At 34.9% G+C, this 72,089-nt stretch overlaps 1 protein-coding gene and 3 long non-coding RNA genes across 7 annotated transcripts in view; 1 reads left to right on the top strand and 3 right to left on the bottom strand.

The window, feature by feature from the left end:
* The window catches only part of NOVA1 (NOVA alternative splicing regulator 1), a 122,878-nt gene extending 104,136 nt beyond the window's left edge, over positions 1 to 18,742 (bottom strand). The window contains exons 1-2 of one of the 3 annotated variants that reach the window (XM_015864914.2): positions 18,257 to 18,742; positions 16,263 to 16,406 (exon numbers count right to left, since the gene is read on the bottom strand). In XM_015864914.2, coding sequence (XP_015720400.1) covers positions 16,263 to 16,406; positions 18,257 to 18,392 — 280 coding nt within the window. In that variant the 5' untranslated portion in view covers positions 18,393 to 18,742. Of the gene's footprint in view, positions 1 to 16,262; positions 16,407 to 18,256 lie in introns of those variants that run through there. The other 2 variants (XM_015864913.2, XM_032445172.1) reach the window with 2 other exon arrangements.
* A 10,330-nt stretch (positions 18,743 to 29,072) lies between these two features.
* On the bottom strand, positions 29,073 to 55,710 carry LOC107314999. Of its 2 annotated transcripts, none has more exons than XR_001555712.2 (3): positions 55,617 to 55,710; positions 33,535 to 33,640; positions 29,073 to 31,513 (listed from the first exon to the last, which is right to left on the bottom strand). It is a non-coding gene; the product is annotated as an uncharacterized LOC107314999 (long non-coding RNA). The 2 variants fall into 2 exon arrangements; XR_001555713.2 differs by lacking the exon at positions 55,617 to 55,710 and adding an exon at positions 41,343 to 42,004.
* Positions 31,366 to 40,084, top strand: LOC107315001. The gene is made up of 2 exons (XR_004307604.1): positions 31,366 to 31,473; positions 34,907 to 40,084. It is a non-coding gene; the product is annotated as an uncharacterized LOC107315001 (long non-coding RNA).
* A 3,914-nt stretch (positions 55,711 to 59,624) lies between the features above and the next one.
* Positions 59,625 to 69,792, bottom strand: LOC107314997. The gene is made up of 2 exons (XR_001555711.2): positions 69,691 to 69,792; positions 59,625 to 60,806 (listed from the first exon to the last, which is right to left on the bottom strand). It is a non-coding gene; the product is annotated as an uncharacterized LOC107314997 (long non-coding RNA).
* Between the last annotated feature and the right edge of the window lie 2,297 nt (positions 69,793 to 72,089).

Below are 72,089 nucleotides of genomic sequence, written 5' to 3'. Positions count from 1 at the left end.
ACAAGAAAAAAGACTGGAGAGAAGGATAAAAGATAACATTGGTAACACTTAAAGAAAAATTATCGAACATACAAAAAAAAAATTCCATTTCAATAAAATTATTTAAAGGTACTGTTCATCCATAAAATGTGCTTGGGGTTTTCTCTGGTGAAGCTGTAAACTTCAGGTCTGAAATATTTAAAATACTTTCTATCACAGCTAAAAAGCTTTTAAATTCAAGGAAGATAAAGCAACAGTCATAAACCAACTACACTGCCTTAATTCCTTCCACCAATTGTTGACTAAAAATTGAAAATGAACATCAAGTGCAGAGTAACTGGAAAGTTTTAACAATTCTTTCAAACAGATAAACAACTGCTAACTTTCGATTTTTTAAATTCGGTCTCAAAGAGAAATCTTCATGATAAAATTTTTCAGTCTAACTCCATGAGCTTTAAGTTAAGAATAACAGACCTACAGCATCTTAATTCAATGTTCATTACTTTTATCTGTGTCATACAAACACATATACATATTCACATCACACTTCTAATTATGTAGTACATTAATTCCAAAGCTGTTCTCATCTATTAAGTAGTAACCAGGACAGTAAACTGCTGAAGATAATGGACAGATTTTTCTTTTTCATTTGTATGGGAGAACACTGGGATTCCAGGGACGGCTAGGATTCCTGTGCTCAGCCAAGACAATCTCAAGGAAAGACAGGAAGGAATCAGCCCTCCCAGTAAGAAATCTGAAGCGTACTACACTTCACTTTGCACAGGTTGTGAAAGAACCTGAACCTCAAGTGCATTAATGGTTCTTTCACACCACTTATTACACAAATCTGTATGGACTTAAAACTGTCAAGCTTATACAGACTTAAGAATATAAACATAATACCATCTAAGTAGTAGTGGAATTACACAGCACAACCTGAAAATTGATATTATCCATATTTTAAATTCCTCTATTGCCAGGACAGTAATTGTAAGTATTTACAAGGTGTTTTTTTCCTTAACTACACAGAAATTTATCCTGCAAAACAAGCAAACAAACAAAAAAAAAAAACCAAAACACCTAAAGTTACTCTTAAATCTGTGAAAATGTATTATTATCAAAAGTTAATTTTAAAATCAAAAAAGTCTTTTCTTTCCTACAAAATACATTCTTGTTCATATTTAAGATATTGAACGTCAGAAAAGGACCCACAGTCCTGACTTTAGATTAAATACTCATCATGGGCCCAGAAAAAGTAATCTAGAAACTTCTCTATAACCTATTCTTAAAAAAATCCCTGAAGTTACAGTGGATTTCTTGAGACTCCCCCAATATTTAGCCAGTGAATCCAAATAGCAATAAGCAGTGCACAGAAATTTCTAATACTTCAAACAAGCATATTCCTTCTCTTCCATTCTTTCCTCTCTTTTCTAGAAATCATCACCTTTATATAAATCAAGCTAACTTGGTGAATTTCTAAGTGGACCATGCTGAACATAAAACTGTGGATACTAAAAATGATGTGAACAAAAATCCATACATACGTGGGCATATGTGATACAGAAAATTGAATGTGAATCAACTGCTCATTTTGAACAGAAGTGCAAAAGCCATCCCATAATGTAAGTTTTGTTCCTGTTACTGGAGAATACACTTGATAAGACTGAAAGCTACAGAAAAAATTACTGAAAGCTTATTTAAATGAAGCAGAATTTTTAGATGTTAAAAACTGCTGCTTTTTTTTTTTTTTTTTTCCCCCCTTCCTGCTTTTCCAGTGTACTAAAAAGTATAGCAACAAATCCTTAATCCTTATAGCAACACTATGGTTTAAGAGCATCCACTGAATGGCTCTGGAATAGCACAGTCAGTGATCACAAAAGTAGTAAACAAGGTAATGCACTTGGAATCAAAGCATGATTCAACACTATATTCCTTCTGAACACAAAACACAGAAGCCCCCCAAGAATAGCTTATGTATAGGAACAGGGATGAGGACCTAACCTTCACACACAAATGTAAATTATGATAATTTTGACAACCTTAACAGTGTCTGCCAGTGCACGGAGACAAAGCTGAATCAAGTTTCACTTCCCACCCCCTGCCCACAGTCAGGAAGTCAAAGGCTTTCCACAACACTCAAGTGCTAATAGTCCCATTGGCTGGTGAGTGGGACATGAGACAAGACCTTGGTGCTATATCCCATTCAGCAATGAGGTACAGGTAAAAGTCATTATCAACACATTTGACAAATCGAAAACACAGCACTATAAAAGCTAATATGAAGAAAAATAACTCCACACCAGCTAGACCTTATAAATCTTATAGGAGTAACTTCCCTCAGCAAATTTGTATTTACAAGTCTTACTTTTCTCCTTTGGGTTTTTTCAGATGTGGTGGGTAATTTTTATCTAACTAGTGTGAAAAGGGCAAGTTTTTAACAACTGTTCACAATGCTTAGAGATTATGATTCAAGTCTTAGGAAAAAAAAGTAAAGCAAGTTCTGCCCTCTTTCCCCATTATAGTCTTCTTACAGTAAGATTTCTGACTGTCCCTCAACACTGCCTATACAATTACTTTAAGAAGTGTTGTAATTCCAAACTAAATAGAAAATGATAAAATATTTTGGGTAACATATACTACTCAAAGGTTCCACTAAAAATGCAGAAACTTACAGCTATCTTTTAAGCTATCAAAAATACAGTGGTTTGTGGGGTTTTTTTGGTGAAGAAACAGGTCTGCCATCATTATCTACAGGTTCAAGGAAAGCAATCAATGTAACAGACTTAACAGCCTTCAGTTGTAAAATTAATAATTTTTAGTAATACACAACATTAAACATGCCATTTGAGATATATGACGATTTAAACTACCACATATGGCATATCTATCTAATTATCACAGTTTGTGTTTTCATATGCAGAGCTTTTCTGGTTTTTAAACAATGTGTCAAAATGCACCGTTTTATCTGAAAACAGAAAACACTATATTTTACAATACCACTCAGTTATTATTGTACTTTTAATGTGCAGCATACTACAGGTTAAAAAGCATCACAACAAGGCTTTCTAATGTTTCAGTACTGCTTTTAGCTTTTTTTGTTTTAAATTGGTAAAAATTTAAGGATATTCTAATAGAAACAATATGTTTCTCAAAATCATATTTTCAATTTTTATTTTTCAAGTCTTAAATGACAATGGACAAATAAAACAATCAAGTTAGTCACTCTCCCTGTTTTGCATACGATTAAGAAAATACTGCGAAGTAGCACATGTGCAAACATCAGTTGCAGTACAGAGACTTAGCTTGTGTTCATTATTCATGTGCAATTTGACCTCACTAAAAACAATCGTTACTGCAAAAACATACATTGTAATTATACTTCAATACAAATATAAATGCCCTTATATTTTATTGCAGGCTCTAAAGCTTGGTGTCACTTCAGCTGTACACGGGGATTTATTAATTTATTTATTTTACTGTTTCTTCACATAAATACACAAAGAACTTGCACACAGTTATCATGAAACATTACATAATCCTAATTTCTCTTTTCACAGCTCATAAAAAGTATTACATATTTTCATACTATATATCAAAATGTGCATGGGAAAAAAAAAAAATTACAACAGCCAAAGAGAACATAAGAACCGTTCTCTGTGCTTTTTTACCATTTGTTTTTAAATAAACATTCAGTTCTTGAATCTACAATTACATTTGTAAAAGTACCAAAGGTTTCTATTTAACTCAAAATTAAACAAGAACAAAATTATTACAAAAAATTACATTAATTTCTTATTAAAATAAAAGTACTTTATATGCATTCATTATTGCTGAAATAATTTGAAAGACATTAGATTTTGGACAATGAATCTGAAACACTTCATTTTCAATTAATTTTCATAAGAATCAACTATTGTTTATACAATGGAGAATGAGGGGGGAAAAAAAAGAGTCAAAGCACTTTAATTAATCAAAGGAAAATAAGATAACTGACCTTTGGGTTAATTATTTCAAGTCAAAATTCCAATATTTGTTGAGAATTTATTTTCAGTTTACAAGTCCCTTTAATGTTTCAGATCAGAACTTTATTTAATAAAGACCTTCCCACAAACCCTTCTGGTAATTTTTGTTAACTTTCTCAGCTCCATACTTCATGAATTTTCATTTACACCTTTCAAAACTAACAATAAGTATGCCAGAACAAAACAAGTGTAATATATCTAATACAATAAATTATTTGCAAATGGAAACAAATCCTGGAAGACGTTTAGTTTGAAAAGAATCTGCAAGTCAATCTGGATTTGATCTAAGACTTAACTTCTAAAATAAATTTATCTGCAAGGGTAGCACACTTTATGTTGAAGTCAGTTTTTTCCTACACAATTACTAAAATTACTGAACAGATCTACGAGTATATTAAAAAGCAGGCATTATATAAAAACACAACCAGTCTTTCAAGATGAAAACATCCAACTGCCTGCAGTAAGCAAAGCCAAAGAATATGACAATGACAAGAACATTATTAATTATAGTATATTTGTATTATTTGTCCTGCTTTTGACATTAAAAGGTTGCATTGTTCAGTTAAAGTCATTTACAAGGCTAAAAAATGGTGAGACCATTTCTCTTCAGAGAAAAAGGGAGCAGTAACATTAACTTCTGTAGACTAGCATCAGAAAAAAAAGAAAACAAAAAAAAAACACCTTTATTAAAAAAGGGAAAAAAATAGAAATAAAGAAGTATTTCACAAAACAATCTAAATTGCCTTGATTTTTTTCTAAAGAACCATTTATTTTATTACTGTTATTTTTCACATACACTATCATGTATCCCCAAATAAGAACACATCAAAAGCAGGCAATAAAGACTGGATACACATTCTGCCTTGTGTAATTGCAGCACTTACCTGAATTAGATGTTTGTATAGAGAAACTGCCTTTGTGTCACCACTCACTTTCCTAGAAACTTGTGAAAATCACGAGAAATTGTTTCCTCACATTTGAGAGACAAAAATATATATACATAATACAACATCAGCAGTAGAAAGATGTGAGAACTGTACCTCATTCATTGGCATAAAGGTGTTGGACAACTTTAAGAAATACAGAAGTTGAGATCTTAAGAAACAGAGTTGAAAAAAACTCAGATTTTAATTCCTTCCAAAATGTCCTCATCCTAACTAAAAATAACTACTCTTACTTACCACAAAATCAGAATTAACTGGATTGAGAGTGGTGGATACATTTTACTGGCAGAACTTCCACACAGAACATCAAGTAGATAAATAGATGTTTAAAAAAAAAAAAAAAGGAAATCCACATTAAACTGTGTAGGAAACAAACTAGAAGTTTTCCAGTGCTTAGGGCATGCTACATTACAACATCATAACTCAAAATTTTATGGTTTCTAAAGAGAAAACCTTAAGTTCTAAGGAGTAACTTGTAGATTAAAAATTAAAATTAAATACTTGATGAGACTGCACCACTTAAAGCCTTGTAAATATAGCAGCATACAGCCTTTTCTGATGAATTATACATCTTTCTAAGCATATTCAGTTTTTGTAAAATGGGCCATCCTACATGATTATTCAGTTTTCCCCATGGAAGGGGCTTGGAGGGGCATCCCACACCATTAAGTTGATGACACCAGTATATTATATCTAGCCCGAAGAAACACCTACTTCAAAATTTAAGATAAAAATTATCTTTTCCTTATGAGCAAGAGAAGAGAAACAGAAATTTGGAAAGCAATAAATCCCTTCGAACACAGCATTTGAATGCTGCAGGAAGAACCGTTACACTCTGAAGGGATTCACAAAATAGAACCTACTTGAAGCAAGTGAAATTTCAAAAATGAAAAGTCTACTCAAACATCCTAAACTATCTTAGTCTTTCCCTCTACATACAGACATGAGGATTCAGGAATACCTACTGACCAGGATTCACACTAGTTCAAGTACATGATCTCAGTTCACGTGAAATACACCATAATTCTCTTTTGGTTTGCTAGTAAACAGCCATAAAATTCAGTAAATAACAACAGAATTTTTCCCTCTCAATTGGCATTAGAGCATCACATTCCTTTCTAGACAAACTGATATAGGTCATGCTACAAATACGAAGTCTACATTAGTACCTGAAATACTTTTGAGCACACCAGTGTGGACTTCATATCAAGCAGTCATCTTCAGCTTCTCTCTCCCTCCCAAATAAGCATACTTAACATAATCAAAACCTCATCATACAAAATCAGTGCTACTATGTACTAAAAGACTTCCCTTCATCTCCATGCTGTTGGTTGTTTTTTTGTTTGGTTGGTTTTGAATTTTGTCTTCACAGAATCTTTGATGGAGAAAAAAAAAAAACAAAACAACAAATTAAGACACTATCGTGCTTATAACTACAGAAAGCCTTATAATCACCTATCCTGATTTCCTATGCAACACCTCTCAGAAGAAACCCCTGCTCTATCATAGGTGCCCATTTGCTAAAATACATATTTTTAGGGAAAGGTCTTTGCATTTTAATCATGGTCTAATACTATAACCCTTAATAAACTACTGTTATTACTTCTGAACATTTGTATTGGAGAAAGAAGGCACCCAAATCATAGCTGGTCATTCTAAAAGCACCAGCTACTTAAAAAAAAATACAAAATTGCTGACTTTCAGACAACTAATATGAAGCTGCCAAAATTCACAAGCAGAGACTTCTTTACAAAATTAAATCTACAAAACGAATTTTGCACAAGAGGAAGCTCACCAGGTTCCTGGTCTAGTCAACACTGAAAGCACCATAGCCATTTGTGCACAATAGCAACCTAATCCCTTAAACAAACAAACAAAACCATGTAGATTTATTTTACTACTGTTGAGCATATGCATGCGTTGGTGAAAGAAAAAAAATCAAACAGGTACTGATTTTATAATTCTAGATGACTACATTTTGTGCCCTTTCCATGTCTGTACTCCCAAAATCACATGGTGCAAAGTGCAAAGGAAAAGCACTAATTCTCAACCAGACCAACACCTTTTTAATTACCATGAAAATGAGCCACTGTAAAAAAAAATAAAAAATAAATTATACAGAAAGAAGAAAATGATTAGTTACTGACTAAAAAGTACCACTTTACCCAAATTAAAAATCGAAATTACCTAGCTTTAAAGTATACTGTTTAATTCAGACACTGTTCTTGCAACCACCATCCAACCTATGTGCCTTTCAGACAAAAAGTTCATAAAACACTTGCATGAACTGAGATTCTTGTATGTGAATAGTATGGGAAACATAAGCAAGGACAAATGCATCTTCCCATTTCATTGACTTTCTTATCAAGAACATGCCATTAGTACAGCTCTAAGAATAGTAATTACATGTAGATTTCTACAGTCTTAAACACTGATTTCAACAACTTGATTTAAAATCTGACTGAGAAACCGCTTGTTTACTTCTTCCAAATACTAGTTGTTCAGAAAAGGAATATGTGATGTACTCATGTTAAAATAAGTAAATGAGCTGGGGGCCATGTAAGATTATTATTCTTGAGGCTTTCCTTTCAAATCTTAAATCGCACGTTCATCATATAAAACTCTCCTTTAACTGATTACTTAGAATCAATTCATCATAAAATACTTTTCAGTTTAATGCATTGTGCTGATACTTATTAGAACAGCTAGCCACTTATATAGATCCACACAGAACTAGAATACAGCTTATTGAGTTACAGAGTATTTATTTTATTATTGTTAATAGCAGTGTAAATACTAGATGAGCACTTGGTGTTATTACCAACCTAAAAAATAAATCTCGTATTGCTGAAAAATAATCTTTGTGAAATTAACACTTCCTTTTTTATTGATCATTTCATTATGCTACAAGTTATATGCTTAAAAAGAGTAATCTCAAAAAAACTAGCAGATTCACATCACACAGTAAAAAACTCAGAAGTTAGGAAGAGATGTAATTACATGGAGTCCTGGGAATTTGATTTTTAGTTTAGATTGACAGAGTTGCCAAGTGTCCATCTAATACGGAAAGTAGAAGACATACAATGAAATGTGTGCACACATGCAAGACAGAAAACATAAATGTTCTCTCTCTAACAGTTCTCATTGAAATAATTCATTTGTATAAAATTCTAGGGAATCCAGTAGCAGCATTTAGTTGCAGACCTACATTTAGTTGAAGCTCTACAGGATGCCAGATGAGCCTCTTCTATTCCACAGAAATTTTCTTCCAAACCAGGTCAATATATTGCTAAGAAGCCATCCATTTCCCTTTTTTTGCCATCCTCAGGAAAACTGTTGGTAAACTACCAGATTATAAATAAACATTCTGTAACTCCTGCTCAATACTGCTGGCAAGACAATATCCACTAGAGCACCTAAACTGCTGCTTCTACTATACACTCTCTTATCAAGATGCAGGCAGGAAGCACCAGATCACAGATGGGTACAAAACCTCAATTAGATCAAGCTTCAACATTCTATGGCATGTGGCTCACACGGTCTTTTCTCCCCCTTCAACGTCGCGTTACTTCACTGTCCAACTCTTCAGGAACACAATAGGATATGTTTTATCTCCATGTTCTTACTTGATGCTCAATGAAGCCAAATAAACAGCTGTGCGCCACTTCTTCCTACATTATTTTATATAAACATTTTCAATAATTTGTTTTAAAGATACTTCATAGTTGCATATCCAGTTAAACACATGATTTTTCACATACAATTTGAAAAATGAAAGCTTTGAATACATTAGGAAAATGATAAATTGCTGCTGTCTCTGATTGCCTGGTTCTCTACAGTGAACTTTTTCCCTGTACTACCAATGAAGAATTTTTTAAAAGAATTGAACTCACTACTTCAAAATAAAATAAAAACACATGTACATACAAGTCTTCTGAGAGCTTTGGAGGTGTTCTTGATTCAAGCAAACAGGTGTCACTCTATGAAGTGGGGAAAATAGTACAAAGGTGTGAAGCTCTTCACGTGGAAATTACAAGAGTTAAACAGCACTGAGCAAGGCACAAAAAGTGCTTTTAAACTGAAACACAGGAACATGCATAGAACCTCAGTATCTGATTTAATTAATGATTGAGAATGCAAAGGCTCCAACTGGTGAAACATTAGCAGCAGCCATGAATTTCACTGTAGTTCTGTATAAGTAATCTTACCTGAATGATTCTCAAAAAAATGTCAACACATCGACTGTATTTTTCATCTGATCCTGTCAATGCTGAGATGACAGGCCCTGCAGGATGCAGTGAAAGATCAATGATGAAGAACAGGTGCTTAGTCTTTTCACAATCAAAACCTACAAGTCGAGGCAAATATGAAATTTCATCTGGGGTGCTTCTGTATATCTAACATGCTAATTTTACATAATCACTTTCACCTATGTAGACAGACAACTACACTGCTTCCTCATTTGGAAGTAACTAAACCCTAACCTGACCCCAAGGTCACTCAAATTACCACAGTATAACTTCAAACTGGGACCCTAATTCACTACTCCTAATCTTATTCACATCAAGTACTTTATACAACAACTCATGTTTTCTGTGGCCTTTCAGAAAGGAGGCTTAATTATTCCCCATCAATTACAGAGAATTCTTAAACCTTACCTAAACTTATAGCAATTCACATGTCGAGACAAGCAACACACAAAAATACTGCTCATACCTAGCTTAAGCGAAGCCTCACAAGTTCACATTCAAAAGTTACAAAGTCATCCTAGCATCGTTCAGCTTGGAGCTGACTTCAGCGGATATGTTTCTGAATACTGCCTAAATCTGAAGTTTCAATCACACCAGTTAAGTGCCTTCAAATGAATTTTAATGCTTGGCTATAATCAACAACAACAGAATGTTTAATATTAAGTCAATACAAATCAGATGCTACCATAATCAAGTATCTAATATGATAGAGTGAACACAAGTTAACATGAGGATTGCATGAATTTAGATATTTTAAATACATAATAAAAAGTCAACTATTTAATGTTTCTATTAAACATAAAGGAAATTCAAAACAAGAAAGTACCCTGATGATCATTTCTCATTCAACTACAAGCAACATAATTAATCCTTACAATGCTACAAATAATCCTGAACTGGGATGAAGATACCTCCAAAATCGAAAGAAAAGAGGTTGAAATAGAGTCTTACAGTCTGCAGTACAACATTTAAAGATTGACAGTTGAAGCTCTGGTTTGATATTTCCTCTGGGGTTGGAAAGACAGAATTGGCCCTCAAAAATCAGGAAGAATATAAGGAACCTGACAGTTTCCTAAAGTCATGCCACACTGTCAAAACAGTAGCATCTCTACAGTAAATTAGCAGACTCATGCATGTACAACACATTAATTTATTCTGACTGCCAAATACCAAATTCCAATTATATATTTCCACATTACTATAAAGCCTCAGAAGAACCGCAAGACTGAGCTGGCCAACAGAAGCACCTAGCACATCCCAATACAGTGTTCTACAGTACGCAAGAAATACACACCAGACACAGACACAAATGCTTGTTCAAAGTAAAAGAGAAGTAAAATAAAATGCTCAGTGGAAACACACCTGTATTTATCCTCCTCCCATCCCATTTGCTTAAACAATATAGCTATTTTCACCAATAGACATATCTTTTGTCAGAACAAACACAAATATTTTTGCCATGCCCATTAAAATAGTGACATTTCAATATCACATTTATCAGCTTCATTATTCCACAAACATTTGAGACAGTGAAAGAACTTTACAGTTCCAATTCAAAGCACATTAAGAATTGTAGAAAACCTCAAATCCTACCCAGAAACATGCCATCAATAATATTCCAAAAAGCAGTGCTTCCATTCATAGTACATATTGTGCTTTACACCATGACACTGCAGCCCAGCCTCACCAGCCCAACCCAATTACCTGGAGCATTCCAATACTGCCACTGACAACTACCACACTCCTTACCAGGTCATTAACTCCCGTAGGTTGTCTGATAAACGATTAAAAAAAAAAAAAAACAAAAAAAAAAAACTAACCTCTTTAGAAGACTGCAAAGCTGACTGTACCAGCTGCAGGATGCAATGATAAATCCCAGTGAGATGACTGTCAGTCAAATCACTCCAGATGTTGTTTAACTTTACACTAGAACAGTATCCAAAGATGGAATGAGATAACAATCAGGCAAAAGCCCTTCTCCCAAATCCCTCTATCCTCTATTTCTAATAGCAAGTCTAACAAATTCCCTAAATTCAAGGTCTCATTTCCTGTCCAAAAAGCTACTAGCCACCAATGGAACAAATTACAGTTAACTACAGAGGATAGTCAATCAATATATTTATAATATCACTGTTTTCAAGAAAGATACTGACTGATACAAGATAAAATAACAAAGAAAAAAAGAACAAAAAGACACATCAGCTTTTGCATCTATAGCAAATCATATAGTTTTCAACAAAAATGAAAAAAGTGAGCAAAACAATCCCAATAGAAAATGTGAACATCACTAAACACAGCATTTCTTTGTGTCGACCCCAGCCGTCCTTATTTTGTTCTTTATTTTGCAAAAACAAGTGAACTGATAACTTTTAGAAAAGATGGATTACTTGAATCTACCAAGTTGTTTTACACTTCTTATGTAAGAGAAAGGCACAGCACTTTCTCACAAACCATGAAGCCATTTACCATGTAAAAGTTTATTCACTTATTAACATAAACAAGCCCCTATATACAGAATAAATCAGCACAAATCTTCTACTCAGAATTTTTCTGAATCTGTCGCATGAGAAAATACTACATTTACACTGAGCAAATTAGATATAGAATAACTTTAAGATTATATGCAGTTACATATTCAGTTTCATCTTCTTTTAAAATGTAAAATGTACCAAAGATCTGCAGTGTAACAAGCTAACTTATTTTTTAATTCTCTTCCAGTAACTAGGCAACTGACAACTGTCCAACTGAGAATTATCTCTCTGAACAGCTGGCAATCAACACTAGAGTGGTTTTGTTGTTGTTGTTTTTCAGTTGTGGTTTTTTGTCCCCTCTTAGTAGACGGAACAGTAATGACAGCTTCTTTACAAAACTACACAGCTCTGAATAATCCACCTCTGAAACCTCCACCTTTTAGTGACCTCCCCATTTCCATTATCCCAGAAGTTGAACTTTTAATTAAATGCTTACAACAGAATCTGAAAAAATCTTAGATTCATATGTATGAAGTTCCTATTTAGTGAATGTCAGAGCTTAAAAAAAAAAAAAAGTATCAAGAATAAAAGTGGAATGGCCACGACAACAGACAGCTGAACTACCTCCAATTTAACTTTTAACTGCGATATCTCCCTTTTATTTTTAATATTCATCCATAGCTGAAAAATACTATTTCACTAATATTATTCCATGAGTAGCTTTTAAAAACACTTACTCCTTTTGCTAATTTAGCTATCTTTTGTAAGTGGTAATTAACTTGGTAATTCCTTAATGGTATAAAGGAAACAATGGTGAACCACACTTGATATTACACCTTCCCCCTTCCTATAAGTTTAATGAAACTCAAAAGTGAACTTTTCATTAATAAGTCTCTATAATTACTTGTACATGCAATGCATTTGAAAAGTTTTTCAGAGTCACAATGAGATAATTTCCAAAAGGGAACATGAACTAAGTACAGCTAGATGATCTCACATAATTCATGGATGTTTAAAAAAAGACATTCAAACAAAACATCTCTAACAATTCACTTCATAAAAACATCACAGAAACATAACTTCATGTATTCTACATGAGGAAGAGGAAGGAAACTCCTCCTTTCATATTCTCCAAATATTTAGAATACTACTGATCAGAAATCTGTTATAAAAACAACACAGCTCCTCTATTGTTAAAAGCAGTAAAACCTTATCTCCATTTAATTATGTTTTTATTAAGCTCTGCTCTTAATATGATCTGATTTAAGTACACATATGACTTCATATTGCAATAAATTAAAAAACAGTGACCGAGCTCAAATTCACTCAAGCATCAAGTTCAGATCAGGCAAGATCCTGTTGCAAGATAAACAACGTGATGCAATGTAACATAATTTTGTGCGTGTGTGCAAGTGAGAGACTTGAAAGGGGCGGGGGTGAGTGCTGAGAGAAAGCAAGAGAAAGCAAGCACGCGTCAGCATTCACACTGGAAAAAAAACACATGTCCACAGGAGTTCTCAGTCCAGCACTTGCTATAATTTAGAATGGAGAAACAGGAAAAATAATAATAATAATAATAGCATAAAGCAACAAAAATACTGTTGCTGCTTTGTATTGTTCGAAATGCAACCATAAATCAAAGCAGATCAGCTGCTTTCTTTATGAAGTTTCCTTTATCAATATTCATGCAGAATGGCTACATCAGTATTTAGATTCTGGACCAAAACTTAGTAGTCAATACATACACTATACTTCTCTACAAAAGTTATCAGCATTATTTTAAAAGTAGGGCCTATTTTTTTCCAGTCTAATTTTGTTTCTACTAATCCAGTGGGACAAGAGTGAAAGAATCAGGGATAAGCACAAACTTAAACTACAGAAGCTCAGACAATGAGAAAGTCAGCTGGTAACCTGAAAAGAGAAGAATAAATTTTGTACTCAAAAAAAAAAAAATAAGACTCTGGTCAAAATGGATTTATGTATTGCTTCCTATTTTGTGATCCAAGATGTTTAGCTAAAAGCTGCCTTTTTTTTTTTTTTCCTTCAATGCCTTGTAATTAGAGCTGCCATATAATTCTTCAGTAATTATGTCACTTTTTTGATGCACAAAAATAATTCCAACTGAAATCATTCTGCATACTGAAGTCCTATATCACAGAAATAAGAAAGAACACTGTTAGATCATAGAAACTACTCACGACTTCCGTATTACAACCAACTTCCTCCTTTCCAAACAGCTACTTAGTCAGACTGTGCTAACACTTTTTGGAAAAATAAGAAGTCTCACAGAAACTTCAGTGAGCAAACATTTCATACTGAAAAGCACAGTGAACGCGATTCAAGTCACACACAGAGTACTACCAGCTATAATACAACCAGAATAATCGCTTTAGAAACATTGCACAAAAAAATAAATTGTATCTTTATATTAGCTATTTCATAAGGTCCCTTTTCCCTAATGCTATATGAGCCTGAGGGTCTGGAAGAAACCCAAAAGTTATCAGCTTACGGAATGCCAGGACCTCTGAAAATTCCGCAGGCTTGTGGTCAAGAGCAAACAGAAAGACCAACAAGAGCTAGCTCCCATTGGAGTCCATTTCCCAGATCCATTCCACACCTTAGCAGCTATCAGTCGACAGCTTCCTTAAAACACTCACTTTCTACAAAATGTGGCTGCAAATCCAAAGCAGAAATTATGAAGTCAAACTGGAACTTTATTTGCACCTGTTACAGTTAAACAGTTTGAGCCTCTCTTCCCTTTTAGAAGAGAAATGTTTGTCCCAAACATTTACTGTTGTCTAGCCCGCTACTTAGTGTTCAAAGGTTTCTCTGCTACTCCTGATACATCTTAACAATTTGCAACACAAAATAATATGTAATTCTGATTTAATCAGAAAACAGTAGAACTCTGCTGGAGTACTAAACAAAAGATCTAATCTTTGGAGCGTCCTTTCCAACTGAGTGTAAATAAACTGTAGTAAAATGAAAAGGCTTGTAATTTGGCATTTTAAATATACTTCATAAACACCAATTTTCTGTAACGTCCTTGCATATCTCATACTACCTCATGTATAATGCAGAAAATCTATTTCATTTTCATCTATTGACAGCGAATTTAATTTACTATTGCGGCTCTTTACGCAGATTATGTTATTAATTCTGCAATCAAGCTCTTTTGAATGCTTTTATTTCTTACTAGAATTTTCACAATTCTACATTGATTTTCTCCCCCACTCTATCATACCTTTCAAAACAGTCATATTTCTAATCTTCCTGAAAGGGGAATGAAAAATTTAAAAAAGGAAAAAAGAAAAAACATATGAGAACAACGAGCATCAGCTTATAAACTGAACACTTCAAAAAATAAAAAATAACTACATGCATTACTTTAACCTTGGACTTGTAGGAATTACAAATCTCATTCATCAAGGAGATATACAACAGGTGCATTAAAATGTCCATAACAAAAATCACCAACATAAGACCACAATATCTCCACAAATAACAAGTTATCCATTTTTGCTTCACACTGAAGTTAGAAGACAAAGATAAACGCTAACACGTCGGTGTCCTATTTACACCCATACCAATTGCCTTCATTGTTTTAGACAATTAATCTTGTTAAACTAGACCAAATGAAAAAGTAGCTCTTATTTTTCCACAGAAAAGACGGTAACATGTATTCAATTCTAAACCATCAGATTATCATCAAAACAGAATCAAAACAACAAAACCAGTATCACTTATGATATTATTTGCATCAATTTACAACAACTCCTCCAGATCCCATTCAAATACAGAATGCTAATGTGTTAATCTTAAGGAAAAAAAAACATATTATCCAATTGCAGAAATCAAAACGTTTTAGACTGTAATGCAAGACCCCCGCTTCAGAACTTTTAAAGAAGAAATATTAAATCGGGTATTTAATCCTTATCATACTGTAATATTAAAAACATGTTTCTTGTGTACAATTTATGAAAAATACTTGCTCTTTAATCATTCAAAGTGTTTCCCTTTTATAATAGAGTTTTCTTCCACCACCATGGTAAACATAATATAAAGAATATCTAAAGAGCAGCGCCTGCCCTCTTTACTTCACTCCAGAGCCAGTGAACAAAGCAATGAGGCATAAAGAAGGTACATAATGGATTTAAAGCAAATGGCCCATTCTTTAAGAGGAGGCCTCTCAATTTTACTCATGCTAGCTTAATTGTCATTTCAATGTCTAAAAACTTCAAACAAACAATTATTTTTACACCAGCTGTCAGGTTGGTTCCTTAAAGCTAGTTTTACGTTTTTTGTTTTTCTTTTTTAACTAACAAACAAAGCAAACAAAATTTTTTCTCAGCAACACAGAAAACATTCTTAGACATACATCAAGCAGTTAGATTACTAGATGATAATCTTCCCACTTAATTCCATACATCAAGTAAGATGGAACATTATATTCACTGTTGCACTTTGTAGCAGGTTTTTCAGATAAACGTTTTGCAATGCACTAGATGCTTATACGCGAATGCATGAAACATACTGACATGTTTCGTACAACCTATGGGACTCAAACATAAATAATCAGCTAATGTTTGCACCTACCTGGGTAAAAATCTTTGGATTTAGACAGCTTGATGGTGGCCCCAGTCTCTTTCTGTAACTGAACAATTGTCTGTCCTCCCTTCCCAATTATAGATCCAGCAGCATAACTAGGTATGAGGACCTTTAGAAAATATTGGCCATCCTCTGGAAAAAAAAAAAAAAAAAATCGAGATATGCATGGTTAATATGACTTACAAACTTTGATCTCGCCCTCCCAGACCCACAAGTAATGTTACATCTTTAGCCACATTCAGTATTGCATACATTTACATCTAACCAGTTGCGTCATTTGCAAGACACATTTGGACTATGTCTTTGACATTTCAAAATATGTACATTTATTTTAAGCAAAATAAAGGATCCAGATACATTCCTTAATTCCACGAAAGAATAAAAATTTAATTTTATTTCAAAGGTGGAATTTTTTCAGCTTTTCTTCTGGTAACCACAGCATACAGAAATGACTAGACCTCTTTAAAAAAAAAAAAAAAAGAACCTCTGCACAAAAACGTGCCTTGTTACAACTACAACCTTGCTTGAAAATACTGCAAAAGAAATGCCAAAACTAAGGAGGAATGAATTGCAAATTCTGATGGGCTATTTGTTTGTCATTAGCAAACACATGAGAATAGCAATTAGCTGTTTCATGCATTCTTCTTAAGTGAGAAAAACGACTACTCTGCTACCAAATAACCCACCCAAAATGTGGGGTTTTATTCCAAGCATCTCAGCCACTGCCAAGAAAACAACTCAACATGGTGTGGATGGAATCACTTGCCTAAGTAATCCTGGTGTATTCCTTTAGCACTTCTTAAGCAACAATGATCTCTTTTAAGCTCATTATTTAAAAGACATTAAGAAGAATTTTTCCCAGTTAATCAAAAGCCTAAGTCACATATTGTAAATACACTTAAAAGGTGATGAGATAGACAATGAGAGTCCTCTACTCACTACTAGCATTAAAGCCTACAACCAGAACTGTAACAAATACATATGCAATGAATGGGGGGGAAAAAAATATTCCAATCTGATCCAGGAACTGATTTATTATCAGTGTGATCTCATCCCAAATCAGTAACACTGAAGTCTGACAGCCTTCTGTAACCAGCTCTGAAAAAGTGCAGGACAATAAAGGTTGGTTGATTCCCCAGATTTAGGCTCTCATCAGTGATTAAGTCCCATTGGCTTTAGCATCAAGATTTTTACCACAGAATCTATTTTACTAAGTGACTGTTGGGTTTTTCCTCCCCCCACCCCTCCCCCCCTTAAGCAAAAGGAGCTATCCGGGTTCACCTCACTTTCCCCATTCAAACCTACAAGCGCCTTAAGTGCTTGCGTGTGACAATAGTGCCCATCCATATTCATCCAGCCGGCTGCACGATGCACTATATATAGCCAGACTGCTGTCTTAATATCGGGCAAATAAATTCACCTCTGCCTCGGTGCATTGTTATGACGACTCCGGTGCAAACGAGCGGAGGAGATGCCGGTCCCGTTATAACTCATCTCCCCCGGGCAGGGCGGGCTGATAGCTCCCGAGACCCCGCGGCAGAGCCGGCTCCCCCCGCAGCAGCCAGCCCTCGCCCCCCGCCAGCCAAACAACACCGTGTAGAGGCTGACAATAGCACCGAGGCCAAGGCAGAGGGAAACGCAGGGCAAGGCTGAAACGCAACTTGTGACCCGAAGGATGCAAAGGGAAGAAAGTGCGTTTGTCTCCTTCCAGCCGGCTGCCATTGATCGGAGCCAATTGTGCGGAGGGTGCGGGGGGAGCCCCGCACGCTTGCCTCCCCGCCGCCGGGTCGTGGCCGCGTAGCCCCTGCGTGGGTATTAAATCAAAAGCCCGGTGGATGCTGAAAAGCGACGCCATTTTGATGAATGATAACGTTAGAGAAATGGGAATGCTTGGGGGGGGGCGAGGGGGAGGCAGGTAGGTAGGGAAGGAAGGGGAGAGGTGGGTGGGTCGGGCGGGGGGAGGCGGCAGAGGAGATACCCACCGCCCGTGTTGGTCCTCTTGGTGCTGCCCGCTTCGGGGGGGGCTTCCAGCGGTCTTTTCCGGGAGTCCGGCGGGTCCAGGTCTATGGGAACCCCGGTGTGGGTCCCGTTCTGCTGGATGGGAGCTGCCGCCATCATGTTTGCTGCTGCTGCTCGGAGAATTGTCTCTTCCCTTCGGTGTTGGGGGGGCAGGGAGGGAAGGGGGAGGAGGAGGAGGAAGGAAGAGGAAGGGAAAGGGGGAGGAGGAGGAGGAGGAGGGGTGGGGGCTCGTCCCGTGCTCTTGTCCTTTTCGAAAATGTAGAACTAGGCTCGGGGTTGCCGAGGATGCTGCGCGCCTTGTTTATCTGGCAGCCAGGGGGAGGGAAGGAGAGGGAAGGAGGGAGGGAAGCAGGCAGGACTGGGCTGGAGGAGCAGCTGCAGTGCAGTGTCAGGAAGAGATGAGGAGCGGGGAGACGGGAGCGAGGGGGCGAGAGAGGGGAAAGAAGCGGGAGAGGGGAGGAGGGGGAAGTGAAAAGAGTGAGACGGGAGGAGGAGAGGACGGAGTGAGTGGGAGAGGAAAGGAGGGGAGCGAGTGGGAGAGGAGGGGAGCGAGAACGAGTGAGACGGAGAAGAACAGGCGGGAGGGGGGAGCGACGGGAGGAGGAGGGAGCGGTGTAAATGGTGGGCGAGTGAGCGAGGGGGAGATGATTCACACCGCCTCCCAGCCCCTCCGGCCCCTGCCCTAACGCTGCGGCACAGCCGCCCGCTGCTCCCAAGCCCTCATGCTCTCTTAGGCTGACGGGCTGGGCACGGGGCTGAAGCGGGGGGGGGGCTCCGCGTCCGCCCAGCACCACCGCCGGACGCTTCGGCAGCTGGCGGTCTCGGCTGGGCAAGGTCCTGCCGCGAGCAGGGGCTCACCGACCTCGGCTATACAACCCAGAAACCCCAGAGACAGGAGAGGTTAGAGCCGGGGAAGGGGGTTCCAGGTTGGGGGGGGAGCAGGGGCATGTGTCGGGGGGGGGGTGCTTATGGGGGAGCTTACAGAAGAAGGTGGGTTCTCCCTTCAAGACGGGCGGGAGATGTAGCCAATGGGAACAAAAGAGAGCGAGGCTGGGATTGAGCGGCGCGGCCAATCGTGGGTCGTGCACGGCAGAACCTTTGGGGGGGGGAAGGCGGGGGTGGTTTAACCTCTGCGGCGGCCCGAGGGGTGGGGGTTGGCGGTGGGAGGGCGGGTGGAGAGGCAGCTCCCGCCCCAGGAGGGTCCGTGCAGTGATGCCGCGTCACCTGGGTTACGCGCAGAGCCTCGCAGGCCCGCGGATGCGAGGGAGGACGGCTGAGGCTGCAGAGGAGGCGGCGGGTAGCGGGGCCGGCCGCGCCTCCTCCGTTGGTGCCGAGCGGGGCTGGCTCTTCTGCCGGCAGCTGGGCGAGGGCCGATCCCGCGGGCTCAAAGGGAAAATAATAAAGAGATTATTTCTGTGCAGTGACAGCTGGGCTAAGCCCGAGCTGCGTGACACAGCGCGGCATTTCTTACATAAATATTTAATGGAAACGCAAAGATGTTTCACTGCAGCCAGGGGTGTTTCCGTTTGCAAATGTCAAAGTATTCAGGTTGAAGCTTAAAAGGGTTGCGAGGTGCCAAAAACGTGAAGGTGGGAGAGATTGCCCGTGTGCTGGAAAGGCATTTTTACTCCTCTCTGTGCTGTTTAATCCACTCATTACCTTTGAAAACATCGGCAGAGTAATATAACCAGAACTGCCGTGATAAGTGCCAGAGCATCAGTTCTGTACAGAATTTAGCAACATGCCTTTACTGCGTTAAACCAAGTTGTGTGCTAAATTCATATTGCTGCATGTGTGTATGGAATGGCCGCTGTCTCGGTTTCTTGTCCAATGCAGGCTGAAAACCTGGCTGTCTGTGGATGAAATCCAACTTCCATTCTGAGCTCCCAGGGAGACCCAGCCTTAGTGTTAGTAATCACTTACCACTAATGCTGCTCAAAACAATTTTTAGAGCTTAAAATACAGATTTCATACATAATACATAGTACAGCACATCGTCTTGCAAGTACTTATAAATTATGAGACAGATATCTAATATACTATTGGGTATTAAAGCGTGGATATTTTAGCATCTGAACAGACTCCTGCCCGAAAGCATTCACAAATTAAAGACCCAATCCAACATTGTAAATTGTAAACTTTCAATGGCTTCTGTGGGAATTGTGTCCCAGGAATGCAGTATCTAGCCTCACAGTTGGATGAAACAGATGCAGCACATTCAGTAACAAGTTGATAGCATGTACAGTCAGAAAAAATATTGTATAAAAATGGAACGTTCATAATCATTTTATACCCTTTGTATCTAAGATACTCTGACTCATGGTTGCTTCATTTACTGACTGAAATAAAATTTTTGGCTTCTGTTACCTTGGCGGTTGCTGATACAATTATGGTACAGCAAGCTGAGGACTCTTTTGGCTCTCTCATTTTTCTTTACTAAGTTCCAGTTGAAGAATTTTAATTAGTATTTGAGCCAGAAAGAAAACTGTGTGGCTTAAAAATCTCAGGTCCAGTTTGAAGGGTCATCAGTCCCAAGCAGCCTCTTTTTATTTGTAAACTGAGCAAATGGCTTACAGAAAATGTAGAAGACAAAAATAAAAAAAACATTGATGTTCAAATGAAGCCATTTTTAGTCAGTTTCCGCAGTGGAACTGTAATTTATAACACTGCTCCCTTTATCTATCTGAATGTGCCCCATTCATCTGTAGTAACACTGAATCAAACAATTCTCTTGTTTTAAGACCACATCTGTTTTACTGTGGCCCCTGCACCAATTTTAATTATGTGGCACATCTGATTGGATTCAGCACCTGCAAATGTTCCCTTTGGGAATTCCAATTAGCTCATAAAACATTTACTCAATTGCATTCTTTAAATAAAAGTATTATTTTATCCTAACAACAGGAATACTAACATGTAGAATAAAAAAGGGTTTTAATGTGATAAGCAGCGTATGTTGTTTGTGTATGTGTCTTCCATAAGCTTAGAGGAAAATGGTAATCCTGAAACCTAATTTCTCCAGGCTCAGCAGATGTCTGTCCTGTGTTAGTCTGTTTCTTCACGAACAGCTGTCTCACAAGTGCCTCCCCTTGTCTCTACAGAATGTCTTTTGTTTAATAATTTCTTGATATGTTATCTCCTGGTCCCACTAAGACAAGCTTTTAAAAAATCTTTTTTGGTACCTATAAGTAGTCTCTTTATAGTTGAATAGGTTTTGAAGAATTTAGCTAAAGCTATAGAACTAGACTCCCAGCTGGTTTCTTAGTAGCATTTCTACTCACCTAAGCAATTGGCTGCATAAGTCAACATTTTCAGTTATAATTAACAGTTGCAACAGCAATTTAATATTACCAAAATTGTTAGTTATTACAGATATGATTCAGAATATGCTTCTGTGAAAGCCAGTAACCTGTCTGGAGCGGGGATCTTTAGGTCTAGGGGCATATGACAGAAAGCGCAGCCCTCTAGCGGCAGAGGTCACGGGTAGTTTTTGCAAGCTGTGATTTTATCACAGGTGAGGGGTAGCAAAATATTTTTAGCAAAACAAAACAAAACAAAACAAAAAAAAAAAAAAGAAAAAAGAAGAAAAAAAAGCATACTACCCAGGACACTGCCTAGTGGTGCTATCAGCCTCCTGTATTTTTCATGGTCTGAAGTACCTGTGGAAATACTGGAGGCCTGTAATATAGCTTCATTCACATTCTGCCATGATTTCTGTGGAGGAAGGACCAATGGAAACATTTTAAAATGTCTGTTATCAGCAGAATTTCCCTTTTCTCTAATCTGCTTCCCTGCTATTCTTTTCCATCCAGTTCCATACTGGCGTATATACCCAGTTGTTCTTCAAGCTGTTCTGAGATCTCAGTTCCTTTTCCTGTTTCTTTCAGTTATCTCCTACCAGTTAATATATTCTGTAAGTTCAAGAAGAATTAGTTCAGTGATAGTATGGAATGCAGGTTCAGTTTGCCAGCCTTATTTCTAAGAACAGTCTTGTCTGTTAGAGGTGTGAATGGTCTCTCTCACAGGCATGAGAGCTGTCCTTAGAAAAGACAGGGATTAGAAAGATGGAGAAACCAAAGTAATGGAATATATATGTTAACACATACAAGTCCACAGGGTAACTTTACATTGATTACCTCAGTAAACACCTCCTAACCTGATAAGGTTCACTGATCATCAAAATATCTGAATCAAATGTGGCCTGTTTCATGTTTTAATGGTTCGGTGACTACCTTTGGAACCAGACTCAACTCTGTTTCTTGTAGAGGTGATGGATACCTCTTCTAGCTAATAGAATGAATGGCTTGTTTTTCCTCTTATGGGAAATATGACAGAGCCCAGTAATCATTAGATGAAATATGATACCTCTTAAACATCCAGAGTAGGTAAAAGAAAACAAGTTGTGTTTTTATTCAGAACAATAATGGTAGCATTGGGCATTTTTCATTATCAAACAATAGCTCTAGCAATTGATGTCTGGCAAATCTTTGCTTCACTAAACTACAGTTACTTAAAAACTGAAAATATAACTTACTCTTTTAAGCCTTTAACATAACGCCTTCTGTTTATGAAATGTTTTTTTTTCTGCAGTAGTCTATCAGCTAAACTATAGTCATTCTTGATTAAACTATCCAAGTGTTCTTTGTTTGAATACTTCATGAATTGTTCATCAGTAAATATTTTTAAATCTCACTGGAACTTCTAAATTGCATCAGTGTTAATCTTAGGAAAATCATACCCAGATTTAAGGAAGGAAGCCAAACATCTCATTTAGAAAGAAAAAAGCCTGATTATTCATTTTCCAGTATTTACATCCCCTGCATTTTTCACACCTGTCTTGGATGCACAGTACGGGCAACAGCTAAATTGTTTCATATTGCAGATGGTTACTGCATGGTAGCTTTCTTTGCTTTCTTTGTGGATGGTGACTTCACAGTGGTAATAATTTGACCATGCCATTTATCATAATATGAGTATGTTAACCAAAATTCTCTGCATAGAAGTGGAAGGAGAGAGTGAGTATAGAAAATCAATGGTCATTTCTGCTGTCTTAGCAGAGAGATCTCCTACTTCCTCCTACTCCACAGCATTCAAAATTCTTAATTCCTACAGATGTAAATCTCTTTTATGAATTATTCCTGTGCTTTTTCTATTTTGAAGTTGCCTAATACCATACCCTGATGTTGGTATGAAAAATAAGATAACCTCAGAGCAAGATCATTTTTTGCCTCTTCAAGGAATTGACTAGGATCATGGTACAATCCATAAAACTCCAGTGGCTAGAGAATTTTTCCACAGTGACTTGCGGTACAGTTAGACCTTTTATTTCTTAGAATGAAAGAAACTGAAGACTTGATATCAACCATTTTTCAAGAGCTGTATTCTTCTTCCCTGTCTTCACATTTAATGTTCAAATAATCATATGAATCATAGATTAAAACAGATGCAAGGCAGGAATAATTCAGTTGTGTTGTAACCCAGTAGGTGAGAAATAACAACAGTTTATGTCAGTTTACAGTGGTGCTGCATACGTGTTAGCGTTGTATTACAAAAGAATGTCAGTGAAGCAGCACAGCCAGCTATCACTCCAGATCCTTAAAGATGTACTCATCTAAGTATTAAGGGAAAGAGTATACCTGTTTTTAATCTCTGCTGTTAAAACTGATATTGCAGTATCATTTTGTCTGCCTTCCACTGTCTTACTTATTTTAAATTTTGACATTTTAGGGTAAAGGAAAGACGAAGAAGGATGATCTTGTCATGAAACCTGATCCTCTGTAATACTGTACCATTTCCTGTGAACTGAAAGAAGTGAAATAATGTGGTAACCCTTAGGTAGTTGTAAGGTTATCCCTACTGAAGCTCTGTCATGATTTCAAAGATACTGATGCAGTCTTGGTTGTTCACATGAATTAAAACCAGTGAAGAAGGGTCATATCTTGAAATATAGTCTAATGACACGGGATATTTTGAAGGATTTAATTTGGCTATAGTTCTGTTGACAGAGTTATTTTAGTGAATGGAAAGAATGGAAAGTGAGGAAGTAAACATTGCACAGGAGACAAAGGGGAAACAAGAATGATACAACTGAAACAAAGGTACTGTTTTTTTCTGTTCTAACCATGATTAGCAAAATTTGAGTTGTGACCATCATTTTGCTCACTTCAAAAATGCATACTATTTCAGACCATTAAGGGGTATATACTAGTAAAATTATACTAGCAAACTCTTCTGTGTTAACGCCCCTCCAAAAAATACATTTTTATCTGTGTAATTTGTAATCAGCCTTCCAAATCATAAGCTATTCTGGCAAAAGTAATCTTTTTTGTGAGGAGAATATTAGCATACCAGAAGGATTTTTGCCAATGGAAAGGTGGTTAAAGTCACATCTGTAACATCATTGCAACAGCAAAAGTTCCTAATAAAGATTTAGACATCTTTAATAATAATTTTAAAGTCTTAGTGTATAAAATGCATATGCAAGTTGACTAAAAATTAATTTTCATCACAGAGAGATTTTAGGCAGGTGTTATTACTTTCAAGAATACAAGGTTATGCTTGGAACTTCAGCTGATTCTTCCCTGTGGTTTAGCATATGCCTTAGGGTTTGCTCTTAAGAAATTAGTTTGCTACACCAATATAAGTTGATTATTCCAGTGCTTTATAGCTCAGTCTGTTTGAAAGTAATTATTGCAGAATAACTGGGGATTGAAAATTCTAGTAGAGGGTAGTAAAGACATAAAACTTAGGATAAATTGGCCAGAGTGATTTGGCACATAATCTCACTGTTTGCCGTAAAAACATACATCTGTGTGTCAGGGGCACACAATTACTATCTGGCCTGAGTAAAATGTAGGGATTAGACATTGTTGCCTGTCCGAGACAACTTGCATTCCTTAGTGCAGTGAGGTTAGAACTGGTAGTCAATCAGTAGTACAAATGTATCTGAATTATTGAGCTACCATTTTGAGACAAAAGGAGGTAGTGGCAAATTATTAATTACTTTGGGGTTTATTCATCTTATCATTCTGTTGCAAAATATAAATGATTTTGATTTATAATTCACAAAGACCAGTATAGTGAAATTTGTATTTGTTTGTAATTGGATGCATGACCTGAAATCCAAAAAACATAGAACGAATAATATGCTGTAAAAAAAGCATATGTCTGTCTACCTTGCTGAGTTAATGCTACATTTCTATTTATTTCAAAGGATGACAGCAGCATTGCTTCAATATTGCAGATTTAAGCCTCCAAATCTCATCCAAGCTTACTATAAATCAATAAATCTGATCTTTTTTTTTTTTTTTTTGTATATGTGAGCTCTTAAGCATTTTTCAGATAAGCCATATATTATTTTAAATTTTCCACATATATTTGTAATTAGGAGAAAAGTTTTTCTTTTTTTCTGTTTATTTGATTGTTGGTTTTTCTTGAAAACCCTCCAGGCCGACAATAGAAATTCACAGACCTACTGGATGCAAACAGTCCGATTGATTTCAAAGGGCTTTAAGTCATTTAATATTAAATACTTAGGGGGAAAAATAAGTAGAGAAAGGAAGGAAATTGTATAAAAGTTATTAAGATAAACTGTAAGGCTTTCATGCCAGAAGGGAAAGTATTTTTATATTCTATTGATGGTCAATTTGAATTAGTTTTGCATAGATATATTTTTATAGAGAGAGTGAGAGAGATGAAGTGTCTAGAAATATATAATTTATCATTTCTAATAAAGATAAACAGCTGTTATATAATTAAAATTTGGCAGGTACAGAAGTGAAAACTAAAGACATACATTCCAACAATTCAAAATCCAAGATAAGGTAAAAATTTTTATGTTGTGTATATTGATAAGAAACAGATACAAGCATGATGTAAAGTTGTACATAATTTATGAATATGTACATATATTTAAAAAAAAAAAAAGTTTTTCTTCTCAGTTTTCAGGTTTAGGTGGTTTCAACTGGAGCAGAGAAATTCATATGTTGACACAGTAAAAATAAAATTACTGCAGAAGTGATTCATTGTGAGATGAATGCCCATACAAAGTACAAATGAAAAAATACAAAAATAGGATCATTGTGCATATTAGCAACAGTGCTTATAGATTCGTCATAGCTTACAACAAAGGTATTTATAAGTGGACCTCCTGCCTCTGTCACATGCTGTCATTTCCTTGGATTGACTGCTGTTAGATTTCTGTAATCCCGAGCCCTGGGATCTTGTCCTACATGTTTACCCCACTTGGTATGTCTGTTAGTAAGTATTTAAAATGGAAATGAACTCTAAGCTTTGTATGTGTTTATAACAAAGGATTAAAATCCCTTAAAACCCATATTTATGATTTTTTTTTTAATCTAGTTTATAAAATATGTGTTCAATCTGATAGCTTACATTTGCCAGTTTTGCCAGTTAAGGTTGGTTACTGCCTAGAAATTTTTTACCTTGTTAGGATGTCATGGCGATGTAATTAAGGAATATGTTCATGGATGAAGAGAAGCATAGAATAACAGCAGCCACCATGCATATTTTTTAATAGAAAGTGTTGACAGCTTTCATAACTGTAACTTACTTGAAATATAGAAAACACAATAATATTTCATGCTATAGAAGGGTGATGACAGATACAGATACACTACAACTACTACTTGTGTGTTTATGTTGAGATGCTAAGAGGTCCATTAAAACTATCATATCCCATCTCACCTCAAAGGTCGTTGTGAATCATAGAATCATATAATGGTTTGTGTTGAAAGGGACATTAATAATCATATAGATCCAAGTTTCCTTTCAGGGACACTTTCAGGTTAACTAAAGCCCCATCCAACATGGTTATGAACATTTCCAGGGATGAGGCATCCACATAATCTCTGGGCAACCTATTTCAAGGACTCACTATCTTCATAATAAATAATTTATTCCCCATGGTCTAGTCTGTATCTACCCTCTTTTATTTTAAAGCCATTATCCCTTATATTTTCACTCCCTTATAAAGGGTATCTCCGTGTCTTTCCTGTTGGCCTCCTTTAAGGACTGGAAGGCCATCAGAAGGACACCAACAGTCTTCTAAACAACTCCTACTCTCTGAGCCTTTTTTCACAAAAATGTTCCAGCCTTCTGATCATCTTCTGAGTCTTCTGGACTTGTTTTAACAGGTGTTTTGTTTGTTTTCAGTGTTTTTTTTTATTCTTGTTCTTTTGGTTTGTTTTGTTTGGTTGGTTTTTTTGGTTTTTCTTTTTTTGTTTTGTTTTGTTGTTTTTTTTTTGTACCAGAGCCCCAGAGCTGAATACCGTAGTTCAGGCACAAACTCACAAAAGGGCAGCAGAGGGGAAGAATTATCTCCATTGACCTGCTATTCATTCATTTGATGTAGCCCAAGAAGCAATCAGCTTTCTTTCCTGCAAGCTACTACTCATTTTGAATTCATCCAACACCAGTAAGTCCTTCTTCACAGGGCTGTTCTCAATCCATTAATCACCCAGCCTCTATACTTGCTTGGGATTGCCCTGACTCAGGTGCAGCACCTTGCCCTTGTTGAACTTTATGAGGTTACCACAGGCTCAATTCTCAAGCCTCTAAAGGTCCTCCTAGATGACCTTACTTCCCTTCAGTGTGTCAACCACTTGCTGGTCTCCACAAGACTTGGTATCAAGCTGTTGACTGTAACTCTTTGAGTGGGACCCTATCTACCAAATGGACATCATGTTAAATCCACATCTCTATAGTTTGGATACAAGGATGTTACGTGGGACAGTGTCAAATGCTTTACGCAAGTCAAGTCCTGGTAGATGACATCAGTTCTCTTATCCACTAGCACTGTAACCCTGTTGCATAAGGCCATCAAATTTGTCAGATATTATTTGCCTTCAGTGAAGCCATAGTGGCACACTTTCAGTACTCCAGAGGCTCCAGAGGTTTCCAGGATCTGCCTGTATTTCCTGCCATATTAACTGTTTAGTATAAAAAATATTATTTCCCCCCAATGAATTTACTGTGCTTTTTGACTACTTAGTGTTTTATGAAGGTGTGGCAACTGATAGCACTAAACTATTGCGCATGCCAAGGAAAGCACACATAACATGGTGATGCTCAAAAACAAGTATGTCAAAGCTTTATCAAACGTTAGTAGCTAACTGTAGTCGTAAAAGTGTAAGCAGTAAACACAGGTGGCGCAGCCAAACTCAAAAAAATTATTTTGTATCAGAATTGAAAAGATTTGATTCAGTTATGCAAATCCTCATTGACTTTATACGCATATGTTGTTATATTCAACACAGTTTTCCCCAAATCAATCAAAACACTAAAATTCTTTTTTCTGCTTTTCCACAACTTTTTTTCATAAGATTTCTTCTACTTAAATGTAATTTTTATGGTTTTAGGAAATAGTTATACCTCAAATGCTCATATGTATGAATGGAAATATTATCATAATTATCTTTTGGATTGCATGGGTGTTTTATACATTATTACATCACCATACTGTGGAGGAATTAGGTTGTAATGTATACATCCAAAGATTATGCATCACTTAAAAATCATTAAAAGGAATTTATCTCTTCATTACAGTTGTAACATTAACCGAAAAAAACAAATTGTCAGCTTTCCAGGAACATTTTGTTTATTCACAACCTCTAAAATTTCATAGGACAATATGTCATGTAATGAAACAAATGCTTGGAATTATAGATTCTGCAACACTGCATGGGGAAAAAAAAACACACACATTTTCATACTATTCAATGTCATCTTAATAAAACACATGATGACAGCAGGCATTAGTTGAATTGAAATTTGAATTATGTTTTATTATGATTGTTTTCAGCATTCAGTTTAGTGAAATAATATTCTTTGTGAATCCTGACATTTGAAAACAAAGCTGAAGATTGTAATTATTTTATGAAATTAAACATCTCTCCTTTGTATAGTGATTATACTAAGTTCTCTTTAAAATGTTTGGAATTTCATCTTAATTCACAAAGCCTTTATAATAAAAGCAAAGTGACCTATTATAAAACAAGCATGTACATCTATGCACATTAATGCATTTTTGTATATATGTGAACAAAAATAAAGCACATTCTCAATAATGATGTACATTTTACATGCTTATATATGTATTCTTATCCATGTATTCATACACAAAATCATGCAGCAATGTTGAGCCCTCTAGTGGTAAAAAGCTTCTCAGTTAGGAAGGCTTTCATCAAATGGTAAGTATATACTCTTAAATGGCAGGTGTCCAAACTCAACAGTGCTATTATGCCATAAAAGATGTTCAGAATGACTTCTCATAGTTAGGGTGGGTCTGTATTTATTTGAAAATGCAGCTCTTCTAACAGAAGAGTACTTATGATACACTAATGATAATTTGTTATATCTGTTTCAGAAAAACCACAACAACACATAAATACTGTCAAACTAATACTGTTAAGTAAGCATCTTTACTCTCAACATCAAATTACATACTTCTACAGGTAAGTACTAAATGGTAGAGAAGAATCTTCTGCCTTTCAAATTGAAATGAATGTTTATCTAATTTGGCCTTTCCACACCAGAAAAAAAGATTTTATTCTTGAGAGGCCATGAGCAGTGTTTATTTCAACCAGATTACTTTATTTGTGTCACTTCTACATGGTAATTACCATTTTCCTATAGCTTTTTGTCTCATTAACTTTAGATGTTAAAAATTATAGGATCTAAAGTAATGTAGAATCTTCATTATTGATGATTTTAGTAACATGGTGGCTTTTGAGCCAGTCAGATTCTATTAAAAAATTATGTGTCCATACAATGCATCTATTTGGTTCCCTTTGTTAATATATTAACATGTTATAACACACAGTATATGTTTAACATACAAACAACATCAGCTGTACAAATAAGGAATTGCGGTGTAGAGTGGCAGGATCTGTAAGATTTTCTAATCTAGTATGTAATGAGTAAACTTTAAGAATGTGAACTTCGGCATTTGAATTGTGCTTACAAACAAAAAATTCTGCAAAATTGCTAATGCATATAGAGAATTATATACCTGTTAGAAGTTCATATAGTACTTCAGTTTTTGCTTTGGAAATGATTCACTCCATTTAAGAAAAGCCAAAGCCCTGCAAGGAAAAGGTAACTGGACATTCTTATGTGTATGGTCCCCAAATGCAACAGCTGTGCTTGGCTCACACTAAGCAAAAGGATCAGGCTTTGTATTTGACATAGAAGTGAGTACTTGCTTCATAAATATGCAGACAATTCACTCGTTGAATAAAGCATACTAATGTCAAATTCAAAAGGGAAAGCTGGACTTCCAGACTTTGTTACAAAGCTTGTCTGCATATCATGCATGAAGGGGCGACTGGATAAAAGAATATTTCCAGAGCAATGGTAATACTGCAAAGCTGCCTTCTTTCCAGTCAGTGGTCACATTGCTTGTCTACCTGCAGAAGCCACTGCTTGTTCTCCTGGTAATCCTTACTGCGTTGGGTTTTTCTTGTGCCTGTGTGAAAGCAACTCATTTTCACTAAAAGAGAATACCTCCAGCCTAGCTCATGGTGTTGTTTGTTTTTGTTTTGTTGGGGTTTTTTTGTTTTTGTTTTTTAATCAATTCTATGGATTGTTTCAGTAAAATGAATTTTGGTAAGGGATAAATAATTCATATTTATCAGTAATACGATAAAACTGTTGCCTACATACTGGGAAAATACTGCAGTTACTACTGGAATTGGGATGGAAGCAGCAGAAACACAGCAAAATAAAGGTTTTAGTTTATAATTGACTGAATTGTAGACAACTTCCTAGGGTATTTAAAATGCGAGTTTTTCATTCAAAAGTGTTACTGAATGACAGCCTGATAAGAAATCATAGACTGCTAGTGTAAAGTCATCAAGTCAAATTGTAGTCTTCAGTCTGCTTTCTCCTTCACATTTGATGTTACTGTCATCTCCTCTGCATCTTGCAAGTATAGGTTGCATCGTACAATCATGGAAGCATGAAAACAAAATCATGGAGAGAACCTTAAAGATTAGTTCCATTCCCCCTGCCCTGGGGGGGCAGGTTTTCCAGCCACTGGATCAGGCTGCCAATAGCTTCATCCATACCTGGGTGATCTGTATCCATGATCACATGGAAAGTGAAAACCCCAGCGAGAAGAAATTTTGCGAACTGAGATGAGTTTCATTTCTTTCCAATGGTATGTGTGGTACTTTCCGTATCCATTATCAATTTCTCTACTACAGCAGAGGAAAAAAAAAGAAATCTAAAATCTGTAACTGCAGTAATTAGATTATGCTCCATTTCTGATAGTAAGATCATACATATGTGCTGTCAAATATATTTCTACTTCCCTTCAGTATACCAAATAAATTTATTTATATTTTTAACATAATGCAAGATTTTCCATTGTGTTTTTATGTTATTGTTTATTCTCTCCAACATTTCTCATCTCCACTCCCCTTTAATACTAATTCAAAACTTGCGTTAGTTCTCTTTTCACAGCAGTACAGAAAGCTCAGGTTGAGATTATAATTTATGACAATACTTAAATCTACTTTAGTCACTTTTTTCCTTAGTTAGATTCTGCAATCCTATACATATAAACTGCATTTTTAAATCTGAACCATGTTCCTTTTTCTCTGGCTGTATTAAATCAAATTCTTCTGATTCTGCCTATTTCAATATCTTCATTTAGGTTCCCATACTAGTAATCCATCCCTTAGTTATCAAGAGTCTGCTAATCATCTGATTATTAAACTGTATGCAATGTTCTGATAAAGTTAGACACTTTTCAATAACTTTCATAGTCTTCTCCTTCCCATTCTACATTCAAAGTGGATATGAGGTTTATTATGTAACAAATTTGAACACGTTAAAATAACTTCCCCTTTCAAATTGTATTTTGCATACAATTTATGCATAACCTTTTGCTTGTTCATCCCCTATGGGGATCCAGCAAACAGACTCAAAATGCAAAATATGTATAGAAAAAAGGTTTTTATTGTAGCAAGAAAGAAATCCCAAAAGCTGATGGGGAAAAAATAAAACAAAACTGCTGATTGATCTTTTTCTGACAAAATAAAACATGCTTCTAGCTCATAGCTGTGAATTTTATGAGCTATAGCGTTTGAATAATAAATAAAATACCCTTCACTTCATATAGTGAGTTAATTCCAAGTGTTATGTATTGATGTAAAGACTTCTGATCACCATGCCCATACTCAATCAAAATTAAAAACAAACAAACACACAGATAAAGGTCTCACAAAGAAAGGCAAGCTGGTAATTCTATACTGTGGTTAAGGTACCTATGAAACCTACCAATCCCCAATTTCCCCAGAGTAAAATGTTGTTACATAGCTTTTGATATAATGGTGCTGTTCTTTTATTCCACACCTTAGTCAGCTCTTTGGGATACTGTACATGTGGGTTGATTGAAACCTTAAAATATATAAAATATTTAATTAAAATATTGCTTTTTTGGGCCTAGAAAAATTCATGAACTATGAAATAATATACCTATTAATTATATACAGACAAATCAAAATGGGTTTTCCTAATATTCTGATCTAAGTATAATTAAGTTAAAATAAAGTAAAATGAAGATATTGCTAAAAGTTACAGCCTAATTAAATCCCTTTTCTTTCATCAAGTACTTATTTCTGTGTATTTGAGACAATGCATAATGTATATATATGTATTTCTTAATGGCTGTTCCACTTCCCAAGTCTGCTGCGAATTGGCCTGCAGTAGCTCAAATCTCAAATCTTTAGCATTACTTAACATTTCTACTTACTGGCCAGCTGCTTCCAGTATTCACCACTTCACAGTACAGCCAGTTTCTAGGACTTTACATATTATAAAAGGTACTGAAAGCTTTAACTCTGTTTTCCTCCTCTTAAAAAAAAAAAAAAAAATGGCCTTTCTTCTCTCTATTCAAACTGCCAAGACATGGCAATGCATGCAGCTCCCTAACCCACTCCACTAAACTGTGGCTATGAGAACAGAAAAAAATCCCAACTACATGCATAAAAAAAAGTGGTGAAGGTATAGTGTCCATGTAATAGTAATTAATAATTTATAATTTGTATCACAATTAATAGTAGTCACGATAGCAATCACGGCAGAAAGAAAGGGCTCAGTCTGATGTTCAAGTCTTATGCTATCCTTTTCTTATGCTTAAGGTATGAAAAAATAAACACAATAGAACAGAAAATAAAGATGTGATATTTGGATACTTATTGTTAATTTTACTTACTCTTTGAAAGGGCAGAATCCTGGCTGAAGCTAATGTACTGATATTCAAAGTCTTGGTTGGACCTCTCTCTCTTCTGGTGCAACTTCTATGTAATATCTGTAATAAACTGCACATAAGAGAGCAAGTTCTGTTAAATTTCAAAGAATAAAACAGCACCAAATCAATACTATCACATTTTATAGATCTTATTAAAATGTATTAAATGACATTATTTAACATTAAATAAAGATTGACAAATTCTTCTAAAAGATTTAGAAGTAGGATTCTAAAATAGTATGAAAAAAAAACAAAACAACTGGTAACTTCTATCTTGTTCTATTGCAACAGAAATTCATCTGCAGGGAAGTTAATAAAAATAAAATTCCTTAACTGCTAGTGTTTTTAAACTACAACATACTCAGTGCAACTAAATAAAGCAAAACAGTCTCTGAAAAGACTAATAATTAAAACAAAAACAGATTTACAAACTTCTGTTAGGACCAATCATAAATGCCATAGTAGATTTACCTGCTACCTTCCAGAAATTAGGATTATATTCTAAGTATCTATTGAGAGCAAAGTGTGTTATTTCAAAACCTTCAGTAGGTAAACCTCGTACTATTTTTCTTGATCGCAGTGAAAAAATAGATTTTTTTTTTTTTTCCCCACTTCCAGGATGGATTTTCTCTCTTTTTCTATTAAAACAACTAAAACTTGAACCAGGGAAACTGAATGAGGGAAAAGAAATTGAAACTAAGAAAAGAAGTTGGAAGGCAACTGAAAATTGACAAATAAGTGTCAGAGCAGAAAATAATGGCAGTTTGCCAGCCAGCTGCAAAAACTAATTCAGCTTTAGATAAGGAGATTTTAAGGGGAAAAAGGACAAGCAAACTTGAGAAAAAGAAAGAAAAAAGGGAGCAAAGAATAAATCCTTAGAGCTGTGTTAAAAAAGAAACATAGGCAGTGCTTTGTTGTTTTAACTGCAGAACTGCAAGAGGGGCTTTTCATTGAGTCTTTGAATAGCACCAAAGAAATAATGAGAATAAAGTGGAATCACTAAAGGTTTCCTTCATGCAGTAGCTTATAGACCAGTCCTCAAAAAGGGATTTAAAGATTAGCTTTTCTAGATAAATAGAAATTACTAATGACAATGTGTTTTTTTCACCAATCTACATATGGACATAAAAATTGTGCTGTATGTATACATAGCAAGAAATGGCTAAGAATGTGTGACAAAGGAACAGCTGACAAATAAAACAAAGCAAAAAACGTTCAGTGGCAACAACCTTTTCCTAGAAAAGAAAAACACTGAAAAGTATTTCAGTGAGCCAGAATGTAATTCTCAAGAACATTTTTTTTATTATTATTATTATTATTATTTTTCCTTCCGTAGGTACATCATGTTTTCTATTTCATGGTCAGAAAGCATGTAAAAGAATGAAGTGATGAATGCTGTCTGGACACAACAGAAGACCAAAATAGCAAGCTGGTATATTAAATAACGTGGAGGACAGTCACAGGTTTGTCCCCTCATCTGTCACTAGGCCTTTTGATCAGGCTGTGAATAGTAAGTCAGCATGACGTAATGCTGCTGGTTATTATGCACAGATCTAATGACTGCCTCTACTCTGCCCAATTACAGCATTCTCAGAAGCGCCCTTAAAACAAAATCTTCTGACCATTCAGATTATACAAAGCTTAGCGGTACCCCCAGCACACCTTGAAAATACTACCTTTTAGCTAAGGATTCCCTGCAAGTACCAGGTTCTCAGTGTGCCCTCACATATGCCCCCTCTGTGAACCACATCTTTTCACCTCCATTATGCATGGCTTCATTCTGTTGCATGGAATTCCCAGAGCAGCACAGCATGACCATCCAGCTTTTACACTGTACTCTAAAACACAACCCTGTAACCAAGAGAGAGAGGCAGGATGCACAGCTCTCTTACACTGTAGTATGTACCTTATATGTGAAAAACCTGACATTAAGACAACAGATCAATTTGGCTTGTATCAGAAAAAAGCTTTGAATAGTGTAACTAACATAAAACTCAGGGAGAGTTCAAATAAGATATTTAAAATATTTCTTACACGTTTATTCTGAGAGGGAACTATGAATGGGAAGAATTGCTTTTTGCAATGGTATGACAAAACTAGGAATTATATTCTGTTTTATTATGAACTTGTAACTCAGAATTTAAAGGGATAATTAAAAAAATATATATTTAAATTCTATTTACATTGTCAGTTGTAGCATTTTTATCAGCACAGATTAGAAAACTGTAAAATACAGAAACATGCAGACCCTCTGTTTAAACTTAGTCACAGACTATAGAGTAGGGCATCATTAGTTGACATTTCAATTGTGAAAGTTTCTCATTCCCTGAATGCTTAGGCAAATGAGGAATTTAAGCCTTATGTTTTTAATGGCTACAATTTCCAACAGCTGTTTCAGATTGACAAAAGAAATTCATAATGGTCATTATTTGTTCTTTTGGGAAGTTTCTTTGGCCGTTTATAACGACTTAATTTTTTTTCTGCTACTCATCAGTGCTGATGGCTACACTTCCAGTAAGGTATAGCAAATGAGGTTGTTGCTTGTGTTCTATGACCTGTAAAGACCCTAACCTTTGTCACCATCTGTATTTTTTTTTTACCATCTTCCCCATTCATAAATTACCACCATCTATCTGTACTAATTATTAATATCAGTTGTGTTTGAATATGGTTTGTTTTTTTTTTTCCCTGGGTTGGAGGCGTATTCATTCAGTGCCTTCTGTAACTCTTTCTTCCTTTGGGTATGCATATGTTTTATATACTGTCTGAAATATATCTCAATTGTATAAGTGAACAATTCCCAAATGATACAGGCTCTTTTTTTTCTTCTCTTACAAACCTTTCTTATTAAACTTCTACAAGAACAAACTGAAAGAAGGAAAATTACTTTTTAAACGTATCACTTTTAACTTTTAGACATCTTGCAGAACACATGGAATTTTTCCTTCAAAGTCTTCTTCTAATACACTGTGATAGAGAGTTAAAAGTGAGAAGACAGCCTATATGAGACCACCAAATTAGATAAAATTTGTGAGCAATGAAAAAATAACTGGCAGGCATCTTTTATGGCTTTCTACCTTTTCTAGACCTTTAATTAAATTACTGATAGAAACCAAGAAATTATACCATTCTTATTATAGCAAAAGTTTTTAACATATGCTTAATCAGACAAATATTTTCCTTGATATTTAGAAAGTTACTTGTGTATTCAAGAACTGCTTTTGGACTTTAGTCTGGCAAAGGCTTCTGGGGATGTGGTTGCCCATGAATGCATCAAATTTAAATCATGCTGCATGGATTCCAGGATACCAAGGCTAATATCTGCAAGCCCAGTATCTCCCAAATGCATAAAAACACTTATGGTATATACATCATGGATTAGAAATTCCTTGCTGATATGTGTCTCCAGGTTCATTCCTGTACTGTTTCAGGAATCATTCTGGAATAGCAGCACAAAATATTGCTATCCTGATAGATCCCATATTGTTGATACATTCAGGTAATATAAAGAGAGCTGCTTTATTTTTTGATTTGTTTTAATTTGTAAGAAGATAAAGCTGAAATGTTGACTTTACCTTTAACAATATCTAATTGGTAGCAGTTCCTATGCAGAAATTCTTTGCTTTTAATGGTTTGAGATACACTACATTTCTCTTATAAAATATTCTGTGAAAAGATGAGATGACATTTTTAGTCATTTCTTTTAAAATTCCTTATCTTTTTGATGATGCAGTTATTTACTTTTTTTCTTTTAAACTTCCTTTTTCCCAACTTTGATTATTCTTTGCAGCAGTACATTCTTGTAACCATTATTTTGATAAATTTCAATGGAAATCTTTCCACAAGGACAGTGTAGTCCTCTAAGATGAACAGTATTTTCATCTGATTAATTTTCATATTTTTAAAAGCTAGTCCTCTTCAGCACCCACTAAAAATTATAAAACTATCCCTCTGGAAAAACAGCGAAAACTCTCAGGAGAGCACAAATCAGCAACAAACTGAAACACAAAAAGTACACTGATAGCTTTCAATCTTCACAGTCTATACTAGAGGACTAGTAGGCCTCTACACAACTTAGACTTGGGTACTGTAAAGACCCTTAGAAGTGCTTTTTATCCTCTAGTTGAAAAATACAGATGGGAGCTCAGATAAGAGTCATCTTGATGAGACTCGTAAGATTCTTGTTTCCCTATAAAGGAGTTATAAAAAAAAAAAAAAAAAAGACATTTTTTTCTATAATGACCCTATCCTGCCCATACCCCCTCCAGGAACTGCATACCAAATTAATAGCCAGTTTAAGAATAACATCCAATCCAACCACCATACTTTAAAAGTAATATTTTAAAGAGAATTTCCTTTCACTTTGAAAACTGCAGCTTATCAGTCATCTGTTTTGTCTCAGCGGAAACCTAAAATGAGAGCATTCCTATAACCTTGAAAATCCTCATGAAATAACAAAAAAAAAAAAAAAAAAAAAGTGCTTAAAAGTGCTTATTCCACCTACCTGAGAAAATAAATCCTTCACACATCTAAAACTTGAATTAATATGTATGGAAAATTTTTGAAAACTTCATGGCAAGGCCTGATGTGTGCCTTTATTTATATGACAGAAAATGAGAGTTCACAGAAAGCCTTACAATGGGACAGTACCAATATTTATCACTCAGAGTTTTTATGTGGAAATTCAAGGTGAACTTGCTTCTCATCTTACCAGGATGACTGTTATTGGGTTTGTATATTTCACATGGTACACTGGATGTGTGTAATATAAGTTACAACACAGAAAAAAGTAGTTACAGACATTGTTATAGGTTTCTTATGCATGCCTAAAGGAACTCTGTAAGGTTTTGTGTACTGCTTTTTAACAATATAGGGTTTAAAAAAAAAAAAAAAACCAAAAAAACAACACAGGCACAAGCTCCTTATTTCATTTTCTCCACCCACAAGACAAAACTGTTTGCACCTATAAACTAACAAACGATTAGTCAAAGTGGCGAGGAACAGAACATGAACTAGAAATGCAAAGTTGAGCAATGAAGGAATCAGGAGACAACAGAAAAGTGCAGGAAACATGGAAAGACAGGAGCAGTCTGATAGATTGGGCCTTGAAATATTACTTCAGTCATCTTTTCTTTTTCTAAGTTAGACAATGACATATGATAGTTTTCTTGACAAAAAAGAGAACTAGAACAATACCTAGACATGGTTGTTATAAGCACACAATCAGGTCTGGACAAAGATCAACAAAATACATCGCTGTTTCACTGCTGGCAGGAGGATTGCTACTCAGCAGGATACTCAGAGCATCTGACTTAGTGAGATAATTTAGTTCTGACTGGGACGCTCTGAACTGCCCTCTGAAGGATTGTATACTCCTCCACTGACTACATAAGGAGCCCAAGGAAACAATCTTTAAAAATCTAATAAGAAAGCTGGACAATAGAAAAAATAAGCTACAATTTTTTGGAAACACTGCACCCCACAACACCTTCAGAGGTTCCGCTCTTCTCTTTCTTCCTCCACTGCAGCAGGTAGGCTGTTATTTTTCACAGCACAGCAACTGCTTCTTGATTCAGTAGCATTTTACCAGCTAGCACATGCAAAGGATACATCCAGTCTACTTTTTTCACCAAGTTTGTGGGGCAAGTATAGTAGTTATTCAGGATCTCATAATAAAACTTGTGTATGACTATCCGGTGCAAGACAATATAATGCAGACTACATAATGGAAGCAGAAAGTTGTTTTTTTTTTAAAATGGTGTTTAGCTTCATTTCTTTTAGAAATTTGTCATCATTGTTGTTGACGCGATTTTCTGTTTATTTTCTTTTTTCAGAATGTGATTAAAATGAACAATCCTTTTACACAGATGATCAGTGTCTTATGCATATATTGAAATTTTAAAAAATTACAAAATTTGACTCATAGAAAATGCAGAGGTAGGGAAATTCAAATGTTGAGATGTTCATTAAATTAAGATATTGTAAAACACTCTAAACGTACTCACACATACTCAAAAAGATCTTAGGGTGACATCACATTTAAATAAAGTCCAGCTATGAGAATGTTTTTAAGATACAAAATTTTTCCTCAATGAAAACAATGAAAAACTGCTGGAACATCTGGAAATGCTCAGAAATGTTTGTCATACTTTATATACTCTTCTTTGAGCCTTCAGAACCCTGAAAATATGTATTCATTGTCACTTGAAATTTTCAGAAGTCTGTCTTATATTTCATAAGTACAGTAGCCCTCAGGTATAACCCTCATCTTATAAGGAAGAGAGAACCACAAAGGAGAGTTTTACAATCTCCAGGTAATTTATAGATTTCAGTGATATCAGACATGTAAATCCCTATATCTGGTATATAGGCAATTTATCTGTGCTGTCAGAAAAGTATAGTTATACAGGTTTCTCAAGCCTAGGATCACATGTGAAGTGATGTTACACATCTCCAAAACTGCTAACCTCAATTTATCCCTTAGAAATTTTTATTTAAAAAAAAAAAAAAAAAGTGACCAGCCAAGAGAATACTGAGAAGACACTTGGTAGGTAATTATACAGGAAGAATCATTCCCTTTTCAAGTTATATGAGTTGCTTCTCATTTGACATACACTTTCTAGTGTCACTTAATGAAAAATAAATGAGAAACACTGAAGTTAAATTCAGCCAAAAATATTACTAGCCTCATGATATGTTAACAACACATCATTATTTCCAATACTTTTTCAGTTGAATTTGCTCTATTTCATGAACACAATTGTTATTCTTCATTTTACGTTAGGAATGTCTTATTGTTATTTGAGTTCTTTATCCCTAAGGAGAAGATTTGTATAAAACTTTGTTATGTTGTATTTTGTGAAGAGTGTACATGTAAAATATTGTCAAATTTAAAGCTTTGTGATTTTTTCATGTTTTAACTGGTCATACAAATTTTTTGTGTATTTTCTGAATCTGTATTCATCCTAAAAATAAAGTGAAGAAAAAAAAACCTCATGGGTTATCAGAATAATTAATCTGAATTAACAATCAGATTTTTATTTAATGTTATTTGATTGTTTAATATTGATCATACTTTTGAAAAAACAATTATAAATTATTTTCTTGGATGCATGTTGTTTTTTTTCCCCCCCTGACTTTCCTCTGATTGCAGAAGATCAATGTCAAAAACTATTCATAAACTTCAAAGAATAAAATAGACCTGCTGTAGAAGATCTGACTGGATATGGAACATAAGGCAACCTCAGCAGAAATTACTTATTTTCCTACTCTGGCATTCCAGACCCTGCTTTCTATTTATTGTTAAAAAATTCACATTACTAACTATAGTAATAAAGAGAAATTAGTTCACTTAAAGGTATTTTCTTCTTCAAATAGCAAATACCTTGGCTTAGGATGGAAAGGGGAACAATATGATGCATTTTAACATTTGAGCAGACCAATTGAATAGGGAAAACATACCAAATTTCTAAAGAAGAGAGTGACTTTATCATCACTACAAATATTTGTACTGATCTACTACAAAAATATTTGTACTGATTAAAATTTGAGTTTTAGAGCAATGAGAAAGTTATGGCTTGTGGAAAAATAAAAAAGGCTTAAAGGTATTACTTCTTAATATATGGTATGTGGTACAAGCTAAATTCCATTAACTCTTAATGCCTTCACATGGCTTCAGCTTTCCAGGTGACAGCCCAAGGTGGTTACTTTCACTGGTTAGTACACAGAGAAAGGAAGTCTTTTTAACAAAGATTTAAAGATGCTTTTCTTACCCCACTGCTTATGTGTAGATGTGTAATCCAGAGGGCCCAATTCAGCTGCTGCCTAAAATTTAAGCAAATGTTACTATCCTGAATGATATAGAATGACTGCAGCCCAACTCTTAAAAAGAAAAGCGTCTATGATTTTGGTAGGTAATATAACTAAAAGCAGTTGGGAACTCACCACCGATCACTTCAGAGGTCTAAAGCAGCTGGTCTTAAATAGTGGAGACATCTTTAGAAAGCCCCTCAAAATAAGTTACTGGGGAATAACCCATTACATGAAAGCCATGCTTCCCTACCTAGCATGTGATGTTGTGGAAATAGATACATCTCTTGAAGCACAATATGTAAAACTATGCCTAGCAGAAAAATCAGAGAGAAAATATAAAAGTGAACAAAAGGGAAAGATATATCCTGATCTACTGAAATTTTATTCTCAATTACTGCAGTTAAAATTGAAACAACAATTGTTAATAAATAGCATGGACATAGGTGGGATAAATAGGAGAAACGTGAGCGTATTGTTTCATGGATATTTAGAAAGTTGATGGGATACATTTAAATTAAATATTTAACACTGAGGACTCTACAAGGTAAATAATGACTGCACAAATCTTTATAAAGAAAGAGGTTACAGACAACTAGCGAAGTGCTGGCTTAGAAAAAGTACAGTAAACACAGAACCCTTTTTTCCAAAAATTAGAAATACACCAATTCACTTTAAACAAACAAAAAACCTGTATTATCTGCCAAGTTGTGTTTATAGTAGTAGACAGTAGACTTAAGAGAGCATTAATTTCTTGAATTAATCAAAAGAATGCAAAAAAGAATTACTACAGCAAACATTGTCTAGTCAATAAGGTTAAAATTGTGGCATAGTATCTTTCAAGCCTGACAAAGTTAAAGCCTTTATTTCCACATTTGATTCCTTATCTAACAACAGTTAACAAAATCATCCCATGCTACCTCGGCCCTTTCTTTATTCTAAATTAGAAGTCCTAATCAGCCAGCAATTTTCTGCAATAAGATTTTGTTTGTAGTCCCTAACTATGCCAGTGTTAAGTAAGCAGTCCATTTACATTAGCACAAAAAAAAAATGCAAATTGTCCAAAGGACAATTTTAAAGCAGCTCTGAAGATCAAGCTTTCTATCTGAAAGAGACAGAAAGCTTCAATCAGACCCAAAAATTACTGAAAGATGTTCCTAACTGTGTGAAACCCCTATGCATTTGTATGCCTCTTGGCTCTGAATACACAGTTCAAGAGACATCTTTCTGGATGCAAAGACTTTTCACAAGTCTCAGCAATACTGATCAGACACCACTGCTCCTAAAATATCTGAAATAACAGAATGGTTGCATTCCTCCCTCTCCCAAACACAAGCTTTATTTGACACATTACTGGAAAAGCTGAACATCCACTCTATGATTAGTAAGGTGTATGATTTTATCTGGCCCTATCACTATCACAGCTTAAATACTTGCTTTCCTAATCATAGTAGTCCATGCACAGTGTAGCACATTTTTCACTTATCAATGGACAATTTTGTCAGAGAAACACCGTCTGAGTTCAACACAGAAGATGATCTTCTGATCTGAACCTGCTTATTGACTTCAGCCTAGAACATTTTATTTTCATCCATCTTGCTGCTGTTGCTAACTGTAATGTGCTTACGCTGTTGTTTCTGTCTTTCCTGTCATGGTTACAGTTTACATTATATCCCGCAGATTCACTATTTCTTTTCATGAAAATGTATAATACTATATGTAGTTGTGATTATCACCCTCATGCAAGCAATAGAAACATTTTTCCATTAGCATTTGCTCCAGTTTCTAATCTTATGTACCATTTTCACCTCCTTCAGAACCAAGCTGGCAGTTCTCATCTTGAATAGCTTTAAAATTGCTCATAGCAATCAATGACAACTGAGGCATCACTAAAGAAATCCTTTTATCTCCAAGCTCCAATTTAGATCAGTCATTAAGCCTGAGTAAGTTTGAGCTGTCAGAATGTTACCCCTCACATGCTATAAGCACAAAAAGTCAACTTCAAAAATAAATTTGTTCTCTTACTACATTTTGTAATGGTCCATTACTAACAATAAACTTCACTGGAATAGTGGTTTCAGTCTTTAGAACACAACTATATGGACTTTATCCAAGGAAGCTACTATTTCTCAGACATGATCCACGCTAAATCACTTTGTTGTATTTCTTTTGTGCTATTTGATCTTCTTAGTGATGTACAGCAAATTCACGTTCATGCCATACATTTTAAAAAATTAATACACATTTAAGAATGAAATTAAAATATAGATGCAAATATCAGAAGAAATTCAATGCCAGAAGCACCTAAATATCTAAAATGTGAAACAAATAAAGACTCATAGATGCTCTTCCACAATATCTCTGTATAATGAGTCTTTGCTTCAGATAGACTTCCACATGTCAAATTCAAATGATTGCTTGGCATAACTTGCACATGTCAGATTTAAATGATTGCTTGACCATTGATTGACCATTTAAATGGTCTGCTTTTATACTGGTAGCCCTTTACGACTGTCTCCTAAAATAAATTCCAGCATTTTTTGAATTCTTTATATTCACCTGAAATTTTCCTTCATGAGCAGAAAACAAAAATCTGTCCTGAACAGGTCATTAGACTTTCTGACATTAATCTAACTGCTGGTTAAGGCCACGTTCAAGCAAAGTGCTGTGAAATTTTTATTTAGTGTACATAGATACCACAGTGTACTTCAAATGTTATAATTTACATACTTTAGGTTAAGCCAGCATTTTTACAAGGTCTGAAAAGCAAGAAAAACAAGACAATGATATCTAATTATATTTTTGATCATGGCAAGCGACTGTTACCTTACGAGTTACTCACCTAGTAACCCCTCTCCAACAGGAGTTGCATAGAAATCTTTAAATTAGAAAGAAATAAAGAGCCTTCAGATGAATAAGCTTCCTTATACAAGCATGTTGATTACAATGCTAAAAAATAAGAGCTCAGTTCCTAAATGTAGCATCTATAGCCTAATACATATGACTGAACTATTCATTCTTCAGCTCTCAGGTATCATTTACAAGAACATGCCCTTCTTAGGAAATGCACACAAATACTTTTTAAACAGAGGTGCAATAGCAGGAATAAACTTAATAATCAAGGTAAAAATGTGACATTAAAAATAAAGACCACCAGAATTTTAATAGAATGCCATAAGCCATTATTCTATAATACAGTTTTGGGGTTTTTTTTTATTAGTTTCCATATGCAGAACATTTTTATATACTGAAGAGACAGTCAAATACGTATCTGTACAAAACCGCATGAACTCAAAGGTACTTGTCTCAGATAACTGCCATTTTTGATGGCAAGAAATTTGGGCAGGATTTTAAAGTACATTCAACAACTCTAGAAAAATTTCTCAAGATGAAAGGAGAAAGTTTACAGAATATTGCTGCCTGCTTTTTGGTCTGTGATCTTCAAAATCATTTTTTCAAATCAGAGAGAGATATAACAATTTTGCTTAAAGTACTGAAAGTTAGTACTTTCCTAGCTAGAAGATGAAAAAAATAAATCATTTATTTGACTCTGTATATATGTAGAGAGAACATATATATAAATATATTCAAAGAAAGAAAAGTGGAAAGCAGGGTGTTTATTTTGGCTTCAGAGAACAGAAATACACAATCCACACAATAGTCCTTACTTCAAATTCTATTTGAAAACAGGCAAGAAGAACCGTTTGGTTAAGAACTGAGGCATTTGAGCTGTTGAATGTATTCTTCTGTGAAGACAAAACTGGATCGAGACTGACCTAGGAAACATTAGCATTGATCTTTGTAAACTAACTTGCTAGGGCAGCTTTGTAAGCAAGAAAACACGAAGATTAGAAAACAGGAATTGCTTACATCTTACTGAAATGTTTTAAATGGAACTTAATAGATTTAGATGTAATAACTGTAGCAATGTTTGGTACAGTTAAGTCATGCAAAATGTTAAATTGTTCTCTGGACCCACCGTGGTAATCTGCTTTTGGAACCTTTGGATTCCTGTAGCTGGCCTGTGCGAATGTCTTCCTCTGTCAGATGCTAATGCTACTACACCCGATCTTCCTTACACTCTACATCAATGAAGTTAAAACAGCGGTGCTATATGTATATGGATCATAGAACCACAAGGTTGGAAAGGACCTACAAGATCTACTCCAACTGTCCTCCCTTTACCATACCTACAGAAAACCACGAATCTGTATCTCCTAGCTCCCTATCCAGATGCCAAAATGTCAAAAACAAAATGAAAATTACAAACCTGTGCCCAAAAATAGATTTGCTGATTTTCCACCTTTGCTATCATTAAAAGTTATGAATTCTTTCCTAAAGCAGCCTGATTTTTTTTTTTTTAAAAAAATCACGGTATGTGATAGTTGCAGGCACTGAACCACTGTAATTACTACTAATAGAGATTAAAAACAGTATTGTAATATTCTTTTTACTTAAAGATTACTAACATTTTATTTAAAAAAAAAAAACAAAAACAAAACAAAAAACAAAAAACCATATCCATGAAAGCTCACAGCACTTATTTAACAGATCAGTTTATTACAGGGGCTATGGGACACATCACTGGCATCTACTGTTAGGTTAACACCAGAACTTCTCAGAGGATAACAATAAAATTTCTGTGAAACTCCTTTTGAAAAGGCTAATTGCCATGCAGCAAAGATCCACTGTAATGTAGAGGACTGGAATAAAACCTTAAACATAACATTGTAAAACTCTCAGGGAAAGAGAATCAAAGAATGTCCAGTCCAGAATGACATGAGCTACATTTATATAATCTGAGTCTCATTTCTAAGGATTTATGTTACAAGACTTTGGTAGGTAATTGGTCACAAAAGATGAATTGTATTATAATTAGACTAAGATGAGGCTGCATTATATCTGTAAAAAACATTGCTTAGACTTACAAGAGACCGAGTAAGAGAAGCAGAACTGGAACTCAGAAGGCACCATTCCAAAGCTTCTACTATACAAATAACAGTTGTGAGCTTTTTCTACATATCAGACTTATCAACTTCTACTGTTTCTAGGAGTCACTCAGATTAGTTTTTCAGTTCTGGTACTTTGGAAGAATAATAGTCTGAACTCAAAAATGTCCCAAAAAATTAACAAAATCCAAAAAGACAATGAGTTCTTAAACTATTTTCTTATTCAGAAGACAAGAAATATATCTTGTCTACTTTGAAAACAGGTAGTAATTGAATAAAAAATATTAATATTAGATCAAAGTATTTTTTCCACATATAGTAAGCATTTTAAGTATAAGGACCAGGCATTAACATATAAACATGTAATTTAAACTGTTATTTCTGTAAGATATTAGAAGTAGCAATTTAGCTGTTCCATTGTATTTTGATAAGAGCAGAGACTGAATTCTGCAACTTGACACTGATTATACCATATTCACAGCGCTACAACACTTTACACTTTAAAGAATTATATTAATCTTTGGTTCTCCTTGAGAAAAAAAAATATATATATATATAAATATGAATATAATTAAATGTAAATATATAAATATATATAATCATTTAATGTGACTTAAAATCATACAATATCCCCAGATGGATAAGACCCCTAAGGATCGCTGTGTTCAACTCCTGTCTCCACACAGGACCACGCAAGAAATCAGATCCTAGCTTGAACAAAATTATCATTGGTTGAAAAATACATTTGTTGCGCTAAATATTCTCGTATTCTCAAAATAAATTGACCACCTAACAGATAAAAGTGAAATAGATTTCTTTTAACAGAACTGTACCAAAAATATTACTACTAGCATTGCTAGACTGTACAAAAAGCCATTCTATTCAATATTAAATACAATTTCTCATACTGAAGATAATTTTGTTGTGAAAATCCCATTCATATAGATTGTTTTGCTCCAATTAGTATCTTGATCTGGATTCCTATTAATGCTTTGAAAATTGTTCTATATACTGCACAAAGAGTTGATGTAAATCTACAATTAGATCCACAAGTATCATGAACAGTCATTCAGAAACAGAATGTGCTGCTTTTCTCCTGTACTGCAGTTTGGCTGTTCAGTAATATCTTTTATTAATAAAAATCAATATCTACAAAGCAAGCTGCCTTATTTTCATAGTTCAGACTTGTAAGAATGGATGTTTATGAAAATTCAATATCCTCCCAATGTACTCAGTTCTGAGTATGAGAGGTGTCTATTTTAGAACATGGAGCTGTTTGAACATTCTCCTTTCTTCCTTTTGTGCTTAAAACATTAGGATAGAGAAATCAAGGGAGAAAAGAAGAATATTTTTTATTTTAATATTATATTATTTGCTCGATATGAGCTAAATATGGCTCTGTCTAAAATTGTTTTATTCTAGATAAAAACATTTCCTAATTTACTCTTACTTAGCTAAAGAATTCAATTTAATACAAAGCTTTCTCTGAAGGTAATGCCTCCTAATTATTTCCACAGAAAACACAACAGATACAGACGAACAATGACATTATTTAACAAAATTCTCAACTATAAAACACTAGTTTTCAACATAGTCATCACCATTAGCTAGGTATTTTTTAAACCAGCAATGAAAGAAAGCCTGCATACCATGCTTGTAAAAATCTGCGCCAGTAGAGGTGGCCCACTGTTTTCACAGATGCAATGACAGCACTGTTACTGCAGCACACATTTACTGTCACACTGTGGTCACCATCCACTGTTTGCTCTTAATATTCAGCATTGATGAATTGACATTCAGTGAATATCAGTGGGCACCATTTTCTCCACATGGAAATTAAGTTCCAGACGCACTACATTGTCGGACACAGTATTTTTTTTTGTTAAACTGTCCCTCTGATGCCATCTGTCACATGGTAAGAATGTATTAGTGGAAAGGTTAGCCTCTAATGCCATACCAACAGCATCCTCCTCTGACATTGTGGGTTAAAATAAAAAACAGGCTGCTCCAAAAGTAATGCCTCCTCTGACGAGCAAACTGATTTTAAAGTATATATGCATACAATCTAGTGTGTTCTTTATTGAGCTGTAGTTCTAATTAATTCATGTGCAGATTTGTACCACTCAGAGAGCTGAGTCTCGCTGAATTAATACATTTCAGGAATTCAAATGTTTGCCTTGAACCCTTCACATTTAGGGTGGAAGTAAATGTGGACAATAAAGCAAAAAAAAAAAAAAAAGCCCTCATGTACCTTTTAACTTCTTAATCATCTTCAACAATGTTGAAGCAAACATTCTAGCTGGTCACTTAGCAACCTGCTTTCTTCTTTACTGCTTTTACTTTGTATACTTAGTTCACAGAATCACTGGTGGAAAAATCCCATTTGATAGCAATCTGTACACACCATGCACAACAGTAAATGACTACACAAAACATAAGTCAGCAAAGATGATGCCTCAGACATTCACTTTCTGCTGTCTGGCATTTGTTTCACAGTCTCAAATGCCCCTGTAGTATTACACATTCTCTGAATCTGGTAAAAGGTACTTGCTGATACGCTTAAGAACTTGAGTGACCATGTTATTAAAAATTTTTCTGGTAACAGAAGAAATCAAGATTCAGAATTTCTATTCTAATCCAAGTGCAAAGCCCTGCGTATGGGTCTAGGCAATCCTAAGCACAGTAGTAGGTTGGGTGGAAAATAGCTTGAGGAAAGGATTTGGAGATGTAAGTTTATGAAAGACTCAAAATGAACCAGTAATGCGAGCTTACAGCCCAGAAGGTCAACCTTATCTGGGGTTGCATCAAGATGAGTGTGACCAGGAGGCTGAGGGAGGGTATTTTGCCCCCCTAATCTGATCTTATTAGACCAGAAGATCTGCATCCAGTTTTGGGGCCCCAAACACAGGGACACTGAGTTGCTGGAGCAGGTCCAGAAGAGGACCATAAATATGATCAGAGAGCTGCCTATAGAAGAGGGTTGGAACTAGATGATCTTAAAGGTCTCTTTCAACCTAAAACATTCTAAGAACTTAAATTATTGAACTCCTAAAGGAGGAATAAGACAGTTACACTGCACCAATTTATTATAAGACCTCAATTATTTATCATGTATTTTTATTAATATATTTCTACTGTGGAAAGTTTAAAACTTCTACAGTGGTACTGCAGTGTAAAATTTTATCTCTGATTATTGCTTATGCTGAAAAATTGAAGATAGATTACCTCTACATTATCTAAATATATATTGTTTTAATAGGTACAACTCTAAATACATATATTAGTTATATTCTCCAATTGCCTGAGTTTTGTCACTTCAGTGGGCTACTGACTATATTCCTTCAAGAGAAAGGTTAAACTATGCATTAAAATAAGAAGGTTACATAATGATATTCATTTTTCAGCTTTTATTTAAATAAATTCTCAAATACTCTCATTCTCTTCATAATGCTATTCATCAGCTTGAGAAGTACATGCGAATTAGATCCATGCCTAAATGAGGATTACTCACAGCTATTTGCAGATACTAAAAAAAGCCTACATATTACAGTTAATCTTACTAGCTAATACTTGCCAACAACATTTAGGAAGGGATTAAGAAGAGATTCAGGAAGTAAAACTTACAAAAAGCAAAACAAAGCAACTTTAAAACAATTCCTTGAGGTTATAAAACATTTTTATGTTAGTAAAAGAAGGATAAAGCCCAATAAATATAACAAAGGTAGCAAACTGAGACTAGAGCGCTTAGAAATCTTCCTGCAGAAGCCATTCTACAGTAGTCAGAGTCTGTAAGTGACTGAAACTGTTCCATGCAGTGACTAAAGTCCACCAGCTTTTTCAGCACTTTCTACATCTTCTAAGACAATCTATTAAATTCCAGAGAATCTGTTGTGGAAATTAACCATATTTGTACTACCTAGCAAGTTAGAGAGGACTTATATTAGCACTGGAAGTACAACACTGAAAAGAGTATCATCTGTAACTTAGTACACCCTATCATATATATATATATAGTGTGAGAGTCAAGTAATCTGCTTGGTACTATGCATACTTATGTATGCTGTCAGGACTCCAAGCCTTTACAGAAGTTGCCTGAGGAAACCTCTGGCCTTATTTACAGAGAGCAAGTCAAAAAACAAACTAAAAACCATTCTACCAATCAAAAACACAACAGTCATATTTATCTAGGTAACATGCTTTCCAGGTAGAAGGGCTGAATTTACTCTTCCAAAATATCTATGTCGGTAAAATGTAGGTGAGCAACAAAGAACTGGAAGGTGACATTGTATTTCCTTTTCTTCCCCCAGTAAGGAGGGGGAAAAAAAAAAAAAAAAAAAGGAAAAAGAAAAGACTCCAATTAGTGAACACTCCAAAGAGTGACAAACTCTTTTCCTCTTTGAGGAAAACTGATCAAGAAGAAATGAGTTCCTCAGCACATTTGTTTTATTGTGCTTTCTGTAGATTAAAACCTCATAAATAACTATTAACTTCTCACTGTGCTAAAGGCTGCAGAAAACATTTTATCTCATAACTCACACACACACAAAAAAAGCATTGCTATTCTTTTTCATGTTTTCCTAAACTTTCTCAGTGGATTGTAATGGTGAGTTTTACATCAGAGAGCCTTCTAAAATAAACAAGAGATTAGTATCAAATACAAAGAGAGTTTAGATTGTTCTGGTTTCTCCTATGTCTATTGTTTTCAAGATTAGTGGGTGTGGTGATGAGTGGCAGCTAAAATTAAGTCATTTTGAAATTACACTCTGATTTTGAGCAAGTTGCTCCCACATGATTAGTAGTTAAAAATACTACTCAGAAGCACTTGATAGTTCGTGAGAACTATGGATCTGTCCACTATGGAATAAACTTATGCAATGTTTTATGAAAACAGGAACACCTAAAAGTCTTAATTTCACTGCATTAGAGATCAATAATGTAAGAAATTAATATCTGACCATATGAAGCTATAGTACTCCATAGGGAATTGTATTTTCTTACCAAGGAAAATTGTCTTTACTTCTAATACATTTTACTTCAATAGTTTTAAATTTATTTCATTTCTGAGAAAATTTAAGTACAAGTCTCTGACATTTCCATTACAAAAACTAGTACTCTGAAACCTGGAAGCACTATTTTTGTTACATACCCAAAGATAATTTTCTCCAAGTGAATTAGTATATATACCTGTACACTCAGCCATATATACATGTATTAATTCTTGCTTTATATATGTATAAAACCACAAGTTCTTGCATTGTATTTTTTTTTTTTTAAAAAGTCCTCCAACCCAATGTTGTGGGTTTTTTTGGTTTGTTTTTTTTTTTTTTAAGACATTTTCAAGAGAGTGGAGAAGAATTTAAGCAGATCATTCTATAAAGTACAATTGTATTCTATCAAAACTGTTCAATTACATCTCACTGATAACCTTACAAATTCAATAATGTTCATCTTTTTAGAAAGGAAGATGCGTTGAGAGGTAGGTATGGACTGAACACTAATCAGTACCCAAATAGCCAAAATATCCTACACAGTTCCTGAACCAGTAACCTCATAACAAGTAAGTGAAAAAAAACATTCTTTCCCTCCTGTCTTAAAAATACCTTATCAGTACAAAATTATCATGAGATACTTTGGCTGGTCAGCTGGGGAAAAAGTAATTTCCTGCCTTTCTCTTTCTCTAGTATAAGTCTAAAATATATATTTTCCTGCAGTCCCTTCTGGTCTTCTGAGGGCTAGAGAGCAAAAGAAGGTAAGAAATAAAAGTACAAAGAAATCTTTGGGTAACTCAAGCAGACAAAGCAAACATTTGTTACAGGTAGTAGCTACAGAAAAATGCATTACACCTTCCCCAGTAATGAATATTGTCTTACACTGTTTAAGATTGGAAAAGTAATATGTAATTGGCTCTGCTTGTAAATGTGAATATATTCATAATATTAACTACAAACCTCATCAGTTATGAATTCCTAAACCATTTTGTGTTCTCTCTCACTGCAGTTTGTTCATAATAAAGACCAAACTTATTCATCTACCCCACCATCTGTCTTAATTATCAGGGTGTTTACCTGAGGAAGACTGAATGGACAGCAAACTATATTCCCTAGTGCTGTCTCTAACTCTTCAACTTCTTAAACATTAAATGACTAGCTTTCTGTTTAACCTTTGACACATACAGTAAAAAATAACAAAAGCTGTTCTTTTCATGGAACTTCTTTAGCTGGGATGTGGAAAGAAAATAAAAATATTTATCTGATGCCTGAAACCTTACACATATAGTTACATATAAAGTCACACTAAGTTTATAGTGCAGAACTTAATGAGTTCTCCGGGGTATTTATGCATACAAACACACCACTAAATTTTTAAAGAAAGTTATTAGGTTCACAGCAAAAAACAGGGTGGGAAAAGCAGCTGGAATACAGTGCCAAGTGGCAGCAAATATGTATTTATTGGTTGTGTTGGTAACTTCTGGCTTGTAATTCCTGCTGAGTTTCAAGCTGAGTTGAAACTGGGAAACCACTGCAAGAGACAGCTGTTGCAGGGAGCAAGAACACCGTAAGTTGACATGTGATATGCTGAAGCCTATTGCTGTGGCTTTGGGATTTATATGCTTAGTTTGTTCTAACACAAAATACAAAGTATTTTCTGGCAAGGCCAGTGCAGCTACAGAAACCAAACAGTACTACCCAAACATATGAACTGGGGGAACTCAGTCCCTTGTGACATTTTCAATAAATACTAACTTCTGCCCAGAGGTTTCAGTGCTGCCCCTTTACCAAGCTAAATATTTAGAACACTTTTCTTCCAGTCATATATAATTCTTCCATCTATTTGTATTATTATTTCAATATTGATCCTTCTTTCCTACATCTTCTTGACATGCTCAACAGCAGTAAAGACCACAAAGCAGTGGTAAGTGAGAGGATAACCCAGAAGCAGCTAAGTTAAATGAACATCATAATCTTCTGCAACAATTTAAACACAATGTTTGACATGTGAATTGAGGGTCAGCTGGCAGGTATAACAAATCCATACCTGCTTGGAGCTAGTGGAAATAGTCCAAACTGCTGTACTTCCCTGTCAATCTTTCTTGATAATGTTAAAACTAAGAGGATCTAGATATCAGAAAACATTCAATGAACTGATGCTTTACAGTCTATGCTACTGTAAGTGGCAAAAAGTATGATGCAGCATTTTTACTGCATTATTTTCCTACTGCACAAAGGAGAATGCTATGCAACACTAGATTGCCATTTCACTTCACTTTATCTGTTCTTATAGTATCAGTGCAATTCTTAGCTATGGCAATAATTTCTAGGAGTCCTAAAATGATCACAGAAAATACAAAAGGCAGTACTTTCAGACAGAGAAAGGACAGGAAAAAATATTGTGAGCCACTATAGCATAATAAAACATTTTACCAGAAGTTTTTCTTACTACTGCAGTATGCATTCTCAGTATCATGGCTTCATACACAAAAATCTTTAATACATTCAGTCACATAGTTACAGAACCATTTTCTATGCAACCAGAACAATCTGACATGAAGTGTTCAAGTTGTGATCAATAACATTAGCAGGTGCTCAATCTGCTTGTTTGTTTTTTTCCCCAGCAAAAGCCCCAGAGCTATTTGCCAGAAAACTTTCCCATCTCAATGAAAAATTTGTTCCCTGACATTATAAAGCAGCAAGGGCCTAAACTGACTTGCAAACAGAACATCATAATTCTTCTGTATGTTAGCATTTTAATACATAAAAGTTTTGATTTTCAGAAACAATAGTTTACCTGGAAAATTAAGCCATAGGGAAGATTTGTTTACATAAAAATTAAACAGGAAGAAAAATCCTTATAATGGGCACTACCTGCACAAAGATATTGTAGTTTCAAGATCAGTTTCCATGTACTGAACAATCCTCATTGCTGTCAAAGCATTCAAAAATAGCATGCTAATTTTCTAGAAGTGAGATCCAATGATATTGCTATGATCTAGCCAGATGTTACTACATTAATGTGTATTAGTTACATTCTTATCCTTCACGCCCTTAAGCAGCTGCTAAACAGGGTTGCAAAAGAACAAATAATGACTTCATAAAACAGATGCCTCTATCAATGGAATCAATAAATATACATTAAAAATGGAGAAAATACTGCATCTCACAAGGGTGTCACTGAGGTGTGTCAGAATTTATCATCTGCATACATGTTTATCTAAGCAGTTCTTAAAGAAAACCTACATTAATGGATATTTTATAGCCTCCTTGGAGGAGTCTATTTGTCTGAATAATACACATACATCCGATTAGGAAACACTATGAAGATTGCTTTTAAAGGCAGACATTGTACAGAAAAATTCTTATTCCCACCCAGGCCTCTTTACTGAGGATGGCAGAGTACATAGAGGATGATGTTTCATTTGGCAATCGCAGTTTACCTGCACGTGAGGATATGAAACTGAGGGCATCTATAGTTAGACTAAAGAACAGGGTCAACTATCTGCCAATACTCTCATACTTTGTTTCTCATAACAGCACTCTGCTTTGTGCAATCACTTTCAATAACAGGGGACAACAACAACATTATCTAGTTACTAGTAAGTGTTCATATAAAATAAACAAGGCCTTACTCTACCTAATAGATAACTCCATGCATTCCCTAGCCTCAACTCCATACTAATCCAATCTCGCAATATTTAAAATGAAAAAGTATTGTATGATATATTATTTTAAAAATTATGATTGAGCAATTGATTCTTACTATGAAAAAGAGCAATTTAGAAATAAAAATAAATAAAAAATAAAAATAAATAAAAAATAAAAATAAATAAAAAATAAAAGTAAATAAAAAATAAAAGTAAATAAAAAATAAAAGTAAATAAAAAATAAAAGTAAATAAAAAATAAAAGTAAATAAAAAATAAAAGTAAATAAAAACACACACACACACACAAAAAACCTCTCAAAAAACTCTAAAAATAAATAGTTCCAAGATACACCTTGGAAGAATTTGGATATCTTCATCAATAAAAATCTCTAAAAATCCTCAATCAGATTTAAACGAAGGATTTCCTTTCACACTCACCTGAGTTTTCAGTACAACTGTTAGGCTTTCCATGTAGCATTCCAGCTGAGTCCTAAGGACTTTGAATTGTGCTTAGATTCTTAAATATGAAAGCCTTTAACACTAACAAATGTACAGTTAGAAGAGTGGCATGGTTAGGATGGTATTTTACAGGTTTATAGTTAGAAAGATTATTGTGGTGGAAAGAGATAATAAAAAATGAAATGCTCACCCATGTCCTAGGCTCACAGTAGAAAACTCCAAAGGGAGGGATCTCCAGAAAGAGAACCTTCTCCAGTGGCAGTCAGCCCTTAAATGGGGTCTAGGAGAGGTGCAGCCAGGCTTCACCTGTTCCAATCACACAGCTGAATTGCCTTCACCTGTGCTCCCATGGCTGACTCACTGCTTGCTTCAGGTGATCAATCAGTGGTTCAGGTCATGACTGGACATTTCCTATACAAAGCCCAAATAAAATTCCTCAAAACTTTATCTTTCATTTCACATGGACTATGAAGTATTTAAAGAGTAAGTTACTTCATATGAAAAAGTCTTCCCTGTAGTAAGTGTTGCCATCTGTTTTTTGTTGATTTCTTTCCCCCCAGTATATTCTATTAACATATTGCCTGATAAGAGCAAAAGGAAGAGTAATACTCTCAAGATCAGTGAACACTACTCAGGATCAGACCAAAGATTTAAATATTAATCATCTTCCTATTCTTTCTCATTATAACCAAGAAGGCATTTGTTTCATGGGATATTCTGATACTTTCAGTGGCCTTAAATATGAGCATGGTTGAGCCACTACAATTTGCATTTTTTTATAGCCTCCTATATTGTGTTATGTATAATGTCACTTTTTATTTACCTGCATCCCACTTTGATCACAGCTTTAAAATGGTGTTCCTAAATGTCAGTAATAATTCGTACCACAAAGAATATGAGATGAAGGGCAAAGCTTGCACAAAAGTAAATTAACTGAGTTTAAATCCTATCAGGAATGTGTAGAGGAAACATTCTGCTGTGGATGTGATAGTTAGTTATTTCATTTCTGCATTTACCTTTAAAGTGCAGACTCAGATGGGATAAAATGTGTTCCATAATATATAGGGACATAAAAGGAAACATTTTTCAATAGAGTTTGGCTACATTTACTGGAAAAGCAAATCCTTCAGTATCATTGCCTATAGTGTCAGCAAGATAGCCCACTGCAGTTATACTAAGGCAGTTAACTGGGTAGCTTGATTAAAGTACAATTAGACTGTACACGGTTTCCACAACATTTATTCTGGCATTCAGCAGTGCCTACAGTTCACTTGTACTTGGTTGAGTGGCCTACTTCTGAGGCCAGGTAGAAAGTTGGTTTTGGTTCTTTCTGTGTCAATCTTTGAATTTATAAGATTTATAAGATTTAGGCATCAATGGCCCAAGTGCCTGAACCTTCCCAGCATCTGTCTGTATATCTCCAGAGATTTCCTTCACCCAATTCTAACATCTCTCCTTCAGGCAATTTTTTCCTCCTTTTCTTTTCAACTCCCCTTCTTACTGAGACCAATTCTTTTTGGGAATTTCTTTTCCATTCCTCAAATGTCCAGTTTTCCCCAATATAAATAATCTACATGCACATAGCCTTGCAATTGTTGATACAGTTTTGCATCTTCCCTCTGGTGCAGCCTCCTCATCAGTTGGAAGTTTGTTGCTGCAAGCAACTGAATTTCTACAGAAAAAGTTGCTGTAAAGGCAAAGAACTGCAGAGGTTGGAAAGAACCTCAAAAGATTGTCTAGTCCAACATCTCTGCTAAAGCAGGTAGCCTACCATAAGTCACACAGGCAGGTGTCCAAGCAGGTCTTGAATATCTTCATGGAAGTAAACCCCACAATCCCTGTGGATAGACTGTTCCAGTGCTCTGTCAATAAAAAAGCCTCAACTGCTGCAGATAAAAGCAATTAATCTTTGGGTTGTTTTTAGTGTTGTTTTTTTTTGTTTTGTTTTGTTTTGTTTTTTTAATTATTATTTTATTTAGAACAATACTTTGATGGAAAAGGAGTGGTTTTGTCCCAGTAGCTCCTTCCCCACTTAGCAGTGAAACATGGAGTATAGGAAGTATTTTTTAAATGTTAGATTTAGGGACAGAAAGAAAGTGAGTTTTTTCAGAGATAGTAATTGAATGGTTAGACTGAAAACACAGAATTAGAGTTTTGGTAGGAGTATGATCCATGCTTAATGACAGCTGAAAACTGAAACAGTAGATTTTTCGTGTTAAACTGTTTTCTTTCCACTATAGTCTATCACCATTTGTTTCAACTTAGCTATATTTGCCTAGATCTTGTGCAGAGATGTCACCAAAATACCACAATGTTTAAGGTTCTATATTTCTCATTTTGAAAAGTTCTGATGAAAATGATTATTGCTGTAGGCTTTAGTATATGCCTGTTTTTCTACCACATTACACAGGGAATTTATGTGATCATCTGTCAGTGTTTTTAGGCCTGGTTTGGGGCTAGTTCTGTGACTAATAGGACAGGGGGACCCACAGAACCCTGCCCTGAGATAGGGAGAAAGGGGATAGGTTAGAGGTAGGGAGATGGGCCTAAGAACAAAACAGCAGCAATGAGCTAAGGGAGAAAACTAATTTACTAAATATGATATTGGAATGCAAGATAATATAGTACAATATAATTGCAATTGAAGCTCATCAAATAAACGATAGAGTGTCCAAAACTGAAGGCCCTACTCTAAGGCTGAAGGCAAGACAACTAGGGAGCACACACCACAGAGACAAGCAGAAAAAGAAGGGAGCAGTCTTGTGATTTCCAAACAGTTTTATCTTTCCCTCTGAACAGAAAATGGAAGTAGAACAGCAAAGTCTTCTGGGAGATGTAATTGTTTTTCTCTTCTGAGAACCAGATACCCAGTAATATGGACAATCTTTGGAACTGCAGCATTAACTTTTTAATTGCCAGTGCCCTACATGATGTCATGATGTGGAATACCAATATAAAAAATCATGAAACCATGACATGTCTTGTTACCATGAAGACTAAAACCCTGCCTTTTAGTCCATAAAATCTAGGAGGCTTTGTTCAATAAAAGCTGACTGCTGCATTCTCTCAGTACAACCTAACAGCTGGAAAAATCTGTTAGAAGCATTTATACCTAACTTGTAAGAAAGTATTTTAGTTTCAGTTCTTGTCACAATAATGCAAACTTACTATGGATGAGGTTAAAATTACTATACTACTTATTTCTTTCAGTACTCTTGTAGTCATTGTCTTGTTTTATTCCCTGCTTTTATAGTGATTTTCAGGAAAAGAAAGAAAAGAAAAAAATAAAATAAAAAAAAATAAAAAAAAATCCACAAAAGTAAATTATATCTATTTATTTACACATTCTACATTATTTATTTATTTTTAACTGTAGTTCACAAAGCTCTTTTGGACAGATGTAGCTAAAGGTCAGCTGTATCTTATGTCAATTGCTATGATGATATTTGTATTAATAAGTGGTCTTTGTATGCTTTGCCTGAAAAACTTAAGCTAGTTGAAAATGAAGTAGAAAAATATTGTCTGGCCCAAGTCATCGTATAAGAACAACATTAGTGAATAGATATGGTTTTTGTTTGGTTTCAGCAGACAGTGGGAGAAGAGAATATTCAATATACAATGCTAATAAAAATAATACAGTGTTCAGGAGCACACTGCAATATCTACTGAGGGGCAGGGAAGTTGAATTATATCAGAGTGGAGGAAGAACTGAAAGGAGTTTAAAAATGACAGCATCCCCTTCAAATTTTGTTTATTTTATTTCCACTGAGGTTTTAACTTGGACTACTTCCTCTGGAAGGATCTACAGTACCCTAACATATTTTTAATTTTAGTGTTGGCAAGTGTACCTGAGTTAGATATCTCATAAATGGTGTGAGAACTTACTGTAAGTGGTCTCTGTAGTCCAGGGCACCTGTGGCCCAGATTAGAACTCAGAAGATTGCATGACAGGATGGATGAAAATAGTCTTCTTTTTGAAGTAGTGTATTTTCTCCCAAAAGAAAGAAGGTATGTGCTTATCCAGCAAATTTTAAAGTATATTTAGAATTGATAAAATGTTGTAAAATAGTGCTAGATTCATAAGTAAACCCATATAAATCAATCTTTATAAAACAATTTAGGAAGAAATATTTACTATACATGTATATCATGTCAAATGTATGTGTAATCTCCATTAAATTTCTAATTTTTAACAGGCAACTTCCAGAACTAATTTTAAAAAACAAATATGTATTGTTTTCTAACCTAAATATCTTTTAATGAAGACTGTAGAGCTCATGTAATGAAATTCCAGCCTGAAAATCTTAGCTCTGTGATTATTCTCAGTTTACACTCTGTGGCTGAGGTGCATCAGTAATAACATAAGATATTGTAAAATCAAGATCAGAGGACAAACCAGATTTAGCAGCTTTTCATCTCAATATTGGCATGGAATCCAGAATCCAGGACTACAACAGCTAGAATATTTGCTGAATTTAGCACAATTCTCTGAATGTCTGTAAATCCTACATACAGAAAAAAATATAAGTGTTCACTCCATGTACAGAAGTAATTACTGTTGACAGTGGAAGAAAACAGCAGTGTAGGAAAGCCCAGAAACCACAGACAGTAAAAGAAGTATATAGTGCCCATATTATATAGTTGTTCTGAAGCTATAATATCAAAACTCAGCCACTAGACTTCTAATTCCTAAATCTTGAATCTATTTCAAGCCTACTACAACAATGAGAATATCAGATTCATCTTGCAGCTCCGGAAGTCAATTTGCAATTGCAGAACTGAGATGTAAGGTGAAAGGCAAAAACCCCTACTTCCTAAATTATGCAAAAGCTCAAGTATTTGCAGTATTCTCGTGCTTCAATTTATAGGAAAGAGAGGGGGTTCTTTGTATAAGTGAATACCCAACGGCAAGCTTAATACACAATGGGTCAAATGTTAGCCTGACCAGTTTATTACAAATCCCAGTCGTTTAAGGAGATGGGAAGGGAAGACAGGTGATAGAAAAGATAGGAAATAAACACAAGGAGTATTTGTAGGAAGCAAGAGAGAGACATTCACCACCACAGATTCCATCACTGCTCGTAGTCCAGATATTGATCTTTAGTACTGATGTGTCATTGGAGGTTGTTCAGCTGACGATTGACAACGGCAACTGTCCAAGGTGGTCGACCGGTCAAGTAAGCTCTCTTTGGAGTGACAGCTCAAATCCAAAGTGGTTGAGTTATCTCTCTTTGGAGTGGCATCTTCTGGCTTTGAGATTTCAGTAGAAAGTCCTTTGTTCCTATCTTCTGGGCCTTGCCAGCTGTCACATGGCAACACCCACCTCTCATCTCCCAGATAAGTCAGAAACTTATCACAAGAAGTACCTTGGAAAGCAAGCCTTGAGCCAAAAACAAAGGGTTCAGACAAGTATTAATTAAATAGCAAATGAAATAATTCCTAAAGCAATTTTTTTGTTTGTTTGTTTGTTTGTTCTGTTTAGGTCATATTGATATATCAGCCTTTTTTATTATTTCTATTTTACAATCCATATCTCTGGGAATGAATTGCAAAAAAAAAAAAAAATAAAATTAACTATCGAAGCATTTTAATGAGAGCTTTGCCATTACCTCTGAAATAGAAAGTCTATTTATCTTTTCAGAATAATTGCATTAGATAATAAAAATATAGGAATGTATAGAAACACTACAGTCTCACTAGATCACATTTATTTTTTGCCTATTTTTGGTTAATAGCAAACATTTCTTTAAGAACAAAGAAATAGGTTTTCTCCAGGAATTATTTATATATTAGCACTTATCTGTAACAGCATATTATTATAGAACAAGAAATAACCAAAAAAACTGCACAGTGCTTTCAGTTAAATGCCAACTGAGTTACAGTAAGAACTGATACAGTTTCAGGTCTACAAAGTGGTCATTATGTCTTGATTTCTGAAGTGGAAAAGATTAGTTCACCAGTCCTACCAATGTTCTCTTGATACTGCACTCAGAACGGAAATTTATTTCAAAGAAGTAAAGGGCTTTGCATCAAGCCAATTGGACAAAAATTTTAAACATTTTGACAATCACATAGTGGGATTTTACAAATAATCTACCTATGTTACTTCAAAATACTGTTGATTAAACTTTTATAACCACTTCTAAAAAAAGAAAAAAAGTCAAATCTTTCAATGATTCATGCAATCATTGTAAGTATTTGCTGCTAATATGCAAGACAGTGGGATCTGGCTATCATTCCTTTGGTTTCTACTGCTAATAGTAAAGACACGTTTTAACAATGAGGTAGAAATATGACATGCAAGGAGAAATGCTAGGAGTATATCTAATAAATATGAGTGACATTTTGCCCATTTTATCTAATAATTTTATTGACCACAGAGGCAAGAAGAAATTTAAGAATTACAGTCTCATCTGGTGTAAGTCAATAGCACAAATCAAAACCCACACGAGGACATTACACATTTGTTTTGAAAAATATTGATATTAATCTATAGTGAATTTAGTTAGTCCGGAATGCAGGAAAAAAGAAAAAAGGTACAAGGACATCAGCCTAAAACCTAAATATCTATTCTTTTAAACAGTAGAGTCAGATGAATTCCTTTGTGCATCTGATATCATTAAAGAGACTGCTATTTTCATTCCCTGTCTGCTTTACTTTCTTTGCCTTTGTATTTATTTATTGTGAATGTTTATTCAGTAAAAAGAAGTAAGATTTTGCAATTTTATGACTCTTCTGAAAAACAAGAAAGGAGCTTATTTTTTCTTTGAAAAAGGTCAGAATGGAGAGAAGTTTTAAAAAGTTTGGTCAGTAATCATGAAAACTACTTCTGGTAATAATTTAGAGTTTCTTAAAGATTTGATCCAGATTTCATTGAAGTCTGTGGGAAAAATCTCCTCTTACTCAGTAATGAGTCTCTATGATGATCGATAATAACTTGATATCAGCATTTGATGATTAGAATTTAGGCCAAGTGCATACTGAATAACACTTACATAACATACTGTTGTGGGTAGCAACAGAAATAAATTTCAAATTCTTCCAATCATCAAAAAGGCATCCTGGAGTAGGATGCGCTCACCATCCACCAGTGGAAATAATACGCTAGACTAGAATTAATGCTAAAACACAAGTATTACATTAACACTGTATATCTTCTCTGAAAGTAATTTTTGAATAGTAGTGTAACACTGCTTAAAGTCCTAAAGTAATATAGTTAAGTTGTTTTATATATCTTTCAAGAAATTGAAAACATAATTGCAAGTCATATTTCTTTCAGAATATAACACTATGTTCTGATTTCTGTAGTACCATAAATCAGTTGGCTGTTGCAGAAATGCAGAAAGGCATTTATGACAGATATGAAAGAACACACTTCTCCTTACTACTGAATTTGTTCCTATAACCTGTCATTCAGCTTATTCAACTTATGCGGCATTATCCATGCCAAAGGGTCTGTGTGTGCCACCATCTCTGAAATACGCACACATTTCTCAGAACAAGAAAAAAGGAATGGAAGAGGAAGAATTTTCTAAATATATATATATCTTTTAAAGAGTAGTTCTACAAGGAATGCAGCAACAAGAAAAGCATAAACATATTTAAAACAAATGCTGTTTGACAGTTGGCATTCTATGGTTTTGTACAAAGAAACAGAAAATGGTGGGAACATGTTAACATACATCCCATTTAGAAAAACTATTTAAGTACGTCTTAATAAGGGAGTAATATATTTGAGGGCAAGTATGATTAACAGTCTAAATATAAAAAGAAAAAATAATCTGGATATTATGTCTATCAAATATGTCTCAGTGTGGAATCACTGTAAGAAACCTGCCCTGTCCTGCCCTCCTCTGCCACATATAAAGAAGCACAAGTATCCAGTGCTTTGTATTAATCGCTTTAAGATTAATCCTATTTATTAAACTCTATTGGAAGTTTGTGCTATTCTGAAGGGATTTCCAGAAGGATCCAAGGAAACAGTTATCAAAAGGAAAGAAAATATGAACAGAATTTGAAAATTATAATATGCAGGAGGTTTGTCAAAATGACATGGAATAGAAATCTTTGAAAAGTTAATGTGTCTGTGAAAAATGTAACAAGTAGAATTTTTAAATAAATTTTAGAAAATAAAAAAAAATAAATTGTTTTTCTTCTTTTTCTGGACTGTTTTTCTGTTGGTTGTCTGTGATGGTACCCTCTGCCAGCTGCTTTGGAGAAAGTTACAAAATAACCCATGCCAGAATATAATATAGTAACCTGTATAACAAGGAGCCATTCTAACCATTGTTTTAGGAGTAGAAACATCTTACCGAAACATCAGCAAGACATTTCATTTTATCAGAAGCATTGTTATTCTCTGAGAACTTATTAATAGGATCAAGTCTGTGTCTTTTTCAGAGGGGTTACTACTGATTTTTTCAATGCACTTTCTATTGTACTTCTTTGTACACACCCTTTCTGCCACTTTTCTCTTAATACTGAAGTTTTTATGTTATTTATGGGCATGGTGATCAGAAATCATCAGTGTTCAATGTGAAGCTATACTATTGACTTGTATCACTATGTTGTATCACTACATTTTCTTCATTATTGTTTTCAGCTGTAGGTTTTTGTTGATGATGATTTTTAAATTCATACAGTTGCTTCTTTCAATTTGTACTTTCTCTGAGCTCTACAGTTACATTGTAACTGATAGTTCAGAGTATACTTTCTAAGAATGTTACCTTGTATTCACAAACAGGGAAGGTGATTTTTCATAAACCCTCTGCTCTATATACTTGAAAATCATAGTTGTCAGATTGACTAATACACTAAATAATATTGAATCCTCTTTAAATTCACTTCTGCCTTCATACTCACCTCCTCTTATGTCTATGAAAAGGAGAGGTGGACTAGGTGAGAGGTACTCAAGAGGTACTGTTTTTTCTTTTAGGAAGAGAATGAACATTTTATCAAATATTTTCTTGTAATAGTCCATTGATAGCAAAATTAAAGTTATGATTTCGTAGTTTTTAAGTACAGAAAGGATCTAAAGTATTTCTTTTTAGATATTTTACATCAGTTGGCATGGATTACCTAGACTAGAACATCTAAGCAGGTTGATAATGTAACTGGAACAGATTACTGGAAGGTACCTCCCCAGCTGCAGAAGTAACATTAAAATGTATATTCTCTTCAACATAATGAAAATCAAAGCAAATTCAATGTCAAAGATTTCAGTGAAGTAGACAAAGATTACTCTTTATAAGACGGTCTGAAGTTATGAGATGGTGATTCAGGAAGGTAAGACTTGCTCATTCAGACAATATCATGTTTTTCTGGTCAGTTTAGGATTGTAGAGCAAATTCTCACAGAAGCTAAAACTAATGAAAACTTACAATATCTTCTGCTTCAAACGCAAGCAATTTACAAATTTACAGCTTAAAATGGAAACAAACTAATTCCATGGTGCACTCTAATGCACATGCAATTCTTTTCTCCATTTACAGAAAAAGGAGAAATAAAAAACACTATGACTAAATGTAAGGCAATAACAAATGTCCTACTTAATCTCAAAAAGCTGTAAGCTTTTCACATAGGTATCAAAATTAAGAATCTGAGTTTTCATACAGTGTTGTCAAGGGTAAAAATAATGTAATGATTCATGATCTCATGAGAAAATTGTCACTGGAACTACCTTGCTTTTAGATAAGTCTCACAATGGATTGAAAAAAACTGAGCATTTAAGCTGTTTTTCAATGAAGAGAACACAGTATAACATAGTGGTGAAGGCTTTCTAAGAGGCCGTATAACAGGACAATTTAGAGAAGTTCATACCCCTGAATGATGTGAGTTAAAAGTAACTACTGTACCCTAGGGCATTCTGTAGAATGCATATATACTGCAGCTTCCCAAGGGACAGTGTTTAAACCAGCAGCTTTGCAAGCTCTCTGAGCCTTTCTACATGGGGCAAACAGGTTGAAAAGTAGCTCAGATGTGGTCTCAGACAAAGTTGTTACTTTCATTCACCATGCAGCAGCAGAAAGGACAGGAATAAATTAAAACTTTGACATGGAGAATATCAATAGCATGTGTTCTGAATGCATTTCATTCTTGAACATTTTAAATTCCAAGATTTCCTAACATCTTCACCTTTTTAGGCTATAATACTGTTTTCTCTTCAAAGGGCTTCACTGATTTGACTTGCTTTATTTCAGTCAGTCTTTTGGATGCAGTGTTCCACCTTTCCATGTAAGGTTCAGATATTCCTGTCAAATATTCAATAGCAGGCAATAATGATGAATTTAGGTTTGCTAGACAAAATAAAATTTTCAAGCATGTGGCTTTCTTACTAAGAATGCCTTTTGCCCAGGTTAGCTGGTGGAATTAACAATGTGATGTTTCTCAAGTAAACAAGCTCATTAAGATCTAGGTAAAACTAAAAAAAAAAAAAAAAAAAAAAGGACTGTAAAATGGCTGTATGCATTTACCGTGAAATGAAATAGAAGGCTTCATAAAAACATTTACTTCAGCTGTTATAACAGTGAAGAGAACATCAGCCATCTGAAACAGAAGAAGTGCCTGTGGCATAAGAACAGTAGGATTCTGTTCATATGTGTTTTGTTTCACAGTATGTCAAATTATTGTCATGACACAGACTAATATTAACCAAGAATGTCTTTGTGCAGCACTACAGCCTTTTGCTATGGAGTTTTGTATCACCTGCAAATTAGTGTGTCAGTTTCTTTTAAAGAAGTAATAGAAGACATACCCTGCAGCCATGAACAGATTCCAGAAGCATTTTCAGAAACAGTCTAGTGTAATAAATACAATATTACTGTCCTATAAATAAATAAATAAATGTGATTTTCACAGACACAGTGCAGAGAGAAGTGCTTGAAGAAGAAGTGGTTTTAAATATATATCTATAATTATATATATATATACTATATATATAATTACACTTGCTATAAAAGCATATCTTTTTAATAAACAATTGATGAACCAGGGTAAAACGGTAAAACTCTCTACTGTAAAGATGCTACTGCACTACTGCAATAACTTAACCATATATCTGTAAATCCTGATTATATCCATCACTGTCTCTATAATAGATTAAAAAAAAAAAAAAAAAAAGTAGTATATGTGCAAACACTTGCTATGTAGGCTAATTTATCAGGCAGTTCTGACTTGTTTTAAATCGGACTTGCTTATGTCTGTTCATAAAGGTGATACTGCAGGGAAGCACTTTGTGCCCAGTTCATCTACGACAAATAAGGGACTGAAACTATCTAGAGGTAGTTAGAGGTTTTTGTAGATATGCTATAACTGAATTAACTTTGATAGGTTCTATCCAGAAAGCCCTTGAGGTTGAAGTATTTTCATTTATCTGCAGCATAGATTTATTACAGATAGCGGGAGTCTAATATCTCTGCATGTAATTACTCATTTGCCTCAAACACATCATAAAAATAAAATAGGATTTAAACTTGAGGCTTATTTTGTTAATAGAGAAGATTGTTGCTTGTGTTAATGTTTTCTAGCTGACCTGGAATAGGATTAGGTTTTGTTTTCACTTGGGTTGTGTGACATTATTGAAACAGTAATGACTTCCACACTGCATTGTCTTTAAATTTGAACATCTGCCCTGAAGAAGAAAGAATCTATTATTTTCTTCCATTTGTTCTCAGTCAATTTTTAGGTTACTTGTACTTTGGATACCCTGGAAAAGCAGAAGTGTAGCTACTTGTTTGTTTTTGAGATATGGTTTTGAGAATATACTAATAATTTTCATCACAACATAACTGATGGTGGTGTGATGGGGTGAACTTTCACTTACTGGTAACATGAGCGTTGTCACATTTATTGTGAACAGCCACCAGTCATTTCAACGAAATGAAACTGCCTTCAAATAAAAATTTTAAAAGGATTGTTTTTTAAGAGGTACTTTTAAAATAAACCACAGAGCAACCCACCACTGGTTCCTTGCTAATTTTTTTAACTCTACTAACTTACACATTCATAGAATTGTTGAACATTTTGTACTGTTTTAAAGCATGAGATTTGGAACAGATCCCTCTCATGTCCAGTCCTAAAAGAAACATCTGGGGAAGGAAAAAAAAAAAAAAAAAAAATCAGCCATCTCTTCTCTTATGCAGAAACCTCTGCTTTAGACTGGTAATATTATAGAGAATTTTAAAGAAGTCTAGAGAAATTTAGAGAAGTTTAAAGCAGATACAAAAATGAAAATCACAGTGAAGAAGGGGCAAGATATCAGGTATTTCTGATGTAGTCCTTATTGTAGACATGCCATGTGTAGGTTTTATTCACTTTGCAGAGCCACCATCTGATTTGCTACAACTGAAAGACTGCCTGAGACATGAGCGCTCATCTGAAGTAGCTAGCATATATATATATATATATATATATATATATAAATAACACTAGCAGAACTTAGATTAAATCCTTATCCTTAGGATGAGCCAAATACTGTCCTTGAATGTCCATGAAAAGCTTCCTACTAAATTACAGAAGATTTGGTAACTCACAGTTAGGAGAATAAAATTCCTCAGGCTTGTCTGGAATTTTGAAATTTGTGTATTATTCTGATCATTATTAATGCTCTAAAAGAGAAGAAACTTCTTTTCAGGAAACTTCCTCCAGAACGTTAAAATCAATGGAAAATAATGATAAAACTCAGACTATCTAGATTTAGTTTTAATTATCGTTAACATAACTCTTCATTTACAGCCTGATTCTAAAGTATATGAATGAAAGAGATTATAAAATAAATGTGATGAACCAGAAAAATATAGTGGAACAGAAAAATATGAACTTCATGAATGAATATAATTGTATGAAATTTTAGAGCAGTTATAAATAAGCTGTAATATGTCTGTATGCTGAAGAGTTTTGATTTGATAATAATGAAGCTAATTTAAAATGTCAAATAGATTCCAGAATACAGTTTTATTAGTTGAAGTAAAATAATGAGTCACTAAAATTTTAAATAGCTAAGAAAGTGAGTAATAAACTGATATTTATTTAATGGAAAAATATATTAATGGTATGTGTCTTTATATGGCTGAGGACTGTTCTGACTGGATTTCATTCCAGGCAGAGAATCAATACACCATTAAAATCTATTACAAGAACCTGGCATCATAGAACTAAACTAATATTTTGTTGGTCCTCTGAATAAAATAAAACACAGCTCATACATCTCAAGTACTGAGTCTACACGCATTTTGTATGAGCTTAAATTTATATGAGGGTCAACTTGGTGAGGTTCATGTGCATAGTTATATTATTTACCTTAAAGTGATTTATGCTCTGCAACTTGCAGATAGTTTTCCATGAAATATAGAGTATCATCCTATTGTTATGTTACTATTAGACAATGCAGAAAACATCAAATAAGTAATAATTAGTGAATCTTCAGATTCACTTGCTAGACAGCCACCAGTTTCTATGCATCAGTTGTCCTATCTTCAAATTAAGAAAGTCCTGTTCAGGTCCTTCGACCTCTGTGGAAAGAAAGATGTGATAGAAGAGTAAGAAACTAGTTTATTTTGTTTGTTTGTTTTTAAGAAATAGAGTTTGACCTGGAGGGGAATTAGGTATTTTTGCACATTAATATGTATCATAGATTTCATTTAATCAGAATAAATTTGTAATTTGGTATCTTTCACACAATAGAACATGAAGATTATGTGTAGCTGCAAAAGATTAATAAACTGGAAAGAAAACATTACAAATGCCATTAAAAGAGAAAGATTAAGAAAATATAGGCTTCCAGAAAGATTTTTATTTTACTTCTGCATAGATACAGAAAAACAAACAACAGTTAGCAATACTTAAAAATCTTCTTCCAATGGCAAAACCAGCTGAAGGAGGGCACTCTGTGTAGTACTGTGAGTGCAAGAAATCATGATGATTTGAATGTTTCTGTCCAAGACCATTTTTTGATCTAAAAGCTCATGTGCTTTCTCAATTTTTTTGTAAAAGAAGGACTGCCAAAGAAACAGCAACATTTGTGCAGCAGCAATCATTTGTAGTTTTGGCTGTATTTGGCGTAATAAGTGAAAATTTACTTAAGGACTCAGTGTCTGAAACTTGTTCAAGAAAGTATTATGAAATGAATAATCTTGTGTGTAGCATCACAAAAAAATATAATGAAAAATAAACCTGATTTACAGAACTCAGAGCCTACTTGTACAGTGATAATAATAATAAAAAGATGGTAGTAAATACCCAAAAGTTTATTTACAGGAAAAACTCACCTGTATGGAAGTCTTTGGTCTGCTGGAACCGCTAAGACAATCTCCACCAAGGAGCAATCTCCAAGAGATGCTGCCTTAGTGGTGGTCAGCCCTTAAATGAGGTCTAGAGAAGGTGGAGTCAAGCTCCACCCCTTCCGGGAGCACAACTAAATTACTCTCACCTGTGCTCCCATAGCTGACCCAACACTTGCCTCAGCTGCTTAATCAGAGGTTCAGGCTGTGATTACCAATTTCCCATACACTAGTTATGCAGTTTTGTTAAGGTTGGCAGATTACAGGATGTGTTCTAATTTACTAATAAATAGTTCTACTAGGAGACTTTTTCCATAGTTTACTTCAAACTTTTTAATCTCTGCAGCCATGAAACAGGAGAACAGCTGCTTAAGAAATGTTGACACTTGAGGTAGCGCTTCTAAGCTTTGCTCTGAGTCCAATCCTCACTTCATCATACTTGCACTGTTGATTTCAGTCATCAAACACCATTGAGCAAATGAAAGTTTTGCAGGTGATAGAATTATAAGGCTGAAAAAGATGTCCTAAGACATTATAAACTTTCATTTCCCTGTTTACTTATGAGCAATGGAAGAGTAAGAATACATCCCTATCCTCTGAAGGCATACTTGAATTGTCGATTTGAATAGGATGCAGAAATCCCTGTTTGCAACCAGGGAGTTCTAATGTGGTGGTAAAAACTCAGATATGAAAGCAATAGCTCAGTTCTGGAGTGAAGTTGAATTTACAGAAATACCTCAGTCCTCTCAGAAATGCTGACTGTACATAATAATATCGATGCAATTAAACCACATATAATTCTGGAGTAGACTTTGTTAACACTTAATGCTAACATCTCTGCACTGTTCCACTTCTTGATACAGATGCATACTCTTGCACAGGCAACCCCAGGTAAGCAAGATTAAAGATCTAGTACCTGAAAATGACACTGAATTTCTTTATGACGAAGAGGTAATCTAGAAAATTCTGAGCCAAGAGTCTTTTTTTGCCATTGAAGCCATTAAGGAGTAATGTAAAAAATAACAAACAAAAATAAAAATCTCATTTATATGATTTAGGGTCAACACATGGCATAGTAAAACAAGTGTTCAAACAACAAACAAACAGTATATAGTTAATCATAGATATATTAAAAAGAGTATGTGAGCATCGCTGAATTTTCAAAGCATTCAAAAATATCTACAACTTGAAGTACATCTGTACTTAAAGAAAAAAGGCTGAGAGTCTCAGACCAACCAAACTTACAGACCAGCAGGAAGATCCTTTGGATTACTGAGGAGGAAAAGAAAAACATATTTAGTGAGTGGAAGTGTGGAAGGGTACCAAAGTAGTGGATATCTTCTATTATCAGTTATACATACTTGAAATAAGGTTGAGGTAGCCAACAGGATTTGTGTATGCTTTATACTGGCAGCAAGTAATGTAATAATAGTATAATAGTGGCTTATGGCAGTGATTCAGTGCTAGGCTGGAAGCAATCCTCTTCTGTTTTTCTTCTTCTTTTTCTTTTTCTTTTCCTTTTTCTTTTTCTTTTTCTTTTTCTTTTCCTTTTTCTTTTTCTTTTTCTTTTTCTTTTCCTTTTTCTTTTTCTTTTTCTTTTTCTTTTTCTTTTTCTTTTTCTTTTTCTTTTTCTTTTTCTTTTTCTTTTTCTTTTTCTTTTTCTTTTTCTTTTTTTTTTTTTTTTGATGATGATCATGATGATATGAGCGTACTCTAACATAGTGGTGAAGATAAAATATTTACTGTTTCTCACATTTATGACAAATGTTTCATGCTTTGTCTGGGCAAAACTTTGCACATGGCCAACTTTGAGCTATTTGTAAGAGGCCATGCTTTTTACATTACTGTCTCAAAGTTTGCTGAAATGGACAAGTTCAGGCAAGTCCTGGCCAAGGTTCCAGGACTCCCCTTGTCTGAGACACACAGGAACCAAGGTTCGAGAAATCCCTTTGTTCAAGAGATGGACAAGTCCGGGAGCTACAAAAGAGAGATAAGATGGCCCTAAAGTGGTCTTTTTGTGTGGGCCTATCTCAAGGAAGATGGCCATCTCCGAGGAATTCACATGACTCTGACCCGAGCCTTCCAGAAATGTCATGAAGGCTGGGAAGAAGTAGGATAAAAAGGGCACGTACAAACCCCGAATTGAGGTTTTCTGATACCAGATGCCTCACTACGGAAACAAGGAGGTTTTCTGTCATCAGATGCCTCTCTACGTGAACGCCTGCATGCTGAAGAAGATGCCTGCATGCTGAAGAACCTTTTAGGTAACTGACCTCAGATTCCTCCACCGTTGTCCTACTGCTGCCTACTGTCTCTTTTGGGATCGCTGCCCGAGACTTTGGTCCGTGAGACCTCGCTGCCCGAGACTCCGCTTCTTGAGACCTCGC

This window comes from Coturnix japonica, chromosome 5, assembly GCF_001577835.2.
Source record: "Coturnix japonica isolate 7356 chromosome 5, Coturnix japonica 2.1, whole genome shotgun sequence".
NCBI lineage: Eukaryota > Metazoa > Chordata > Aves > Galliformes > Phasianidae > Coturnix > Coturnix japonica.
This window is presented reverse-complemented; position numbering and strand designations above follow the sequence as displayed.